This window comes from Miscanthus floridulus, chromosome 4, assembly GCF_019320115.1.
Source record: "Miscanthus floridulus cultivar M001 chromosome 4, ASM1932011v1, whole genome shotgun sequence".
Taxonomy (NCBI): Eukaryota; Viridiplantae; Streptophyta; class Magnoliopsida; order Poales; family Poaceae; genus Miscanthus; species Miscanthus floridulus.
The window spans coordinates 63,832,530-63,904,618 of NC_089583.1; positions in this window are offsets into that span (position 1 = coordinate 63,832,530).

Here is a 72,089-nt window from a genome sequence, read left to right on the forward strand (position 1 = left end):
GATTTGTTACTATTAAGACTGAAGGAAAGGGCCCATGAGAAGGAAGCTATGAAGGCCACTGTTTAGGCCATGGACTCACAAATGATTTGCGAAGTCTATGGGGAGGTCGAATATTCAGGGAACAACTGCCCCAAGACCCATGAAGACATCGCACACATCAACAATGGGTTCCAACAAGGTAACAATAATAGGTGGAATAATCAGTCTCGCCTGCAAGGAGATAATTCGAATTATAACTCAAATTATAACTCGAATCAACCATCCTTGAAAGACCTAGTTTTAGGTCAAGCTAAAATTAATGAAAATATCACTAAAAAATTAATGTTGAATGATAAAATGATTGAAAATATAAATTCAAAATTTGAAAATTTATCCACCTCTATTAAGAATTAATTGACCTTTAATAAAATGATTGAAACTCAAATAGCTCAAATAGCTGCCACTATACCTGTCAACCATTCGGGGAAAATCCCAAGGCAACCCAAGAATTCCCTCGAATTTGTTCATGCAGCTAGAGAGCAATAGCGGAGGAGAAGTCTTGCCGATGGACTATAAATGTCGAGCCCTTGTCGAAGGTAAATCAGTAGTTATCTTTTAAAACATTCAAAATTTCAAAATGTTTAAAATTCAAAATTTGCTTCAAAATAAACTTTTTAGAAAAATAAAATAAAAATCATTTTCTAATAGTATAGATTTTTCTATTATCATTTCTCATTTTTAAAAATATTTATGAAAATTCAAAATATAATAAAAGTTTTGTGGAAAATCAATTTCGAGAGCAAAATTTCAAAATAGAGGAGAGCATCAACGGTCACAAGTTTGAAATGGCCATTGGGAGCTACTTGGTGAAGGGGGGTAGCAGCGGGCCCACCACAGGTGCGAGCACACCAGTGGTGTGGCCACACCCAGTAGGTGGTTGTTAGTCCTACACCTTCGCCAATGGCTCCTAGCCGTTGCCCTCATCCCCTCTCGGTCGGTGCTCTGCTCTATAAATGGGAGAGCTCGGTTGTGAGCCCTCACTCACACACCACTCTCCATTTTTCACTCCCTCTCACTCTCACTTGCTCCACAACTTGCAAAAATATTTTCCACAAAGCTCAAGCACAAGGAAACTCTACAGAAAAATCCTACTTTCATCACCACCAAGACAAGCTCATGGGTTGTTTGATTTGTTTTCACTAATGTAACCCCGTTCGTGAGTTTGTGTTGTTGTCTTTTTCACCATGGGCAAGTTTGGGAGGAAGCTCACTGGCGCTTTCAAGAAGGCCATCGAAGCGAGCTAGAGTCGCTCCCATGGAAGCTCAAGCAAGGGCTACACCGAGCCTAAAGAGAGCCCGATGCATGAAGATGAAGAAATGGTGCCAACGGAAGAAGAAGAGCAAGAGCAAGAGCAACCGATGGAGGAAGGCAACGATGATCCACACCTTGACTTGGAGGGAGCCCGGGAGATGCAAGCGTACAACCTCATCAAGAACCACGAGTTCATCAACATGCCTGCATATGACCTTGACCTTCTCCAAAAGATAGGTATGGACACCAAATTTGCCACCATCTAGAAAGCCATTGGATGGGAGAACGTTGCTCCTGTCAACAAGCTTGGTTCTCGCCTCTTAACAATTCAATTCTTATGCTCTTTGCAAGAAGTTGAGGCTAGGATTACTTTCTGTCTTTTTGAGAAGGAATACTAGCTTACATGGAGAAATCTCAGCTCTCACTTAGACTTTAGTACAAAATGCTCTATTGACTTAGGTCATGCTCTCAAGGGTTTTAATTGCCATGAGTTTTGGAGGGTAATTTTAGGTCAAAATGTAGTTGGCAAGTTTCAACCTCGTAATATGAATATTCATCATCCTACTTTGAGGTTCATGCATCCTTGGATTGCCATGACTTTGTTTGATAGGCAAGACATAAGATTTGTTTACCATGCTGAATTGCAAATTTTCTATGCCATGCTTAAAAAAACTAAAATAGCTCCTATGAAAGAAATGTTTAAACATTGGTTAGAAACATTCAAGGCTTCTACATCTATCTCTAGCACGCCCCTTATGACTCGTATTGCCACTAATATTTGTGCTTTGGAAGGAGAAGATGTGACATACATCTCTACTCCACGCATTGATATTGATGAGCACTACTTGATGCAAGGGCATCATTTGAAGTATGATGACGCAAGGAACCTTTTCTTTTTCTTTTTGGGGTATAAAAATGAGATACCGCTCCCTAACCTAGGACTCTCATTATATAAATCCCCATCACTCACCTTCACCCTTGTTGAACAAGAGGAAGCACACAGGAGTTCTATTTCTCATAGGGCAACAAGGAGCAGGGCTAGAGATGAAGCTGGTAGCTCTCAACAGCCATAGCCGACATTGACACCACTTGTGCCTCAAGCGTTCCATATGGAGTGGTTCCTGGCCATGCAGACACCTGGGTTCACCATCGGGTATTAGCCTGGTTGGGGGCACACCTTGCAACTACAGAAGGCCGGTGGATTAGGGATGGCATGAGGCCGATGACTCGGCATGGGCGCATCACTCGTCTGACTCCGAGGGGTTACCACCACCCGTCTATCCATGATAGTCTACTTTGGACCTTCAAGAGTTGGATGGCATCAACACTTGTCTCGGAGGATTGGAAATCCACACAGGTGAAATTTAAAATACACTTAGCACTCATCTATAGGACACAAGACAGTGGCACCTACAACAGCAGCAGCAATAGTTCATAGACATCAATGGGCTGCTAAGACAACAACAGGAAGAACAGGCAGCCTATTGGCGGTCCATATGATACAATCCCGGACCATAGGCCTGGAGCTAGCTTGGGGGAGGACCCCCGTAGAGGTACCCTGTATCTTTTTTGTATTTTTAATTTTTCACATTTATTTTATATATTTATTATTTATTAGCATATAAAAATTTGAAAAAATTAAAAATACCAAAAAATATAATATAATAAAAATACTAAAAATATGAATTCTACTCTTATATGTGTTTTAAGGAATGTTTAGTTTCTTCTATATTGAAATGATAAATAGTTGCTCTGTCTATAATTTATCTATACCTAGGCTGTAACTTAGTAGTCCCCAAGATTTAAGTTTGTTGGCTAAAAATGTCTCATCCTAAAACTTGTAAACTTATGGGTTGCAAATGTATGCTCCTTTTCTAAGTTGCTGCGAGTTATGATATGGTACAAATGAAATTTACTGTGACTTTGTTCTAAGAGAAATTTGATATCCAGTGATTTTACATTCAAAAATGCTAAAATCTAAAAGTTTCAAAATAATTATAAATACCTACCAAGGACATATGACATGATACGCATGCAAAAACCTTAGTCATAAGCTACTTGTCTGAGCATTGAGCTTTGTCAAATTGTTGTGACCCTTGTTGAGATTCTCGTCATGCACCCATGATCAAGACTCACATACACCCATAGATAAACTGCTGACTCTTACACTAAGAGTTACGCAAAAACATGTTTTTTTTGTTCACCAAATAATTACTTCATTCACTGTATCATGTGTGTCTCTCTCAAAAATCTTCATATGCCAAAAAAATAGTATGGGCTATGCTAAAAAAAGAAAGAAAAGAAAATGTCCATGCTAAATGGCATGAGAGAGAAAAAAATGCATGCCAAAGAGCATGAGGAAAAGAAAAGAAAAAGAAAGAAAGAAATACAGATAGCCCATACTTTCAAATAAAAGGCATTCATCCAAAAAGAGAGAGATTCATGATCAAAGGAGTACCAAAAATATTAGGAAGTTATAAAATTCCACACACTTACACGTCTTGATCAAAGTATATGATTTGCATCTCCTTGAGGTTCGGTGTTTTACTTAGCAAAATATGTGATGCAAGTATGCCCTACTTTCATACCCACCCAAAACTCCACTCAAAAGCCATTAGTGGTAGGATGTGAAAAACAAGGCAAAATTTCAAATGTCTTTAGTAAGGTTTCATACACATTGAGCGATTGAGAGAATCATTTGAGGAACTTACATTTATTTTGCAAAATTTATGAAACCACCAGATAGATGGTTAATCAAAGTATGGATGATTGGTGATTCTATTATAACCGTTCTATTTTGCAACTGCCCAAGAACTTGGAAAAGCTATACGCCACACAGGGATCAAGAATAAGGGTGGATAAAAATGCCAACTTATTTGAATTGTGGAAGAATACTTTGTTATAGGCTTGGCACTTATGAAAAATATTTGGCATAGTAGCAACTCCTAATCAACAACCAAGTACTTAGCTATTTGCTTGGGACGAGCAAAGGTTAAGCTTGGGGATTTGTTGATGGTCACTAACGATCAAATCCAACTGCCAATTAATATCCAAAACAGGAGAAACAAACAATCTTTTGACACATATGCCTTTACTTTTGACCTAGTTCCACTTGTATTGGAAGAAACATGTTTTGTAGGACACACATTCAAATACAAGTGGAAAACTATGGGGGTATGACCCTCAGTATTCATAGGACAAGACATGGGCCACACCATCAGAGGTGACCCAACCCACAAGATCAAGGCGTACGGTGCATGACACTAGTCAGCATGCATTGCAAGGCTACAAGAAGATATTGTAATACCAAATAGGATAGTTTCCTTGTAACCCTACCCCTCTAGAGTATATAAGGAGAGGCAGGGGTCCCCTAGTGGGCATCTCAACATATCTCAATGCAATACATCGGAACACAGGATGTAGGTTTTACATCATACTGACGCCCGAACCTGTCTAAATCTTGTGTCTCAGTGCTTCTATTACCATCTAGTTTATATCTCGCGCACCTTCACCGATTCATCTACTACCATGGGCATACCCCTCGATAGACTGTCGGTCATATTTTGTCAACAGTGGCATGCTAGGTAGGGGGTGTGTGTGCTGATTCTATGGCGAACTAGATGGGAATCTTTTCTTCAACCAACGTCGCTGATAACTTGGCATTTGATAGCAACTCGACGCTGGCACGCAGCGGATTGCTTTTCTTGGCGAATGGCCACACGTGCTGGAGTCCGATGCCTTGCCACATGCCTTAAGCAGACACAACACATGACAACAAGATCAGAGTCAAGCAATCTAAGAAAGCTAAGTCAAGTTGCTTCCTAATTAAATATTGCTATTATACTTCCAGATATATCCGTGTGTCTACATGATTTTGGTTAGAAGAAACCTAATCGCATCTTGTTGTTGCTCGTGATTTTTGATCAGATACGCAAGATTGTTTCCACAGAGCACGACAACCAGCAATTAGGAAAGGCGGCTAGCGATAATGTGATGTGGAGCAGTGTTTCCACCAAAGATGCTGATCGGCCATATAAGCTAATTGGAGTAGTTGAAGAGATATACAAGCACATATGCATCTAGATCAACACCACCATGCAAGCAACCTCATGTAATTCAGGCATGAAAGGAAGATCTCGGACTGTGCCCTCGCCTCGGTCAGACATGCTCAAGGGCTTCACCTTCCCACATGGATTGACTCCATCAAGCTCTGATTATGCCTGTTCACCTATGAGTCCACATACCCGTCTAAGCTGTCAAGCGAGCCATCTGAGCTATCAAGCGAGCCATCCAAATCACACCCATCTACTCGGACATCATGACTCGCTAGCTCCTCTACTCCACTCAGCATCAATCAAGCTAAGTGATGCTTTAATATTCTTCTAAATATTGTCTAATCTTCATACGTCTTTGATATCGCTCTATGTTGTTTTCTCCATAATTATTCTCCAAATGACTTTTTTCTCCGCGTATACCATCTTAAAGATGACACATGCATTCGACTTAATAAATCCCCAAATAGTCATGTTGACGCTCGGATGTCCCTAAAGACGACCCTATATTTGGCTTCTCCCTTCATGTACATGAGCGTCTGCCCTCTACGTTATAGGTGGTCAGCAGTGGCTCCTTGGTGACGCTTTGTTCTTCCTACATGCACATGGTCTCTAGGCTTTGCTCTCTACATTATGGTGAATGGGCCATCTAGGGTTGGAGACTCAGCTACAAACTAACTGTTCAGACGATTTATATTAAATATAAACACTTCATCCAAAAACAAACATAATGTTCATCTACAACTGATCGCCAAGCTGCATATGCTATTTCATCACTGTAGATTTTCCTCCAGATTTCATATATTTTATTTTAACATCATGAACTACCCATTCTACATATTTTTATTTTAGGGGCCTAGTTCAGTCAATGAGCTTATGTTTGGGGACTAGATCTGTCAGGAAGGACATGAGGATCATCGTCTAGGTGGTTGCATCACCTGGCACTTGGACTTCACTACCGACCAACTGGTCAGACCATTCGGTTCATGGACTTAATCGCCGACCAGTTGGTCGGACTGTTCGATGCTCACTTCTGCTCAAGCATTCACTTCACCACCAATCAGATTGCTCGTCGCTTCAGTTTCATCGATAGCTACGCTGGGGACTCCTTGATGCTTTGATTCTTCATGCAAGAGTCGCTAGCTAAGCTGGGGACTGCCTTGTCATTTGGATTTTGCAATGTCTCATCACTGTGCTTTCAAGTTGCTCCATGCTGTTTGGATTAGGGTGCTGATCTTGGGCAGCACATCTAGGGTCTTGATAAGTACATGACAGATGGTGTGGGCAAGCTTTCAAATTTATTTCCTTTGACCTTGCTACAAGATTTATTTTTTCATCCTCTAGTAGGCTCGGGGACTAAGTGGCTACACTTCACCTCACGGTGAATGTAGTGCTTTTTTCTGATTTACCCTCCTTATTCACTAAGGAGTCTAAGTGGCTACACTTCACCTAAGGTGAAGAATTTTCAAATTTTATCTTGAGCCCCTTACATCCTTCTAGCAAGCCTTACTCGTGCAAGTCCGAGGCCTGCCGACTAGTTTGGTTCAATCTTCACCGCTCAGTTTACTAGTCAAACTAGTTGGTTTCAATCTTCACCGCTCGGCTTCATGATAAACTGCTCGGAGTTGATCAAGACGGCATCGCCAAGTGGATACAAGATGCTCGGGGACTAGCTGTGGGGTATGACCCCGGTATTCATAGGACAAGACATGGGCCGCAGCATCAGAGGTGGCCTAGCCCACAAGGTGGCGTACGGGACACGTCACTAGTCAGCGTGCATCGCAAGGCTACAAGAAGATATTGTAATACCAAATAGGATATTTTCCTTATAACCCTACCCCTACAAAGTATATAAGGAGAGGTAGGTGTCGCCTAGTGGGCTTCTCGACATATCTCAATGCAATACATTGGAACATAGGATGTAGGTTTTACATCATACTGAAGGCCAAACCTATCTACGTCTTGTGTCTCGGTGCTTGTATTACCATCTAGTTTATATCTCATGCACCTTCACCAATTCATCTAGTCATACCCCTTGGTAGACTGGCAGCCATATTTTGTCGATAGTAAGCAAAAGGCGCAAACAGAAAGCGTAAAGCAGAAATGCACGAAGGGAATAAAAGGAAAAGGCCTACTACACGCTAGACCTGGGCCAAGCATTAACATGGAGGTGACCCTGGCCAAGCTAGAAGCCCACCAGAGCAAGGCAGTGGCAACCGGAGTAGCCTAGGGTGCAGCCACACCTAGGGTGCGCCTGCACCGCCCCTAGCTCCAAGTGGGCCTAGCTTGCTTTTATGGTTGCATGGCGGCATGCAGAGGTGGCTCAGATGGTTTCCTATTTTACCAGCACTGAAACCAACCACTTAGGACTATAAGTAGAGGGGTCATCTCACCATTCAACACACACCAACATTTGGAGCCTCTACCTCATTACCACTTCTTGTACTTTTACTTTAGTAGTCTTTTGTGAGCTAGCAAAGCTATCAAGGAGGGCTTGGCTCCTTGGAAGAAGAGCAACTTTAGTATGAATACTATGAAGAGTTCTTCCATAGCCTTGTTCACATATTATCAATATAGCAATGCATATGAACTAGACTATAGTTCTCATGATATAATCATGATATATAAACTAGCATATAGTTTGCATGTTATGATCATGACATGTAGAACTTTATGCTTAATCATTCATATAACTTATATGAGTAGAATTAGAGCTAAGTTGAGGTGGTGGTTCATCATGCCTTTAGGTGTTCCCAAGTTCTTTACCTGTCGATCCATAGGGTCAGGGATCCAGGGGAATTTGGGTACTTTCTATATATGCAAGCATGGTGCTTGGGTATGGAGACATAGGTGAATACATTTCCAACTCTCCGATTGAGGGGTAGGCGATAGGTGACGATAGCCCTGTCCATCCCATGTAATCCCCCACATTCTGGTAGGGTGTAGGAGTCTAAATTATCACATGAGGTTGCTAGCAGACCAGTACTCGGTGGCCTCCTGAGCTATCTCATGCTTAGTTCTAGCTCAAACCATATAATTTGTATGATCATCACTTGTTCTTTGCACGACTAGATTAGAACAAGCTGACTCCATATAAAAACATTCTTTTATTCTTTATTTTCCTTTTATTCTTGAGATACCATTTTTACCGCTGTCATAAACTATGGTCCACTATGCAAGTATGTAATCTCATTCATGCTCATGCTAGACTCTTACACCTTGCCCTCCTTTGGGAAAATATAAATAATGATACCCTGAATACTTCTGGGTGAAATGCTACAACGATAGATCTGTGCGCTTGCAGATATTTTCTGAAAATGTTAAGAACTATCGTAGTTTGTGTTTTGTGGTGGTGTCGCTAAGGTTAACTCAATCTTAGTGATGGTGTTAAGAAATACCAACATGCATTTCTGGTGTCGTTGCCGAGGATGGACTTAAAACCTCCACACTTGGTGATTGTGCTAAGAAATGCCAACACTTATTGATGAGATCCTAACATACAGGTATGTTAAGCCTTGGGTCCAATGGTTCTCAAACGAAGAAGACCCCCCGACCAACCCCTTCAGGATCGCTCGGGGGCTCAAGGGCTATGCCCATCGGGCATGCTCGTGCACACCCTCTACAAAATAGACCCGACCAAGCCTAACTCGACCACAGCTTCCGCCTAGGGCTCGGGGCTTCCCAGAGCCTCAGGCTCCCGATCTATGGCACCTCTAGGCCTGGCCCTTGGCTCCTGCCCGGCTAATGATGCTAGCCAAGACCTAGACATAAGAAGTCAAGCCCTAGGCTACCGATGCCTGAGGGCTCCTTGGCATCACTCCCTAGTCGTGCCCCTGCCAACTACTCCTCCTATAGGGTGATGTCTGGGGCATGACACAAGAAGACAAAGCTTCCTAAGGCCTCTGGGGGTTTGGGGGCTTCTAGGCCCATGCGTTAGCCCCTGGAGCCAACCTCCTTCGCTACTAAGAAGACTCTAGAAGGTCTCACCTAGGGGAGGCCAGTCCATGCTAACACCGCCTAACATGAAGAGTGTCAGAAACAGAGTGGCCGATTGACGCCTAGGTTTCTTCAGCCCCAAGACACCTCGATGGTCCATGACACACCGCTGCAAGGCCCTTCAAGACTCTAGCGCATGTAGACAATAGACTAGAACCCCCAAACCACATTGTACCTGACCTATCTCATTATATAAGGGACAAGGCTAGACCTAGAGGGGGGAGGATCCTAGTTCGATCACTAGACACTCCATTCCATTCCATTCGCCTATACTCTGCACTAAGAGCAAGGCAACCTAGAGAGGGCACCGAGACCCTCTCCTCCACCACATCTCGCCATCTCCTTCCTCTTTGATGAGGGGAGACTTCACTAGTGGCGAGGCAACCTTAGGATTGGCACCAAGCTAACCCCCTACCAACTCTTCTTCCTTTACACTCCATTGTAACCCCCTAGATTTTGGGTGCTCTTGGGTATAAGGATCATCAGCTATTGAATGTAAGGACTAAATTGGCCTAAAGCAAGATAAATCGTTGCATCTTCTCTGCATGATTCTTGTGTTCCTGAGTCCACCCGAGCCACCGGAGTCCTTGTACTCTAACACCAACTCAAACAATATGCTCGTCGTAGTTTCAACCCCATGATAGTTGGTTCTATGGTGGTTGGAGACACCTGCTTCATAGCTGGAGCAAGTAGCACTGCCTTAGACAGCGGTATCTACTCCCGGTGAGTTCTTCGTCATGGTTGGCACTTCGCTCTAGGCTAGGTCCTTAACTTTGGGAGCCTGGCCTATATCGCTGAATGCTATGGCGAGCTTCATCTACTCCACATGGCTACACCAATGGGCATTGAGCCTCTGGTGTCGCTCCGTTCGCGAGGGCCCTCGAAGACATATCTTGAGATCTTGGCCCAACAGATCTAGTGCAGCTTGGGGCTAGATCCCACTATGTTGGACTGCCACCATAAGTTCTACATGCTAGCAAACGTTCATCACTAGTGCACTATTGAGGTGGCACTCCTGTGCCTCATCGCTTATGGTACAACCCCCCAGATCTACCCTTGGGAGTCTAGAGCATGATGGAGTCCTTCCAGATGGAGCTAGAGCACCTCATCATCCATGAGGCTCCCTAGAGCCCCATCCTCTCTAGCGTGGCAGGGGCTGATGCCCCCTCATTATGCACCTTGTTCATGACCCTCCAATGAAGCAATCTAGAGCACCACTTCGGTGATGCCAAGTACAATGCGACGCCCCTTGAATGACATCATGTTGATGATAAGGCTCCCTCTAAGGGAGCACACAAGCTTGCATCACCAGAACAAAGCCTCAACTACCATGTAGACCACCATATGGGGGGCCCAATGACAAGCAGGGCAATCACACCAGGAAGCCCCTATGGTGGGGTGCAAGCTTCTAAAGTGGAGGCTTGCACAGCAACACCGTGCACAATCCCCATGGGCCCAAATCGATGGGCAAAGAAGAAAAGACGATGTCGGCACCTGGTTCGTCTAGCTCTCGGAGCACGCACGATGCACCCTGTGGCAGCAACGGCTTGGTAGGCCCCTATACCCAGGCGGTTGGCCCCCGAGAGGGGCTAGCCCAGCCAAGGGGAGTTCTAGCCCTTCCCCATTATGGAAGACCCTCGCCAAGCTAATCCCCCAAAGTGCTGACGTCTAATATGAACCAGGGCACTTTCGCCTCTAACCCCCGTCAAGCATATAGGAGAAGGGCAGGAAGCTACATAACTCTTCCTCTTTATTTCCTGCATTTCATTTCCTTGGCTGAATATTAAGCTCACTTCCTATTTGCCACTAATCCCCTCCTTTCGGTAAGCGCAAAGTGTCGTCCGCACACCGCTCGCCTAGCCCACTTGGCCTCCCCCTCCTGGTCTATTTGTGTCCCTCAGCTCCCTAACCTAGCGCCCATCCCTGTGAGCCATCAAAAGGGGTCATCAACCCTAGCCACCCATGGTATGGCCAAGGATGTCGAGGGAAACGAGGCCCCAAATACTGACCAAAAGGGGTGTGAGCACCGATGGCACCCAAGAAGCAGAAAAATAGGGGCGGAAAAGAAACAGCAAACAAGCGAACTCAATATTTACAAAACATTAGATTGTTTTGGGGACTCCACCCCATTGTTCAGCCATAGAGCACATGCTGGTTGATCCTTGGTTGGTAGTGAAGTCCAAGTGCCAGGTGATGCAACCACCTAGACGATGCTCACTTCCGCTCAGGCATTCACTTCTCCACCAATCGGATTGCTCGTTGCTTCAGTTTCATCGATAGCTACGCTAGGGACTCCTTGATGCATTGATTCTTCATGCAAGAGTTGCTAGCTAAGCTGGGGACTGCCTTGTCATTTGGATTTTGCAATGTCTCATCACTGTGCTTTCAAGTTGCTCCATGCTGTTTGGATTAGGGTGCTGATCTTGGGAAGCACATCTGGGGTCTTGATAAGTACATGACAGATGGTGTGGGCAAGCTTTCAGATTTATTTCCTTTGACCTTGCTACAAGATTTATTTTTTCATCCTCTAGTAGGCTCGGGGACTAAGTGGCTACACTTCACCTCACGGTGAATGTAGTGCTTTTTTCTGATTTACCCTCCTTATCCACTAAGGAGTCTAAGTGGCTACACTTCACCTAAGGTGAAGAATTTTCAAATTTTATCTTGAGCCCCTTACATCCTTCTAGCAAGCCTTACTCGTGCAAGTCCGAGGCCTGCCGACTAGTTTGGTTCAATCTTCACCGCTCAGTTTACTAGTCAAACTAGTTGGTTTCAATCTTCACCGCTCGGCTTCATGATAAACTGCTCGGAGTTGATCAAGACGGCATCGCCAAGTGGATACAAGATGCTCGGGGACTAGCTATGGGTATGACCCCGGTATTCATAGGACAAGACATAGGCCGCAGCATCAGAGGTGGCCTAGCCCATAAGGTGGCGTACGGGACATGTCACTAGTCAGCGTGCATCGCAAGGCTACAAGAAGATATTGTAATACCAAATAGGATATTTTCCTTATAACCCTACCCCTACAAAGTATATAAGGAGAGGTAGGTGTCGCCTAGTGGGCTTCTCGACATATCTCAATGCAATACATTGGAACATAGGATGTAGGTTTTACATCATACTGAAGGCCAAACCTATCTACATCTTGTGTCTTGGTGCTTGTATTACCATCTAGTTTATATCTCACGCACCTTCACTAATTCATCTAGTCATACCCCTCGATAGACTGCCAGCCATATTTCGTCGATAGTAAGCAAAAGGCGCAAACAGAAAGCGTGAAGCAGAAATGCATGAAGGGAATAAAAGGAAAAGGCCACCTACACGCTAGACCTAGGCCAAGCATTAACATGGAGGTGACCCTGGCCTAGCTAGAAGCCCACTAGAGCAAGGCAGTGGCAACTAGAGCAGCCTAGGGTGCAGCCACACCTAGGGTGCGCCTGCACTGCCCCTAGCTCCAAGTGGGCCTAGCTTGCTTTTGTGGTTGCATGGCGGCATGCAGAGGTGGCTCAGATGGTTTCCTATTTTACCAGCACTGAAACCAACCACTTAGGACTATAAGTAGAGGGGTCATCTCACCATTCAACACACACCAACATTTGGAGCCTCTACCTCATTACCACTTCTTGTACTTTTACTTTAGTAGTCTTTTGTGAGCTAGCAAAGCTATCAAGGAGGGCTTGGCTCCTTGGAAGAAGAGCAACTTTGGTATGAATACTATGAAGAGTTCTTCCATAGCCTTGTTCACATATTATCAATATAGCAATGCATATGAACTAGACTATAGTTCTCATGATATAATCATGATATATAAACTAGCATATAGTTTGCATGTTATGATCTTGACATGTAGAACTTTATGCTTAATCATTCATATAACTTATATGAGTAGAATTAGAGCTAAGTTGAGGTGGTGGTTCATCATGCCTTTAGGTGTTCCCAAGTTCTTTACCTGTCGATCCATAGGGTCGGGGATCCAGGGGAATTTGGGTACTTTCTATATACGCAAGCATGGTGCTTGGGTATGGAGAGATAGGTGAATACATTTCCAACTCTCCGGTTGAGGGGTAGGCGGTAGGTGACGATAGCCCTATCCGTCCCATGTAATCCCCCACATTCGGGTAGGGTGTAGGAGTCTAAATTATCACATGATGTTGCTAGCAGACCAGTACTCGGTGGCCTCCTGAGCTATCTCATGCTTAGTTCTAGCTCAAACCATATAATTTGTATGATCATCACTTGTTCTTTGCACGACTAGATTAGAACAAGCCGACTCCATATAAAAACATTCTTTTATTCTTTATTTTCCTTTTATTCTTGAGATACCATTTTTACCGCTGTCATAAACTATGGTCCACTATGCAAGTATGTAATCTCATTCATGCTCATGCTAGACTCTTACACCTTGCCCTCCTTTGGGAAAATATAAATAATGATACCCTGAATACTTCTGGGTGAAATGCTACAACGATAGATCCGTGCGCTTGCAGATATTTTCTGAAAATGTTAAGAACTATCGTAGTTTGTGTTTTGTGGTGGTGTCGCTAAGGTTAACTCAATCTTAGTGATGGTGTTAAGAAATACCAACATGCATTTCTGGTGTCGTTGCCGAGGATGGACTTAAAACCTCCACACTTGGTGATTGTGCTAAGAAATGCCAACACTTATTGATGAGATCCTAACATACAGGTATGTTAAGCCTTGGGTCCAATGGTTCTCAAATGAAGAAGACCCCCCGACCGACCCCTTCAGGATCACTCGGGGGCTCAAGGGCTATGCCCATCAGGCATGCTCGTGCACACCCTCTACGAAATAGACCCAACCAAGCCTAACTCGACCACAGCTTCCGCCTAGGGCTCGGGGCTTCCCAGAGCCTCAGGCTCCTGATCTATGGCACCTCTAGGCCTGGCCCTTGGCTCCTACCCGGCTAATGATGCTAGCCAAGACCTAGACATAAGAAGTCAAGCCCTAGGCTATCGATGCCCGAGGGCTCCTTGGCATCACTCCCTAGTCGTGCCCCTGCCAACTACTCCTCCTATAGGGTGATGTCTGGGGCATGACACAAGAAGACAAAGCTTCCCAAGGCCTCTGGGGGCTTGGGGGCTTCTAGGCCCATGCGTTAGCCCCTGGAGCCAACCTCCTTCGCCACTAAGAAGACTCTAGAAGGTCTCACCTAGGGGAGGCCAGTCCATGCTGACACCGCCTAACATGAAGAGTGTCAGAACAGAGTGGCCGATTGACGCCTAGGTTTCTTCAGCCCCAAGACACCTCGATGGTCCACGACGCACCGCTACAAGGCCCTTCTAGACTCTAGCGCATGTAGACAATAGACTAGAACCCCCAAACCACATTGTACCTGACCTATCTCATTATATAAGGGACAAGGCTAGACCTAGAGGGGGGAGGATCCTAGTTCGATCACTAGACACTCCATTCCATTCCATTCGCCTATACTCTGCACTAAGAGCAAGGCAACCTAGAGAGGGCACCGAGAACCTCTCCTCCACCACATCTCACCATCTCCTTCCTCTTTGATGAGGGGAGACTTCACTGGTGGCGAGGCAACCTTAGGATTGGCACCAAGCTAACCCCCTACCAACTCTTCTTCCTTTACACTCCATTGTAACCCCCTAGATTTTGGGTGCTCTTGGGTATAAGGATCATCAGTTGTTGAATGTAAGGACTAAATTGGCCTAAAGCAAGATAAATCGTTGCATCTTCTCTACATGATTCTTGCGTTCTTGAGTCCACCCGAGCCACCGGAGTCCTTGTACTCTAACACCAACTCGAACAATATGCTCGTCATAGTTTCAACCCCATGATAGTTGGTTCTATGGTGGTTGGTGACACCTGCTTCATAGCTGGAGCAAGCAGCACTGCCTTAGATAGCGGTATCTACTCCCGGTGAGTTCTTCGTCATGGTTGGCACTTCGCTCTAGGCTAGGTCCTTAACTTTGGGAGCCTAGCCTATATCGCTGAATGCTATGGCGAGCTTCATCTACTCCACGTGGCTACACCAATGGGCATTGAGACTCTGGTGTCACTCCGTTCATGAGGGCCCTCGAAGACATATCTTGAGATCTTGGCCCAACAGATCTAGTGCAGCTTGGGGCTAGATCCCACTATGTTGGACCGCCACGAGAAGTTCTACATGCTAGCAAACATTCATCACTAGTCCACTATTGAGGTGGCGCTCCTGTGCCTCATCGCTTATGGTACAACCCCCCAGATCTACCCTTGGGAGTCTAGAGCATGATGGAGTCCTTCCAGATGGTGCTAGAGCACCTCGTCATCCATGAGGCTCCCTAGAGCCCCATCCTCTCTAGCGTGGCAGGGGCTGATGCCCCCTCATTATGTGCCTTATTCATGACCCTCCAATGAAGCAATCTAGAGCACCACTTCGGTGATGCCAAGTACAATGCGACGCCCCTCGAATGACATCATGTTGATGATAAGGCTCCCTCTAAGGGAGCACACAAGCTTGCATCACCAGAACAAAGCCTCAACTACCATGTAGACCACCATAGGGGGGGTGGCCCAATGACAAGCAGGGCGATCACACCAGGAAGCCCCTATGGTGGGGTGCAAGCTTCTAAAGTGGAGGCTTGCACAGCAACACCATGCACAATCCCCATGGGCCCAAATCGATGGGCAAAGAAGAAAAGACGATGTTGGCACCTAGTCCGTCTAGCTCTCGAAGCACGCACGATGCACCCGGTGGCAGCAACGGCTTGGTAGGCCCCTATACCCAGGCGGTTGGCCCCCGAGAGGGGCCAGCCCAGCCAAGGGGAGTTCTAGCCCTTCCCCATTATGGAAGACCCTCGCCAAGCTGATCCCCCAAAGTGCGGACATCTAATCTGAACCAGGGCACTTTCGCCTCTAACCCCCATCAAGCATATAGGAGAAGGGCAGGAAGCTACATAACTCTTCCTCTTTATTTCCTGCATTTCATTTCCTTGGCTGAATATTAAGCTCACTTCCTATTTGCCACTAATCCCCTCCTTTCGGTAAGCACAAAGTGTCGTCCGCACACCGCTCACCTAGCCCACTTGGCCTCCCCCTCCTGGTCATCGGTGTTCCTAGGGAGCCCCTCTACCACCTCACAAACATCCACTAGGCCAAGGTAGCGAAAGTGTACCATGGCTAGCACGGAGGCCGCCCCCTACCGGACGCCATCCTTAATGGCCTCATGGAAGTGCACCGGCATGGCATGAAGTTGCTCATTCAGCTCCCTAGCATTGTTGCACATGCTCCATGGGAAGAGGGCATAGCAAGCTCCCAGGGCCACGACACGAAGCTCCCTTGACTCCATGCCTCAAGATCGAGGAGGGCTCGCAACCTGCCCTCCTCCTCCTAGGACCCTTAAAGCTACTCCATCAAGTAATGGACCTCCTCCTTTGCCCCTACATTGACAAAGATGAGAGGCATTAGGGATAAACACCATGAGCATGGGTCACGGGTGAGGACCGGTGGAAAGCAATAAGGGGAGGGAATGACCTGCACCTTCGAGCTCCTCCCTTAGATGGGCCACCCCCACCTATGCCACGTCACTGACATTCTTAGTGGCCTTGAGGGTGTCCTCCTATTCCTTCCATAGCGCCTCGACCACCATCACTAGTAGAGTGACCAAGGCGTAGTGGGAGAGCGCCCTTGGTGAAGGAGCACGCTGGTCTAATCTAGTCGCCGATGGAGAAGGCAATAGAAGGTGAGCCCTATGTCTAGAATGCTCAGCGCCGCTCAAAGAAGCAACCTCGATGAATGTCCTCCCATGGAAGCCCCTACACACGTGATGAGGACAATAGCATCAGAAGTAGTGACAAGGATGAAGGAACATGAAGGTGACTCACACCTATCCCTCTGAGGGGGCGAACAATGAGGACGACTCCGCCCACACCTAGGGGGACTCCTCTAGCACCTCTGAGACCCTCCACCTACCTCCAACACCTAGAACACTAGGGCTAGGATAGCTAGTGGAGCCAGGACCGCCGCTAGGGCTGGCACTGCCACCGAGGCCAGAGCCACTGCTAGAGCTAGACCGATCACCAACATGGCCACCACCAGCATCCTTGATGGGAGTGCCACCATCCACACCCACTCCACCTCAAAAGGTGGAGCTAGGGGCTTCGACACCATCTTAGTGAACGGATGGCTAGCCAGAGGAGGATGATCGACACTAAAGGGGGTGGGCCAATGCCAGCCCCTAGGTAGTTCGCACCGATGGCCTCAAGCATCAGCACATGAAGCAGAGTCTCCAAGATGGGTAAGGGAACTCCATCATCGGTTCGGTGATTCCCTAGTGTAGCCAAAGCAGATGTGCACCACCACTAGCCCGATTAGCCCTTGTGCTCTTAGGGCCTCGATGGACCCTACAAGAGTAGGGACATCCATGGCCTCCTCTACCAGGGTGTACAGCTACCATGACTCTAGAGTGACGCCTCCCGGCCTCACCACCACAAAGGAAGGTAGCACTAGGACCATGTTGGGAAGGTAGAACCATTTCTCCCTTCAGCTCACTTGATCATCGAGCCTCGGTGGGCGAGCAAGGGCGAGGTACCAGCTAGTAGCATGTGGACGCACCTAGATCCAAGCACCGCGCATCAACAGGAATGCGCCGCTAGGGAATGATGGCACCACCTAGAACACCCACCTCTAGAGCACAAAATGGGTAGCGATCCCTAGGAATACTTTGCATAGCGTGATGAAGGTCATGATGTGGAGGATCTCCTTCGACGTTAGGTCATGAAGCCAGAGGCCATAGAAGAATAGAAGGCCCTGCATGAAGGGGTGTAGGGGAAAGTTGAGCCCTAGATGGTGGAAAAGTGGTGAAGGAGATGATCTTCCCATCCTCGGGCGCATGCTCTAGCTCACCAACACTAGGGGGGCACTAGCCAATCGCCAGAACCTCCTCTGGCACCAACCTATTCTCCTCCATCCTCCTGATCTTTGCCTTGGTGACCCTAGATGGCCCCCATTCTGCCATGGGGATGAAGGTGAGGGCAAGGGGTAGCAAGCGGATGCATGGGAGTGGGGGAAGCAGAGGTCGTAGGAAGAGGAAGGGTTTCACTAGAAGTAGAAGGTAACTCCCCCTCTCCACCTTTCCATCTCCACTTTTGTACTCTGAGTGTAGTGGCAGTCGCGCTCCCATGATCCCACGCATGATCGTGTGGTGCGGCGGCGGTTATTAGACCCAAGGTGGAGGTAAACCACTACCTCCCTATCGACCTAACCTTGTTGGGTCGAGCCACACACGCCGCCTACTCCACGCATGCCTCCTCGTGGGACTTGGGGGATCCACCTCCCCCTAGGACCACTAGCTATCTTCAATGGCATGGATCATGCACACCATGTGCCATGGCTCCTCCACTAGATCTGCTCCACATGGCCCTAACATCCCATCTCCTAGACATGATGGGGTGATGTAGGGGCACACACATGCATCATAACTCCTCCACCAGGCATGACGGCTCAGACGCCATCAACCTCCTATGCAAGGCATCAGCGGATGGGATGTGCCTAGACGCCACCCCTTTGCTAGCAAGGAGGCCCCACAATGGCCTCGGGGGCTATGCCAGCTCCCCAGATGGAGTAGCCCGACCCCTTGATCAAATAGGCACTCGAGTGGCGCATCACCCAAAAACCAACCAACTCCCTGGAGTTGGGTCGAGAGCCACTGAGTAGTAGGCCCAATGAGGGCCTTCATCCAAGCCTTGGTGCACTCCCACTCCCCCGATCCTTGGCTATAGAGGGTCAGCCCTAGAAGGCTAGCTTGAGAGGATCGGGACCAATTATCGCTACCCTTAGAAGGGCATGGAGCTATGGATGATCAAATGGCCTTGAGCCTAAGCCCAGCGCTCTTGATCACCCGGCACACGGCAGGCTCCGATCAGAAAGGAGGGCACCCTAGGCCTATGGTTGGTGACTCCTATACGAGATCACTGAGCCCTCGCTCGAGTCGAAGACCCATGCGACATAGGCTAACAAAGGGATCAGCACCGTCTTTGCTCGGCCTCGATAGCCAAGCATCATCCATCACACTGGAGAAGAAGGTCCTCAACAGGCCACAACACTCTCACTAGTGGATGTCATCCCCACCAAGGAGGGTTTGGTCACTAGAAGATCGAATTCAGCCCTTCATCGCCATCACGCCAGGTGAGGCCACAAAGGGATCTAGGGCTCTTGATGAGATCCTAACATACAGGTCTGTTAAGCCTCGGGTCCAATGGTTCCCAAACAAAGAAGACCCCCTGACTGACCCCTTCGAGATTGCTCGGAGGCTTGGGGGCTATGCCCATCGGGCACGCTCATGCGCACCCTTTGGCAAAGAGACTTGGTCGAGCCTAACTCGACCGTAGCTTCAACCTAGGGCTCAGGGCTTCCCCAAGCCTTAGGCTCCTGATCTATGGCACCTCCAAGACTGGCCCTTGGCTCCTGCCTGGCTAACGATCCCAGCTAAGGCCTAGGTACAAGACTTCAAGCCCCAGGCTATCGATGCCTGGGGGCTCCTCGGCGTTGCTCCGTAGGCATGCCCCTACCAACTGCTCCTCCAATAGGGTCATGTCCAGGGTGTGGCACAAGAAGGCAAAGCTTCCCATGGCCTCCGGGGGCTCGGGGGTTTCTAGGACCGCATGTTAGCCCCTAGAGCCAACCTCCTTTGCCACCATGAAGACTCTAGAAGGTCTCACCTAGGGGAGGCCGGTCCAAGCCAATACCGCCTGACACACAGAGTATCAGAACAGAGAGGCCAGACAATGCCCATGCTTCTTTGGCTCTAAGGCACCTCAATGGTCCATGGCATAGTGCTGCAAGGCCCTCCTAGACTCTAGCACACATAGACCATAGACAGAACCCCCAAACCACCTTGTACCCAACCTATCTCATTATATAAGGGATAAGGTCAGACCTAGAGGGGGAAGGATCCTAGTTCGATCACCAGACACTCCTTTCCATTCCATTAGCATCCTGCCATCTCCTTCCTCTCTGGCGAGGGGCGGACTCCACCAGTGGTGAGGCAACTTTAGGATTAGCACCGAGCTAACCCCCTACCAACTCTTCTTCCTTTACACTCTATTGTAACCCCTAGATTTTGGGTGCTCTTGAGTATAAGGATCATTAGCTACTAGACGTAGGGACTGAATTGGCCTGAACCAGGATAAACCATTGTGTCTTCTCTATATGATTCTTGTGTTCCTAAGTTCACCTGAGCCACCAGAGACCCCATACTCTAACACCAACTCAAACAACATGCTTGTCGTAGTTTTGACCCTGTGACACTTATCCTTCTCAAATGTGACATCTTTCAAGCCTCTAACTACATCATGCTTAATCAACTTGTTCAATTGTTTTATTCCAACTTGACCAACCCATGCTAGATTTAGTGAGCAAACATGTTGACAATTGAGCTTCTCTAGCATTCAAATCAACCAAGTATAGATTCTCATATTTAAATCCTTTGAATATCAAGTTAGAGGCATCTACACTTATGATCTCTACATCAAACACACCAAATATGCACTTGAAATCAAGATCACACAATTGAGCTACAGACAATAGGTTGAAGTTCAAGCTCTCTACTAGTAGCACATTGGAAATGCTCAAGTCATTGGATATTGCAATCTTATCAAGACCTTTGACCATACCTTTGCCATTGTCACCAAATGTGATACTATCAATTCCATTACTCTCATTTGCATTGATTGAATTGAACATCCTTTAATCACTAGTTATGTGTTGTGTGCACCCACTATCAAGCACCCAATGCCTTCCTCCGGCTTTGTAATTGACCTACAAAGAAGATCAATTCTTTTTAGGTACCCAAACTTGCTTAGGTCCTTGAAGGTTAGTCACCAAGTCTTTGGTACCCAAATGACCTTCTTTGGACCCACAATTGGTGTACCAATGAACTTAGCCTTCACACCATTGGCACCCTTAACAAGCATGTAACAAGAATCAAATCTAATTGAAAATACATTAGGTTGCTTGTTCTTGTTAGTATTGCAATATTGCTCTATATGCCCAACTTGCTTGCATCTATTGCAAAACCGACCATTGCCCTTCACAAAGCTAGCTTTGGGAGTGACAAGGGCCACCTTACCTTTCTTGGGGGTATAGCCTAATCCCTCTTTATTGTGAGAAAACCTTTGGTTACCCAAGCACTTTAGCAAGTGGACATCTCCACCATAGGTATTGCCTAAGGCATAAGTGAGCTCATTCACCTCCTTCTTGAGGGTCTCATTTTCCACCATTAGTGAGGCATCACAAGTGAAACCATCACTCAAAGGTGAAGTAGAAGTGGAAGTGCTATAAGAGGGGTTAGTGGGAGCAACAACAATAGGCTTATAAAAAGATTCATCAAGAATATCACATGTTAGTCACACATCACATGACACCATCGCTTGCTCCTTCTTGGCTTCCTTCTTCTTGACTTACTCAAGGAGATGTTGGCGGTCCCTAATGACCAAATTTGACCACCAATAAAGACATAAAAGGGGGAGAAATTAACAAACTTAAACACATATGCATTTACCACTGACAAAGTTCCACATGTATTTGGAAGATTATTATTTTTGCAGGTCACTGTTGACGGTTGAAAGGTCCTAATGGCTAGAGGGGGGTGAATAGCCTATTGAAAATTTTGACAACAACACTTAGCAAAGATGTTAGACAATTAAACGGCGAAGCAAGTGTTGCGCTAGCCTACCAAAATACAAGCCACATAATAGCTATATCACTACACTAAGTTATTGTGCACTCAAGGACTAACTAAAGAGCCACACTAATCACTAGACCCAACACAAGCTTGCTCTCAAAACTAATTACACTAAAGAGCGAAGCAACACTAGAAATGTAAATGCAAGGTAGGGAATGTGATGATTATACTGCCGTGTAGAGGAATTGATCTAATCACAATGATGGAGCCAATTAATCACAATGAATACCAAGAAATCCTCGAACAAGATGACGCAAGACTTTTTACTGAGGTTACCTTGCTTGCTGGCAAGCTCCTTCTCGTTGTGGCGATACACTCACTTGGAGGTTCACGCGCTAATTGGTGTCACACGCCAAACCCTCAATAGGGTGCCACACAACCAACATAAGATGAGGATCAGACAAGCCACAAGCAATCCACTAGAGCACCTTTTGGCTCTCCAATGGGGAAAGGTCAAGAACCCCTCACAATCACCACGATCGGAGCCAGGGACAATCACCAACCTCTGCTCGATGATCCTCGCTGCACCAAACCATCTAGGTGGCGGCAACCACCAAGAGTAACAAGCAAATCCTGTAGTGAAACACGAACACCAAGTGCCTCTAGATGCAATCACTCAAGCAATGCACTTGGATTCACTCCCAATCTCACAAAGATGATGAATCTATGATGGAGATGAGTGGGAGGGTTTTGGCTATGCTCACAAGGTTGCAATGTCAATATAAATGGCCAGGAGAGAGAGAGTTTGAGCCGGCCAAATGCTTAAATAGGCGTCCCCTCAAAATAGAGCCATTGGGCTCCTCACTGCACTAGTTACAGGGTCACTAGACGCGTTGGTTAGATTGACCAAACGCTCGTCCCCCTGTGTCCGATCATGGGATTGCTACCACATGTCATGGCTTCAAATGTGCGCCATCCGATCCCAATGGTCAACTCAATCATGCGCTCAAGTTAATGAATGATCAGACGCATCACGCCAATATCAAACACGGTCACCCAGCGTCCGCTTGTGCCCTTGCCCGAGGCACCAACTGAATGACCTAACACGCCGATGGAATGACTAGATGCTCCACCAATGTGGAGTCCGATCACTTCTAGAGAGCATCCAGAGCCACACTTTCTCGATCATACGCGTCTGAGGGAGCATGACCAGACTCAAGTCTGAGTTCGGTCCTCACTGCCGCTGAGCGCCAAAAGAAACATCACCACATCACCTATGACTAGACATAGGCCCTACGCGTCTGGTCACAAGACTACCATGTGTCTAGTCAACCACTAGACCAAGCCTGAGCATGCCATCCGTTTTATAATTGACCGAACACTGGAACCCTGAGTCTGGTCACTTCCAACTCAGTGTCCGGTCACTGTTTGACAGTGAAAAACACCTCCTTTAGTTCACCAACTTCTCCACCCTTGCTCAAATGTGCCAAACACCAAGTGTATCACCTTGTGCACGTGTGTTAGCATATTTTCATAAACATTTTTCAAGGGTGTTAGCTCTCCACTAGATCTTAAACGCATATGCAATGAGTTAGAGCATCTAACCGCATTTCGATACGAGTTTCACCCCCTCTTAATTATATGGCTATCGATCCTAAATGTGATCATACTCACTAAGTGTCTCGATCACTAAACCAAAAAGCACCTATCAAGTTCCACCTTTGCCTTGAGCTTTTTGTTTTTCTCTTTCTTCTTTTCCAAGTCCAAGCACTTGATCATCACCATGGTCACACCATCATCATGATCTTCATCACTTGATCCATCACTTGGAATGTGCTACCTATCTCATGATCACTTTGATAAACTAGCTAGGTTAGCACTTAGGGCTTCATCAATTCACCAAAACCAAACTAGAGCTTTCAATCTCCCCCTTTTTGGTAATTGATGACTACCCTTTCACAAAGATATGAATTGAAAATCAATTGAATTCATGTTGCTTGCCCAAACATATTTACCATGTGTAAAAGGATATGGACAAGTTTCATGAACCCTAATTGGTAGCAATTTCTCCCCCTACATATGTGCTAAGAGTTTGGATTGAAGCTTGCACATATGCTTAGATAGGAAATGTAGGAGTCAATGTCTACCAAATGATGCTAAGGTATAAGAGATGGACCTTTGAAGCGTGATACCAGTTGGAGTGCACCAATATACCATACTTAGCACCATTAGTAACTAGACATACAAAAAAACTAGAATACCCCATGAGATCAACATTAGAAGCAAGGGTCTAGTTTTCATAATATAGGTTGAGTCTAGTTACTCAATCTATGCATGCTAGTTTTTCATTTCATCATTCAAACCTACAAATAGCATACACCACACAAGCATGGAATTTTAATTTAAAACTTGTGCCATGCAAGCAAATATATGAAAAGCACATTCAAATGCATCAATCAAGTTTATGAGCTTGCTCCCCCTACTTGTGTGCTCAAATTGTTATTGATCCCCTTACTTTCTCATATCTCTCCCCCTATGTCAAAGTTCTCCCCCTTTGTCAGCTTTTCACTATCTTTGTGCAATTATCCCCCCTTTGTCATCTTTTTACTATCTTTGTGCAATTTCTCCCCCTTTGTCATTGATGACCACAAAGGTTAAATTTTTGATAGGTTAAGATTATCAATGTCAATCAATGGGGTGAGGATCATTTTCCCAAATTTGGTTCAATCTAGGACACTTACCAAAGATATTTAAGTCAGTTTGATCCAAGGACAAGCTTCTTCACACCTCATTTCAAGGGTTATCTTGTACCATGTTGAATTAAACACTTATTGCTCATTTTCTAGATCAAACACTTGGTTCACAAGCCCACAAACATGTCATATGCTACCACTAGATCAAATCAAGCATAGAAGCAATAGTGGTACCATACAAGCATCACATTCATTTTATTTTCATGAATAAGCCTATTTAATGTGAAGAATGACTAGATGCACTAAATATGTCCTTAGCAAAGAATGTATGCATGCCAATCAACTTTTACCTTGGATTGCTCGAAGGAGAGGCATGTCATATAAGTGGGGGTGCATCAACACATATTTGAGAAATCCAATATGTTCAACTCATTCCTTAGCTTGCAAAACCTTTTCTCATCTAATGGCTTGGTGAATATATCAGCAAGTTGATCTTCGGTGCCCACACTCTCAATGCAAATGTCCCCTTTTTGTTGGTGATCTCTAATGAAATGATAGCGGACATCAATGTGCTTTGTTCTTCCATGTTGAACCAGATTGTTGGTTAACTTGATTGCACTCTCATTGTCACATAGCAATGGCACTTTTTTGAACTTGATTCCAAAGTCATTCAAGGTAGCCTTCATCGAAAGTATGTGTGCACAACAACTACCGGTGGATATGTATTCGGCTTCGATAGTTGATAATGCAACACTATTTTGCTTCTTTGATGACCATGAAACAAGTCATCTTCCCAACAATTGACATGTGCCCGAGGTGCTCTTCCTTTCAACCTTGCATCCCGCATAATCCAAGTCAGAATAACCAACTAGCTCAAATTTTTCTCTTTTGGGATACCACAAACCAACATTTTGTGTATGCTTCAAGTACCTCAATATTCTCTTTGTAGCCTTCAAATGACTTTCTCTTGGTGAGGCTTGGAATCTTGCACACATGCATACACTAAATATGACATCCGGCACTGATGCGGTCACATAAAGTAGGTTTCCAATCATAGACTGATACAACTTTTGATCCACCATGTTGCCACTTGCATCACTATCCAAATTGCCATTTGTTCCCATTGGTGTACTAATGGCTTTTCTATCACTCATACCAAACTTCTTGAGCATGTCTTTGATGTACTTACCTTGACTTGCAAATGTACCATTCTTCAATTACTTGATTTGAAGACCAAGGAAGTGACTCAACTCTCCAATCATAGACATCTCAAACTCATTAGCCATCATCTTCCCAAACTCTTCACAAAAGTCTTGATTGGTTGATCCAAATATGATGTAATCAACATAGATTTGCAACACATAAGTCCTTGCCAATCTTCTTGGTGAAAAGAGTGGTGTCAACCTTTCCCATCATGAACCCTTTAGAGAGTAGAAAGTCCCTCAACCTCTCATACCATGCTTTAGGTGCTTGCTTCAAGCCATACAATGACTTTTTCAACTTGTACACATGGTCAGGGTTCTTGAAATCTTCAAAACTAGGAGATTGCTCAACATATACTTGTTCATTGATGTAGCCATTGATAAATGCACTCTTGACATCCATTTGATAGAGCTTGATGTTGTGGGCACAAAGCATAGGCTAGCAAGATTCTAATTGCTTCCAATCTAGCAACCGAGGCATATGTTTCTCCAAATTCAAGACCTTCACCTTGAGTGTAACCTTGTGCTACCAATCTTACTTTGTTCCTTACTACTATCTCATCTTGATCTTGCTTGTTTCTATAGACCCATTTGGTTCCAATCACATTGTGGTTCTTTGGTCTTTCCACTAACTCCCATACTTGATTTCTTGTGAAGTTGTTCAATTCTTCATGCATAGCATTCACCCAATCAACGTCCTTCAATGCTTCATCTATCTTCTTTGGTTCAATGGATGACACAAATGAGAAATGCTCACAAAATGATGCTAATTTTGATTTTGTTTATACACCTCTAGAAATATCTCAAATTATAGTGTCCAGTGGATGATCCCTTGTAATATGAATTGGTTGGAGTATTGGAACATTGCTTGCACTTGTTTGATCATTGGATTGAGATGATCTACTAGCCACTTGATCTTGCATATTTTCATGAGAGCCACTTGTGCTAGCTTGATTTGTATCATCTTGCACATTTGAGTTAGAGAGCACTTGCACTATATCATCTTCTTCATCAATCACTTACCTAGGCCTCAATTCACCAACATTCATGTTCTTCATGGCATTTGAAAGTTGAATCATCTTGGGAACCCTTGGTTTCATCAAATTCAACATCATGTACTTCCTCAAGAGTACCACTTGCCAAATTCCAAACTCTGTATGCTTTGCTTGTAGTAGAGTAACCAAGTAGGAATCCTTCATCACACTTCTTTTCAAACATGCCCAATCTAGTGCCTTTGTTCAAGATATAGCATTTGCAACCAAAGACCAAAAAATATGCAATGTTGGGCTTTCTACCATTCAAGAGCTCATATGGTGTCTTTTCTTTCAATGGGTGACAATATAGGCGGTTGCTACAATAGCAAGTCATGTTGATAGCTTCGACCTAAAAGGATTGACTCATATTGTACTCACTCAACATTGATCTTGCCATGTCAATCAAGGTTCTATTCTTCCTCTAAACAAGGCCATTTGATTATGGAGTGTACTTGGCCGAGAATTGATGTCTAATTCCAAATTCATCACATAACTCATCATTTCTTGTATTCTTGAACTCACTACCATTGTCACTTCTAACTCTATTGATGGTTATTTCAAATTCATTGTGTATGCCCTTAACAAATGATTTGAATATTGCAAATACATCACTCTTGTACACTAGAAAGAATACTCAAGTGTATCTTGTATAGTCATCCACTATCACAAACCATATTTGTTTTCACCGATGCTAGTGTATTGTGTTGGCCCAAACAAATCCATGTGCAACAACTCAAATGCCTTACTAGTGCTCATCATGCTTTTTCTTAGGATGGGTGTTTCCAACTTGTTTGCTGGCTTGACAAGAGCAACAAAGCTTATCCTTCTCAAACATAACATCTTTCAAGCCTCTAACCAAGTCATACTTAACCAATCTATTCAATTGTTTCATTCCAACATGACTAAGCCTTCTATGCCATAACCAACTCATACTAGACTTAGTGAACAAGCATGTTGACAATTGAGCTTCACTAGCATTGAAATCAACCAAATATAGATTCTCATATCTAAAGCCTTTGAAGATCAAGTTAGAGCCATCTACACTTATGATCTCTACATCATCCACCCCAAATATGCATTTGAATCCAAGATCACACAATTAAGCTATGGATAGCAAATTGAAGTTCAAGCTTTCAACTAGGAACACAATGGATATGCCCATGTCATTGGACATTGCAATCTTACCAAGCCCTTTAACCTTGCCTTTGCCATTGTCACCAAATGTGATACTATGATAACCATCATTGCCATTGGTATTGATTGAGTTAAACATTCTTGCATCACTGGTCATGTGTTGAGTGCATCCACTATCAAGAATCCAATGCCTTCCTCCAGCTTTGTAATTGACCTACAAAAGAAGATCAATTCTTTTTAGGCACCCAAACTTGCTTAGGTCCTTAAAGGTTAGTGACCAAGCTCTTTGGCACCCAAATGGCTTTCTTCTTAGAGCCCATCCATGGTGCACCAATGAATTTAGCCTTCACACCATTTATACCCTTAGTAAGCACATAGAAAGAATCAAGCTTAATTGAGGATACATTGGCTTGAGGCTTCTTTTTAATGCACTTTTGCTCTACATGACCAACTTGCTTGCATCTAGTGCAAAACCGACCATTGTTCTTCACAAAACTAGTCTTGTGAGGGGCAAAGGCTATCTTGCCATTCTTGGGGGTATAACCCAATCCCTCTTTCTAGAGAGAAGCTCTTTGGCTACCCAAGCACATAAGCAAGCGTTCCTCACCACCATAGGCCTTAGCCAAGGTGTGATTGAGCTCTTTTACCTCCTTCTTGAGTGTCTCATTCTCAATCATTAGTGAGGCATCACAAGTGAAACCATCACTACTAGATGAGCTAGAAGTGGATGTGCTACAATAAGGGTTAGTGGGAGCAACAATGATATGATTCATCAATTACATCACAAGTGAAGCCTACATCACATGTTTCAACATGCTCTTTCACCGTTTGCTCATCAAGTAGAGAGGAATGAGCTTTTTCAAGCTTCTTGTGAGCCTTGCCAAGCTTCTTATGGGCTTCCTCTAGCCTCTCATGAGATGCATTGAGCTCATCAAAGGCTTGCTTAAGGGCCTTTAGTTCCTTACGCAAGCTTTTGCATTCCCTTCTCTTAATGTCAAAATGTTCTTGAGCATCATCTAACATGTCAAGTAGTTCATCCTTAGTTGGTTCATTATCATCACTATCACTTTCATTTTCTTTTTTTCTATCATGTTCCTCATCACATTCATCATCATAAGTTTGTACCTTAGTGGCCTTAGCCATGAAGCATGATGGAGTGTCAAAGAGAGAAGGCTTCTCATTGATAGCAATGCTTGCAAGAGCCTTCTTCTTGGTGGTCTTATCATCATCACTATCATCATCATCACTTGAGGAAGCATCACTATCCCAAGTGACCACATATGAACCACCCTTCTTCTTCTTCTTCTTGAATATCATCTTGTCCTTCTTGCTCTTCTTGTCATCATCATCATTGTCGCTATTGTATGGGCATTAGGCAACAAGATGATACTTGCTTCCACATTTGAAGCACCTCCTTGATTCTTCCTTGTTCTTGGATGAAGACTTCTTTCTTCTAGCACAGTAGCCCTTCTTCACCATGAACTTGCCAAATCTCTTGACATAGAGAGCCATCTTCTCATCATTCATCTTATCAAAGCTCAAGTCTTCATCTTCACTTGATGATTCTTGCTTTGCCTTGCCCTTGGATGATGTGGCCTTGAATGCCACACTCTTCTTCTTCTCATCCTTCTTCTCATCTTTCTTCTCCTTCTTTTCTTTCTTCTCATCATCATATCTATATGTGTCATCGGTCATCACATCTCCCAACACTTGGTTTGGTGTCATGGTGTCCAAACCACTCCTTACTAGAATAGTGACCAATGTGCCAAATCTCAAAGGTAAGCATCTCAAGAACTTGTGGGAGAAGTCCTTATCCTTCACTTCTTCTCCAAGTGCTTTGAGATCATTGGCAAGCACTTGAAGCCTGTGGAACATCTCTGGCACACTCTCATCATCCTTCATCTTGAAACTATCATCTCCTTGAGGATGTATGTCTTGGCACCCATCACAGCTTGAGTGCCCTCAAATGATTCCTCCAACTTCTTCCATGCCTCATGAGCCATCTCAATGTTCTTGATTTGCTCAAATGTTCTCTCGTCTAAAGCATCATGAATAACACTAAGAGCAATGTCATTGTTTTGGAGTAGCACCTCTTCAGTAGCGATGGGAGCCTCTTCATTGGCAATCTTAATCTTGGTCTCCACCACCTTCCACACCTTCTTATTGATTGACTTGATATATGTTGTCATCTTAGCCTTCCAATAAGGATAGTTGGAGCCATCAAATTGGGGTGGCTTCTTGGTGTTATTGATTTGAGCCATTTTGACATTGAAGGTTGTTAATCCTCAAATCATGGTGATAACGGCTTTGATACCACTTGAAAGGTCCTAATGGCTAGAGGGGGCATGAATAGCCTATTGAAAATTTCTACAACAATAGCTATATCACTACACTAAGTTAGACTATTAAATGGTGAAGTGAGTGTTGTGTTAGCCTACCAAAATGCAAGCCACCTACCATAGTTCTAGTGTCTATGATCTCTAAGCACATAATAGCTATATCACTACACTAAGTTAGTGTGCTCTCAAGGACTAACTAAAGAGCCACACTAATCACTAGACCCGACACAAGCTTTCTCTCAAAACTAATTACACTAAAGAGCAAAGCAACACTAGAAATGTAAATGCAAGGTAGGGGAAGTGATGATTATACTGCCATGTAGAGGACTTGATCCAATCACAATGATGGAGCCAATTAATCACAATGAATACAAAGAAATCCTCGGACAAGATGACATAAGACTTTTTACCAAGATTCACTTGCTTGCCGGTGAGCTACTCCTCGTTGTGGTGATACACTCACTTGGAGGTTCATGCGCTAATTGGCATCACACGCCAAACCCTCAATAGGGTGCCACACAACCAACACAAGTTGAGGATCACAGAAGCCACGAGCAATCCACTAGAGTGCCTTTTAGCTCTCCACTAGGGAAAGGTCAAGAATCCCTCACAATCACCATGATCAGAGCCAGAAACAATCACTAACCTTCACTCTACGATCCTCACTACACCAAGCCATCTAGGTGGTGGCAACCACCAAGAGTAACATGCGAATCCCGCAGTGAAACACGAACACCAAGTGCCTCTAGATGCAATCACTTAAGCAATGCACTTGGATTCACTCCCAATCTCACAAAGATGATGAATCTATGATAGAGATGAGTGGGAGGGTTTTGGCTATGCTCACAAGGTTGCTATGTCAATGCAAATGGCTAAGAGAGAGAGCTTGAGCCAGCCAAACACCTTATATAGGCATCCCCTCGAAATAGAGCCACTGGGCTCCTCACTACACTGGTTACGGGTGATTGGACGCACTGGTCAGATTGACCGGACGCTCACCCCCATGCGTCTGGTCGTGGGATTGCTGCCATGTGTCATGGCTTCAAACATGCGCCATCTGATCCTAACGGTCAACTCGATCACATGCTCAAGTTAATGAATGATTGGACACATCATGCCAAGATCGGACATGGCCACACAACGTCCACTTGCGCCCTCGTCGGAGGCGCCAACTGAATGACCTGATGTGCCGATGGAATGATCGGACACTCCACCAATGTGGAGTCCAGCCACTTCCAGAGAGCATCCAGAGCTACACTTTCTCAATCAGACATGTCTGAGGGAGCATGACTAGACTTACGGCCGAGTTCAGTCCTCACTGCCACTGAGCGCCAATAGAAATGCCACCACATCACCTGTGACTGGACGCAGGCCCTATGTGTCTGGTCACAAAGACTGTCACACGTCCTGTCAACCACCAGACCGAGCCCGTGCATGCCATCCATTTTATAATTGACTGGATGCTAGAACCCTGAGTCCGGTCACTTCAAACTCAGCGTCCTGTCACTGATTGACAGTGAAAAACACATCCTTTACTTCCCCAACTTCTCCACCTTTGCTCCAATGTGCCAGCCACCAAGTGTATCACCTTGTGCACATGTGTTAGCATATTTTCATAAACATTTTCAAGGGTGTTAGCTCTCCATTATATCTTAAATGCATATGCAATGAGTTAGAGCATCTAGTGGCACTTTAATAACCGCATTTCGATACGGGTTTCACCCCTCTTAATAGTATGACTATCGATCCTAAATGTGATCACACTTGCTAAGTGTCTCAATCACTAAACCAAAAAGCTCCTATCAAGTTTCACCTTTGCCTTGAGCTTTTTGTTTTTCTCTTTCTTCTTTTCCAAGTCCAAGCACTTGATCATCACCATCATCATGATCACCACTTGCTCCATCACTTGGAATGTGCTACCTATCTCATGATCACTTTGATAAACTAGGTTAGCACTTAGGGTTTCATCAATTCACCAAAACCAAACTAGAGCTTTCAACGGTAGTTAACTATTATAAACCATCAATATAACATGTATAAGGCATAAATATAATTAGCAATGAAGGTTTAGGGGTTTAAACTAACAAATTCCTTGAGTTTTGGTGAATCTATTTTTTCTGCAGGGTTTATCCAAAAACTCATCAAGGTGGACCTACATGTTAGATTTAATTGCGCTTATCCACAACAAAATGACACCAGAAGACTCTAGAAGAATTGGGAGGACTCCACACTGAAGTGGAGGGCAAGACGCCACTAGGTGGGGCTAGCTGGCACCATCTATAAGCCACCTAGCCCGTAGGACCCACCTGTCAGCCCCTCATTGTTATGTCAGTTCTCCACCACCTCCTAGGTTGCATCTACACCATCCTTTAAGTCAGTTTGATCTAAGGGCTCATGTTGGATGCTCCAGCCTATATATATCTGCCCCTACCCCCCTGAGAAGGCATAAGTCATTTAAGAAGATAGAAACCCTAATCATCCTCAGAGGTCCACCATATTCTAGGGTATAGCTAGTTAGGCTTGGTCTAGAGGGAGGCAAGCAGGCTTCGCTTGGATTCCTGATCTTGTCAAGAGCATGGTTTGGTATAATCTTTGTACCCCTCTCTCTTTTGTATCTCCATTACTTTTATATGCTAGTTACAATTGTTATGACAATATCAGAATTCATCTTATTCATGTTCTTTGTTATAATGTTCATGGACTACTTTGATTATATGCTTAATATAGTTGGATTATCATTATGTTCATGCATAAGTTTGTATAGCGCTCACTCTAAGGATCCATGGGTGGGTGGTCGACATTATGTAAGCATGGTGCTTATACGTTGTTTACCTACGGATACACCCTATATTCTGTGTCATGTGGTAGATCACGGATGTGACACTCCCATTGAGTCCTTTGTAGTCCACTCCCTGAATATAGGCGCACATAGGGTTCGGTTATGAAGGAAGAGCAAGCTCTGTTCTTAATTTTCCTTAGTAATATCCCTTATGTGTAGATATGATGATGATCTTAGCAATGATTACTAGGTATAATTGCACTAATCAATGTATGCTTTGACTTGTAATTAAGAATGACTTAGGAATTATTCCTCTAATATTCTACCTGACCATGCTAATGCTATAGAAAGGAGTACTCTGAGTGATTTGGTATTATCATTGATCAATACTATATATATATATATATATCTTATCCTATGACTTACCCTATTATGAGTAGAATATTGGTTATGATTTACTTCTTCTTCAATAGTATAAGTTATCAATACTTGTCCATGCTAGACCTTCCCTATGGTAAAATATAAAAAATGATACTTGGAATACTCTCAGGTGAAGTGCTATAATGGTATAATTATATGTGCGCTTGTAGATTCCTTTTCATTCATATATCCTTATATTCTTTCTAGTCACATAAGATGATAAATAAGATGATAAATAACTACTTAGTATCATTCTAGTAGTGATGCTAGGTAGTACCAACAAGCATCTCTGGCACCATCACTAGGGATGACAACTTAGTAAAATAATGTTAGGTGATGTAGGTAATTAATAGGTGGCTACTAAAACAAGTGACAAGTTAATAAATACCAATAGTGGCCTATGATAAGTAATTGTTAGAAAAATATCTAGGGGTCCACTTTTGCCAATTCAGGTTCTCTAGGGCGAGGCCTATAATTCTACAGCCGTGAAAAAAAACTAGCTCGATTCCATGTCTGGAAGGCAAAGCTCTCAAGGTTTTAAATTTACCCTCAAATCTGCATTGGTAGTCCCCGATGTCGTGGCCACTAGCATACCTTAACGGCATGGGTGCACAATGTAATTGATGCTTGCATCATCTAAGCTATCCACCCTAACTTCTTGTGTGCCATTCCTGCCCTACCTAGCTCATTTCGAAACACGGGTGGACCCAGACATCTTCGATGGAATTGCAAGATTTCACCGAAACAAATGCTACTTTGTGGCCTATGATAAGAGATTTTTAGAAAAATCTCTAGGGTCCTACTTTTACCAATTTAGGTTCTCTAGGGTGAGGCCTGTAATTCTGCAATCGTGAAAAAAACCTAGCTTGATTCCATGTCCGAAAGGCAAAGCTCTCAAGGTTTTAAATTTACCCACAAATCTGCATCGGTAGTCCCTAATGTCATGGCCACAGCATACCTTAATGGTGTGGGTGCATGGCATAATTGATACTTATGTCATCTAAGATGTCCACCCTAACTTCCTGTGTGCCATTCCTGCCCTACCCAGCTCATTTCGGAACACGGGTGGACCCAGACATCTTTGACAAAATTGCAAGATTTCACTAAAACAAATGCTGCTTTGTGGCCTATGATAAGTGATTTTTAGAAAAATCTCCAGGGTCCTACTTTTGCCAATTCTAGTTCTCTAGGGTGAGGCCTATAATTCTACAACCATGAAAAAAACTAGCTCAATTATATGTCTGGAAGGCAGAGCTCTCATGGTTTTAAAATTGCCCTCAAATCGGCATCAGCAGTCCCCGGTGTCATGGCTACCAGTGTACCTTAATGTCATGGGTGCTTGATGTAATTGATACCTACATCATCTAAGTTGTCCACCCCAACTTCCTATGTGCCATTCCTGTGCTACCCCAGCTTGTTTTGGAACACGGGTAGACCTAGACATTTTTGATGGAATTGTAATATTTCACCGAAATAAATGCTACTTTGTGGCCTATGATAAGTGGTTTTTAGAAAAATCTCTAGGGGTCCACTTTTGCCAATTTAGGTTCTCTAGGGTGAGGCCTATAATTCTACAACCATGAAAAAAACCTAGCTCATTTCCATGTCTGAAAGGCAAAGCTCTTAAGGTTTTAAATTTGCCCTCAAATCTGCATCTGTAGTCCCTGGTGTTGTGGCCACTAGCGTACCTTAACGGCATGGGTGCGTGACATAATTGATACCTACATCATCTAAGCTACCCACCCCAACTTCCTGTGTGCCATTCATATCCTTTTGGAACATGGGTGGACCCAGACATCTTTGACGGAATTGCAAGATTTCACTGAAACAAATGCTGCTTTGTGGCCTATGATAAGTGATTTTTAGAAAAATATCTAGGGTCCAACTCTTGCCAATTCAGGTTCTCTACAGACGGGAGGTGGACTACAAAGGATCAACAAAGCTATATAGTACAGGCTATATAGAACTTATGTCACTCACACGATCTACCACCTTCCGGAATGTAGTGTGCATCCATGATTAATCTAAGTCTAAGCACCACGCTTACACTTACGATTAATACTCTACTCCCCATAGGAAGAGAATAAAGCACTCAAAAGAGACTTGTGAGACTGAAGAATAATATAAACAAGATGCTAACTTGAATCAGAAGTTGATTACTAGAGAAATCTTAGACGCAAGCTCAGATGGAACTTGAATCCACCAAGGTACAATCCGTAGAGACAACAACAACAGGCTAGCACCTCCTCCAAACTCTTCCTGCACTCTCTATCTCACTATTATTTATAAGACTAGATCCTATAGAGGACTAACCTTCTCTTGATAGCTGGCTCTAATCCTTATTATATGAATTAGGGTTTTAGCATCTACCTAGGGAGGGGGTAGGGACCGATGCATCCAACATGAGCCCTTAGATCAAACTAACTTAAAGGATGGCATAGATGCAACCTAGGAGACGGTGGGGAACCGACATAGCAATGGGAGGCTAAAAAGGTGGGCCCATAAGTCAAGCGGCCTCTAGGTGGGGCCAGTCAGTGCCACATGTTAGAGACACAGGCTCCGCTTCGGTGATTCACCTTCTAGAGTCTTCTAGAGTCTTCGCACATCGATTATGCAGCGGAATTCCATAATTTTCTTTGACGAATAGGTCCCCCTTGATGGTTTTCTAGATAAACCCTACTAAAAACACAGATTCACCAAAACTCATGGAATTTATTAGTTTAAACACCCTATACCTATGTTTGATGATGGAATTAAGTATAAATACAGGTTATGTTGATGGTTTATAATTGATGTTAGTGACCGTCAACAATTTCCCCCAAGCTTAAACTTTGTTAGTCCCTGAGCAAAACTAAACTCAACAATGGATCAGGAGTTACCACAATGTTTTCACTCCTCAAAAGTGCACATGCGTTCAATTAAAAATTCTCCTCTAGATTAGAATAAACTGATTTGACTTTCAAACTTACCCATATTTCCTTCAACCATGGGGCTTCTTAACCTTCACTTGGGTCTGGAGCAATTGAAAGACAGAACGATCAAGTCAAGCACTATGTCTCAAGTTCTTTATTCAACCATTGTTCTAGAGGTTTTATAAGTTTTTAAAATAAAACTCAGAGATTCCATTGTATGACACTCTCATGTCTCTCAATATATGTGGTATTTGTTGATTCTCACGAAGGCAATAAAGATGTTATGCCTTTTCTTTCCTACCACTAAGGCTTTATATGGAGTTCCTAGGTAGGGAGAAAGCTAGAGCATACTTGTAATGCATATGTTGTAAAGTTGAACAATGGATCCAAAGAGAGTTGAGTCATACAATCAAATCAAGATGTGCATGTGTGTGGGATATATGGTGTCTAACCTAATTCTACTTTGCTCCTTGAAAACTTATCTCTCTTTTGAAACTTGGAAACATTTGCTAGAGAGCAGGGGCTATCTTATTCTTCTCTCTTTTTTTAGGCGGGCATCTAAGTACCCATTGTTTTAGATATCTTGAACACTTGTCCATTTTTTCCAACTGTTTTTTTTTCTACTTCTTTTTTTATGAATGACTTTTGCATAGCCCCATGTCTCGTTCTGTAGCAAAATTTTTGAGAGATAGCAACAAGAACATGGAGCATTTATTTGGTGGATGGGAAACCTAACAATCATGTTTTTGGTGTTCACTCCTAGTGTAAGAGTAGAACATTTTTGGGTGGATCTAAATGGAAAGCATGTTCTTGCGCCTACCCCCAGTGTAGGAGTAGTGCATATTTGGGTGGTGTGTATGTGATCTTCATTTTAAGAGCATGACAAACCTCTCATAAGGGTCAACAAAGCTTGACAAAACACAATGCAAAAGCAAGCAGCATATATGTGGAAGGTTTCCTAGACTAAATAGCATATATGGATCTAATAGGAATTCAAGCTTTGTCATACAGGAACTCATCATGTAGCATTTCTGTGTTTTTCTAAACATGAATCTCTAGAACTTTAGTGTCACTTGGAACAAGATAAACAACAGCTTAGACCTTCTCATATCATATCCATCAATTACCTAGACTTAGATCAAGCATATGCTACCCATGAGTTTCAAGTTCAGAGGAAATCCTTATATCAAATCAGTCGTATCTAAAACTCAGGAGAATTTGAGGCTAAAAACTAGGTACTTGAAAGGAATTATAATAGAGCAACTATTTATCATTTCCATTTATGGGATTATTCTGAGTCCACTTTATTTTATTTAGCTCTCAAATTAAAGCAACCTAGATACACACTCTTTTTGTTTTGTTTTTAATTTTACTAGATCACATATTATTACTATAGCTATATATATTTATTATAAAGATAAATTTTTATTTTGTTTCATTTATTATTTTTTAACTATTGAAAAGAAACTAAATTTAAGACAAAAGGGGAAAGAATAATTACCTGGATACTCGGGAGTGCTTCTCCCCCAAGCTAGCTTTTTCGGTGAGGGTTTCGTGTTTTAAGTCCATCGAACCGGACTACTCTTTGTGCAGTTTATTGACCAAATACCTCGATTTGTTCTGAAGATGAGGATTCTTGTGGTGATGCCTATAATGGTGATGTCACCTTTTTCCGCCAAACCTATCTTGGTTTTGAGTTTTGATTTTGGTTTGACAGATTTAGGACCTTCACTTATAGAAATTTGGGGAATTGAACGTCTTCCCCACACTTTGCTTGAAGTGTGTCCTACTCATAAGACAAGGTAGAGATCAAGTGCATGGACTCTGTTGGTGGGAGAACACCAACAGAACCAAAACTTTATTCCTCTCTAACCTTAGGCACATTGAATATGATGAAGTGGATGTTTATGTGCTTTGTTCAATTATGTCATGGGTGATAAGATCAGAAGATTGAGCATGCCTATAGCATTTAAGTTCATTTGTCCAAAAGGGTTGAGTTTCTTAACCCTTGGAAGGATTGTCTATCTTTGCATAATGTATCAAACTTTATATGATTATGACTATCATTTTCCCAAGATAGGATGTGCAATATTTTAGCTCATTTGGTTAAAACTATGAGATCAAGAAAGTGGTGCAAGGAACAAGCTTAAAGAACAAGACATGTTGAGCTAATTAGGTCTGATTAGGTAAATTGTAACTCAAACATATTTTGTTTCTTATTTATGTGCCTACCAGAATCAAAGAAAGGCTTTTTAAATAATGACCATTTATCTTGGGATGTTACCTTTATCATTGGAGCATAATGTCAACATATGATGAAGGGTAGATGACTCATGATGGTCCTTCCCTTTTGCTTGAAGTTTTCCTTGTTCGTCTAGTCTTGCAGCTTTAGCTATTCATGAGCTTCTTGTTTTCTAAATTGCACCCTTTCTTTCTCATCATTTTGTCATGCCATCTTTTTGCTCTTTAATCTTTTGACACCTTATTAGACCTTTTGCCTCACTAATTGTTTTATGCCTACAAAGGATTAGTGGACAACACATACCCAAAGGAATATACAATTTTGAAACATGTGTTGTTTGTCTAGAATTTTGTAATTTCCCTTTATGCTAATGAAAAGATGGTTTTGGGATTACTTTAGTATAGAGATCATGTTTTATACAAGCATGGTTCAAGGCAAAGGTAACTTGCAGCAAAAGATAGAGTGAATGAACTTTGGTGCATATAGTTCTTTAATCCATGTTGAATGAGGTATGCAGTTCTTACATCTATAATGAATGAGTTGTGTCTTCTTTTCACAAAGTTATTGGTGTTCATCATGTGCCTTGCTTCATCTTCGATTTGAATTTATCTCCTGACTTACCCAAATTGAATTGAGAGTTTCCTATAGGGGTTAGTCCAACAAAATATCTAGTATCTACTACAGCATACTATTGGCTCAAAAATCAAACTAGACACCACGTCTAATTTAGTTCCGGAAAATAGTTTAAACTAAGCACCATGCCTAATTTAAAAGGTGTATGAAAATACTTCAAAACCTATGCATATACTATAGCAAACAAAGATAGCATGAAAACATTATAGAGCTTTACTTAAATGGAGATGAAAGGGCACAATTGTTATTTAGCAAATTGAGCATGGATTAAAGGTAGAGACAACCAAATTAATTTAGCAACATGGTAAGAGATGTTTTTAGAGAAGTTGATCCCCCACACTTGAATTTTGCAAGGCAAAGTCAAGTTTGGATGGTTATGATTCAATGTTGCATGATGATTGATTGGACATACCTTGAATCATCATCGTTCATTCTTTTTGCTTTCAAACCAGGAATGGTTGGTGACAAAAATACCCAAAGGAATATTTTCACAGTTATGTTTCTATGCTCACTTCACAAGGGCATTACAACAAAAAGTGAAAGCTTCTATTATCTCCCAAAAGTGCTTGCTTTAGGACAAAAGCTCGTCCTTAGGAAAAGGATGAGCTTTTGTCAAGGATGAGCTTTTGTCCTAAACCAAGCACTTTCGGGAGATAACATGAGCTTTCACTTTTTGCTGTAATGCCCTTGTGAAGTGAGCATAGAAATATAATTGTGAAAATATTCATTTAGGTATTTTTGTCACTAATCATTCCAGGTTTGAAGCAAAAAGAATGAAGGATGATGACTCAAGGTATGTCGAACCAATCATCATGCAACACTAAATCACATCCATCCAAACTTGACTTTGCCTTGCAAAATTCAAGTGTGGGGGGATAAACTTCTCTAAAAACATCTCTTGCCATGTTGCTAATTCATCTTGGTTGTCCCTACCTTAAAGCCATACTCAATTTGCTAAATAAGCAAGCATGCTCTTTCATCTCCAATTGAATAAATCTCTATAATGCTTTCATGCTACCTTTGCCTGCCATAGTAAGCTTTGGTTTGGAAGTACTGCACATACTTCCATAGTCATTTAAATTAAGCATGGTGCTTAGGTTAAATAGCCTCCCTTAGCCAAATTAGACATGGAGTCTAGTTTGGTTATTGAACTAAAAATTACTTGTGTAGACACTGGATATTTTGTGGGACTAACCTCTGTAGGAAATTCTCAATTCAATTTGGGTAAGTCATGAGATGAATTCAAATTAGAGATGAAGAAAGGCACATGAGGAACTCCAATAACATTGCACAAAGATGACATAGCTTATTCATTATGGATGAAAGAACTGCATAAGACAATGAGTAAGGCAGAAGGTCTAACAAGGTGTCAAAAGATTGAAGAGCAGAAATATGGCATGACAAAAGGATGAGAAAGAAAGGGTGCAATTTAGGAGACAAGAAGCTCATGAACAACTCGTACTTCGAGAGTAGCCGAACAAGGAAAACTTCAAGCAAAAGGGAAAGACCATCACAAGTCATCTACCCTTCGTTATATGGTGATATTACGCTCCGATGACAAAGGTAACATCCTAAGGTAAATGGTCATTATTTAAAAAGACTTTCCTTGATTCTGATAGGCACATAAATAAGAAACAAAATATGTTTGAGTTACAATTTACCTGATCAGACCTGATTAGCTCAACATGTCTTGCTCTTTAAGCTTGTTCCTAGAACCACTTTCTTGATCTCATAGTTTTAACCAAATGAGCTAAAATATTGCACATCCCATCTCTGGAAAATAATAGTCACAATCATATAAAGTTCAATACATTATGTAAAGATAGACAATCCTTCCAAGGGTTAAGAAACTTAACCCTTTTGGACAAATGAACTTAAATGCTACATGCATGGTCAATCTTCTGATCTTATCACCCATGACACAATTGAATAAAACACATAAACATCAACTTCATCATATTCAATGTGTCTAAGGTTAGAGAGGAATGAATAAAATCTTGTTTCCATTGGTGTTCTCCCACTAGTAGAGCCCATACACTTGATATCTACCTTGTCTTTATGAGAAGGAGACGTTTCAAGCAAAGTGTGAGGGAAGACATTTGATTCCCCAAATTTCTATAAACGAAGGTCCTAAATCTATCAAACCAAAATCAAAACTCACAACCAAGACAGGTTTGGTAGAATAAGGTGACATTACCATTAGAGGCATCATCATAGTGATCTTCATCTTTAGAGCAAACCGAGGTACTTGATCAATGAACTTCACAAGGAGAAGTCTAGTTCGAAGGACTTAAAACACCAAACCCTCACCAAAAGAGCTAGCTTGGTGGAGAAGCACTCCCATGTATCCAGGTAAGTATGCTTTCCCTTTGTTCTAGTTTTAGTTTCTTTTATATAGTGAAGAAAATGGTGAATAAAAAACAAAATAAAAAGTTATCTACATAATAAATATATAGTTATAGTAATAATGTGTGATCTAGTAAAATTAAAAACAAAATAAAAAGGTGTGTCTAGTTTACTTTAATTTATTTTTAAGAGTTGAATAAAATAAAGAGGACTCAGAATAATCTCTTAAATAGAAAATATGAATAGTTGCTCTATTGTAATTCCTTTTAAGTACCTAGTTTTCAGCCACGAATTCTCCCGAGTTTTGGATACGACTGATTTGATATAAAGATTTACTCTGATCTTGAAACTGGTGGGTAGCGAATGCTTGATCTAAGTCTAGGTAATTGATGGATATGAGATGAGAAGGTCTGAGTTGTTGTTTATCTTGTTCCAAGTAACACTAAAGTTCTAGAGATTTACTTTTTGAAAAAACACAAAAATGCTACATGATGAGTTCCTATATGATAAAGCTTGAATTCCACTAGAGCCATACATGTTATGGCTAGGAAAACCTCCACATATATGTTGCTTGCCTTTGTATTGAGTTTTGTCAAGCTTTGTTGACCCTTATGAGAGATTTGTCATGCTCTTAAAATCAAGATCACATACACACCACCCACATATGCACTACTCCTACACTGGGGGTAGGCACAAAAACATGCCATTCCATCTAGATTCACCCAAAATGTTTTACTCCTACACTGGGAGTAAACACCAAAAACATGTTCATAGGATATCCACCAAATAAATGCTCCAAGTTCTTGTTGCTATCTCTCAAAAGATTTGTTGCAGAAAAGAAGCATGTGGCTATGCAAAAGTTATTCATAAAAAAAGAAAGCTGAGAAAAAAATGGACAAGTGTCTGATATATTTAAAACAATGGGTACTTAGATGCCAGCCCAAAAAGAAAAAAGAAGAGATGAATAAGATAGCCCATGTTTTCTTGCAAAGTTGTTTCTAAGTTTCAAGAGAGAGATATATTTTCAAGCAGCATAGTAGAAATAGGTTAGCCACCAAATATATTCACTATACATCCATACACATGCACATCTTGATTTGATTGTATGACTCAACTCTCTTTGGATCTAAGGTTTGACTTTACAATATATATATTGCAAGTATACTCTTTTATGCTTTCTTCACTCCTATGAGCTCCACATAAGCTTTAGTTGTAGGAAGAGAGAAAGGTATAACATCACTTTTTGCCTTGGTGAGGATCCACAAATACCACATATGTTGAGAAACTTGAGAGTGTCATACAATGCAAGCTCTAAGTTTTATTTTGAAAACCTATAAAAACTCTGGAATAATGGTTGAATAAAGAACTTGAGACATAGTGCTTGACTTGATCGTTCTGTCTTTCAATTGCTCAAGACCCAAGTGAAGGCTGAGGAGCCCCATGGTTGAAGGTAATATGGGTAAGTTTGAAAGTTAGATCAGTTTATTCTAATCCAGAGGAGAATTTTTGTTTGAACACATGTGTACTTTTGAGGAGTTGCATCAATATTTTTAAAATCCTTAAACTCTTGATTCATTTACTGAGTTTAGCTTTGCTAAGGGACTAGCAAAGGTTAAGCTTGGGGGAGTTTGTTGATGGTAGTTAACAACCATTATAAACCATCAATATAATATGTATAAGGGCATCAATATAATCACCAATGAAGGTTAGGGGTTTAAACTTGTAAATTCCATGAGTTTTGGTGAATTTGTATTTTCTATAGGGTTTATGCAGAAAACTGTCAAGGTGAACCTACATGTTAGATTTAATTGCGCTTATCCATAGCAAAACAAATACCAAAAGACTCTAGAAGACTTGGGAGGACTCCACACCAAAGCGGAGGGCAAGACGCCGCTAGGTGGAGCTAGTCGGCCCCACTAATAAGCTGCCTAGCCCCTAGGTCCCACCTGTCAGCCTCTCGTTGTTATGTTGGTTCTCCATGGCCTCCTAGATTGCATCTACACCGTCCTTTAAGTTGGTTTGATCTAAGGGCTCACATTGGATGCTCCAGCCTATATATCAGCCCCTGCCCCCCTAAGAAGGCATAAGTCATTTGAGAAGTGTCGGTGTTTAATGATCGACAACCTATCTTGGGGGTACCTGGGATAGTGTTTGGAGGGCTTCAGCGTACATAGAACTTGACAGTAAATGCAAAGAGATGAACAATTTATACTAGTTTAGGGCCTCTTGTCGAGTAATAGCCTTTATGTCCAGTCAACATGTAGCCTTTTACGTTGGATTGATTGTATGATTCTTAGGGTTACAAGGGGTGCGCCATTCCTCTCTTTATATAGGAGAGAGGGTAAGGGCACGCATCTAGTCCTAGTCGGTAACAAGAGAAGAGTCCTAGTCCTATTATAGAATCTACTTTTCATAGTAAGCCAACTAAGTCGATCTAGAATACCTTGAAGTCCACATCATCTTGTCTCGCGTCCTTCAATAGATCATGGGCCCTCCCAGGGCCCATCTAGGTGGAACTCCCATAGGGAACCCCTTGGACCCTATTCTGTCAACCCCCATGCATGTCATGGTTGAACTCGGAAGCCTCCTTAGTCCTCCTGGTCTTGCCGAGTAGAAACAAGTGCAATCCAAGTGCTTTCATGAGTGAAGCCATGAGGTGCTCTTTAAAACCTCCAGGTCATGTGCATTTTTCAGTAAAGTGCACTCACTGAGTGTAGCCCCAAAGCCTCTTGTTGTTTGCAAAATAAAGAGTTAGAGGGTCTAAAACAAAAAACATCCATAGAGGATATGTACCCTACAAGCCCTGAGCCTGTGTCCAAGTACTAGTACTCGAAATAAGGATCTGAAAAAGAATATACTTGAGGATTAGAGCACCAATGAAAATTATTGTCCTATCAGCTTATATATAAGCAGGTAGGACATGTTAGAGTTATGTGCAAAGCTTTAGTACCTGTGATCTAAAGATGCTTAGTATATCCATGAGAATATGCCATCAAAGATGCTACCGGGTGTATTGTAACCTCACATGTGTTGGAAAGAGGCTGCCTGTACACTAAAAAGGTGTAGTGGGATGCACTGTACCCTTGTAGTGTAGCACATGAACCTGTATAGGAGTTAGTAGTTTGTCTACATATTCTATGTGAACCTGGTCTATAGACGTCGTTAAAACGCCTATAAAAACCCCCCTAGCAAGCACTTGAACCTTAGTTGTAGAAGAAGCAAAGTGGCTCAGAGTTTGTAGCTTGCAAATATGGTGGTGAGCGAAGTAGACCAGCCCCCGAGAGTACTTGGTTGGCATAGCCAAGAGCTGTAGTGACTAGAAGAAGTCTTGTGAGAGGGTTTAGAAGTAGGCTAAACCCACAATTGTGCATAGTAGAGTAGTCTGGATCTGCAACTAGAACAAATCCTATGATGGTTGGTGGGGTGGCACATCCAGCAGTCCCATGTCAGTTCTTCTAGGGTGCCTGCTGATGTCTATGCATGAAGGGACATACCTGGACCCAAATGTATACATATGGTGTTAGCTAGGTGGCAAGATGTGTGAGTAGCTCATCCTGCATACTAGCCTATAGGCTTCCTCTTGTAGTAGCTATGCTCCCAAGGGTAGGCGGCCAACAAATGTTCATAGCTGGACAATCTACCCAAGGTTCTAGGCTAGGACACATTGCACTTCTGTTATCTACCTAGATGCATTACTTTTCTCTTGGATCTAGGTGCATTAGGTAGAAAAGTATGTACTAAGAAGCACTTAGAGTATGAGTACTCTATTATATCCGAGTAGGTGTTGTCTTGGTTATTGATTGAGAAAATCTTGTACTAAGTGATCTTGAATATTATAAAGTGCTCAACTTTGTATCCATGGTACCGTTGTTAAATAAAAAATCTTCATCTGAGTGTTGTGCTGTTCAGTGCATACTGTCAAGCAATTATACAAGTAATGAAAAATCATCCGGGTACTTCATGTTGTGAACATGTAGAGAATAGTCATAGCGTGACTAGTACTCAGTCAAAGGAAAAACAATAGAAAAATCTGAACACATTCTGACCTGTTGGAAATCATGAAAAGACGTGCAACTATCGTATCAATCCACGTGACGCCATTTAAATGGAAGGGAAACCAAAACACTGCACTTGTTGGCATGATTAATGGACCACGTGGTTGTGGGATCCCTATATAAAAGGTAATCATCCCATGCTCCTTCTTCCTCCGTCGCATTACACATTTTGCCTATGCCACTATTCCTGCTACAAGCGCTTTCCACTGCAGACCCTAGATCTATAAGGGAGCATCGTTTGATGGGTAAGGGCAAGAACTCAAGCACTGCTGCCAAGAAGGTCGCCAAGAAGAGGGCTCTAGAGGTGCTAGAGATGGCCACCGCCACTCAGATCTCACTGGCTCCAACCACGAAACCAAAGCATCTTTAGAAACTCCACGACCAGGGCTACTTGCCCAACCAAAAGCTAGGGGAATGGAGGGCACCTGGTGAGCACCGCATTCCCAATCTTGAACTGGGTGAAATTGTGCTTTTTGTTCCATTTATACAGCATGGGTTAGGGTTGCCCGCGTGTCCATTTTTGCATGGATTTTTGCATTACTATGGCATAACCCTGAATCATCTAAACCCTAACTCCATCCTACATCTTTCCATTTTTGTTCATCTTTGTGAAACTTTACATGGCATTCCCCCCTCCATCATTCTATTCTGTTATTTTTTCAAACTGAAACCGCACTTGGATGTCGCAAATCCAAGCGTTTTGGGCGGCACTGGTATTCAGTTCTGAGTGGGGAAGAAGAAGGACAATCTCCACTATACCCTTGTTGACTCTATGAAGAATTGGAGGGCCGAGTGGTTTTATGTGGGGAACATGTATCCATTGCTGGAGGCTCACAACAACGTTGCACTAGTGCCCAATTCCTACTGGGAGAAGGAGCCGATGAGCATGATGGAGCTTGAACAAATCCACCCATTCCATAAGCAACACTCGGCCACGAAACATCGAGGCCTAAATGGTGTTGGGGTAATTGCTAGCTTCATTAGGCGCCAGTGTAGCCACTGCAGGAGAGGGTGCACTATGGCTTCGAGTACATCGGGCCATAGGACCACGCCCGAGTGACGTCTGAAGAGCTAATAGAGGATGAAGTCCTACAGAGGATCTAGGACATATGCCAGGCAATTTTGGTGATACTGTACCAATACCCCAAACTAAGTCACGATGTAAGTAGTCTGAACTTTTTAAGTTTGCAACATTTTGATTTTGTGGGTATTGACTCTTTTTGATTGATAATTGCTTGGTATAGCACCTGGGGTGCAACTTCAATGATCTACCCTCCTCACCTCCACATCCTGAATTTGGAGGAGTTGGTGGAAGTGGAGCGGTGTCTAGCAGAGTAGGCGGAGGGAGTGCTACCTCTGCTATCCCTATGGAGCAAGAGGGTGACAGTGACTCGGGCAACCCAGATGTTTCCATAGTCTAGGTTAGCCCAAGTACTAGGGAGGCAGCCACCATCGGGAAGCGGTCACTAGAAGCTGACGTCGTCACCAGTGCGAGTGGGCCAGTACCCAAGAGGCCTTGTCGGACAACAATGCTAAGACTAGGTAAGAGTCGTCTAGACTATCTCCGTGTAATCTTAATTTTACCCTATACTAAATCCAAATTGTGAATAGTTACTATAGATGACATTGTTGAAGAACAGGTAGAAGAAGAGGAAGACACCTCATTCTCTGTTAGGTAGTAAGTGTTTTTTGAGTAAAATTTCTTTACTGAATTCTAACATTGATGTGCTTAGTAATTTTGAACTACTCTTGGTAGGATGCCACCACTAGAAGTGTGGAGCACCCGAACACCAACTCAGGGTGAACAGATTGCCCTTAGGCATGATGCGGGTACTGTGAGTCACCCAAATGACTTAGTACTATCGGCATTAGTGTCAAGCCTAGTGCTAGGCCAAACAATTAGTGGGATGTCACTAGGCAAGCCCACCCTGAGGAAGAGATCCAGTGCCAAGTAAGTGTCCAAATTTCCTACTATATTGTTATTTTTGTTATCCCAAACTAACTTATCTGCTGCTCACACTAGGGTACCAAACGCACCAAGTACCCAGACATAAATTGAGGAGGCCCGGGTTGAAGAAAACACGTGTTCTAAAAGTGACAAGGTGGAAAAAGGCTAGGAAGGCTGGTTTGTGTCTCCCATCAGGTCTACTGAGACACCTTAGATGTAGGGACCCACCTCCACTATTGGTGAAGCAGAGTAGCCCATGAAACCAGGAACCACAAAGAGGGTGGAGACATCCTAGCCACTTGTTGGTGCGAAGTGCACGAGCCGCCAAGAGCAAAACCCATGGAGATTATTGCTAATGAGGAGGTGCGGAGCACAAGGGATGACGCCAGTGCTTCTGCACCAAGTAGTGCTACCTCGGAGGCACCGACGACGAGTGCCCAGCAAGCGAAGGAGGGTGATGTCATTTCGGTGACTGGATTGGGTGCCTAGCTCTAGGCATATAGCCCAGCCTTTGCTGGGTTAATGAGGTCATGGTCTGGGCTGCTGGACCAAGCTTCTGCCTTCGATGGCCAATTAAGGGTAAGTAGACAAACTCAGTCATTCCCTGCTATCAATTGATTTCCTAATTCTTATTCTGAGAACAATCATATGCTCAGGGCACCATGCTAAAAGCTGCTACTGAGGTCTAGAGAGTCCAGGTAGAGCTCACCAAGCTAAGGGAGGAGCAGGCCATGAAGGAGGCCGAGTGGGAATCTAAACAAAAACGCCATGAAGAGGCCCTATGTATCCTCCATTCCTAGATTGGTGAAGCCAAGCGGCAAAAAGCGGCCATTGAAGCAAGGAAAAATGATGCCTTTGATTCTTTATTGAAAATAACAGATGTTGGAAAATGGTGGTTTCTAGCAGGTGGGACTAGAAGGTGATAGTTGAAGCCTTTGCTTGGATAGGTGCCTCAGGCAGAGGTGTGTTAGGTGGAAAGTAGGTCTAGACCAGCTTAGGGTTTCATAAATGCCTTCAACTACCCACCTGTATAGATTTTGTGTTCCCCTTTTATAGGGCATTGCTTGCTAAGGCTACTTTTTACAATTTTGTCCATTGATGGTTACAGTACATCCTTGGAATATTCCTACTCTAGCACAAACCGCTAAGTGTAATATGGGTGCCTCCTTTTCTGACCACCTTTTCTTGATGGGCCACGACCATGGGTTCATCTGCGGACCACAGCCCGGCACCACCACCCTTTAGGAAGTTCCTTGACCCTCAGAACCTTCATCCAGGGTGGCCTTCGCCCATACTTGTGTGCTAGCTCAACATAGCCTTCGCAGGTGCCGAGCAAACCTCCACCGTCGACTGCCTCCGGGTGCCTTTGCTCTAGTCACTAGAGCCTCCGCCTTGGATCTCCTCTGAACTTCATCGCCTTAGACTCTGGTCCTTCACCTTGACTGGCCGATCAGACGGAGGCTACCGTCCTCTTTTCTGGCATGTCATCCACAAAACTCATTAACCATTAGCTCTTGTTATTGCTCCAGTCCCTGGCCTCCATGACTCATAACCATGTCCCAAAAGTTTCCCTTGAGGGCTTGCTTTGGTGCTAGCAGACCTTGCCCTCAAACATCGTCCTTAGGTTTTGGGGCGTGGAGGCTCATGCACATGCGGCAGGAGAAGGCTTCCCCCCTTTAGAGTACTTAGGTTTTGGGGCATGGAGGCTCTTGCACATGTAGCACACAGGGGCTTTTTCCCCCTCCCCCCTTGTCCGCTTGGATTAGACCGTTGCGTTGCTGACATGACACTATTTGATTTGCCGTGAGGGCTGAGGAACCGACACGCTTTGAACGGATGTGACTGTTGGTCTTAGAATTCGAAGCATCATGGCAGGGGCTATATAAGGGGCGGTAGTTGAAGCCCCCTAGTCCCTTTCCTAGCCATCACTTTCGCTGCTAGCACTTCCTGCGCTACCGTTTTTTGCCCCGCTTTCGCTTAGTTGGTTTTTGCCTTCGCTTCTTTGCAGGATTGCTTCTGAGTTTCTAGAAGGGGCTATGCCTATCAGCCCTCCTCCATGCTAGACTTCCTTATTTGGGCCATACCAATGCCTTCTTAATGTCGGTCTAGTGGGTGGTCCGTGTTGTTTGAGGAGTGCATGATTGTTAGTGCAGAGGAATTAGGGCTTGAGGAGGATCTTTCTAGAGTTGAGGCCTCAGTCAGAGACTTGATCACTGCTAAAGAGGCAGAAGACATGGCTAGCACCTCCAAGACATGGGATTTTGGTTCTTTGCTCATGACTAAGGATATGATTGAGGGGTTGCAATAGCTGGGCTACTTTGGGATGCTAAGGTGAATCCTCCAGAGGGGGAGATGATTCCTAAGCCAAAGGCTACTGATGTCGTGGCTTTTAGGGATTTCTTCTTCTATAGCCTTTCCTTTCCAGCAGTGCGCTTCCTTCACCAGGTGTTGGAAGCGTTTGAGGTATAACGTCATCACTTAACGCCCAATGGGATAGTTACCCTAAGCAAGTTTTGTTGGGTGTGCTTGTCTTATGGCACAGAGCCTAATGTTGGTACTTTTTGTGAGTACTATGAGGTCCAGTGCTAGCCTAAGCAAGTTGGTCAAGATTAGCTGGTGGCACAGTATGGGAGCTATGCTTTTATGCCATGAAGGGCTCAAAAGGGTGAAAAGTTGGAGATCTCCTTCACCTAGAAGAACAAGTGGTCGAAGGATTGGATGCAGTACTGGTTCTACATGAGGACTAGAGGTATGACATCTACTGGCTCAAACAGGAAGAAGAATACCTGCTACCCACTGGCCTCTGTAATGACCCCAATGAGGCCTCTAACTTAGGGAACCTTGGGTCCAGGGGCTAAAGAAGGATGCAAAGCATGCAATAGGGCCTTCGCTCTGGCCTGCTAATACTCCAGAGATCATGACTTGGTTGAGGAGATGGTGGTGGCTAACTGCTAGCCCCTCGGAAGGAATAGGCCCGCTATGATCATAGAGATGGTTAGCCTACCTGTGTTTGGCAAAGGTGTCAGAGTTCCTTTCCCATGCTTTGGCTTTGAGAAAAAGGAGGGTCATGCTGCAGAGAAGCTGGTGAAGTCTACCGAGGTGGGGGTGCATGAGATACTAGGCGAGATGTCTAATAGAGAGTATCTAGCATGCCAGGCCATCGCTGGCACGATGCCCCAGCTTAATAGGGTCTTTAAAGAATTCGGGATCCACCACGAGGAACATGATGTTCCTACGATGGTGCATAAGTCCATAGAGGACAAAGCGAAGAAAGCCGCCACCAAGAATACAACTACTGTGGTGGAGGCGAGAAAGAGGAAGGGTGCTACTACGCCCAAGGTTATTACCAAGAGGTAGAATACTAGGGTTGCTTCTACTACCACCTCTACTGATGCGTCCATGGCTGCCTTCGCCAATGATGTTGATGAGGTTGCCAAGAACATTGGTGGAGGCTCTAGCTCTGCTGCTGCTAGAACGGGAGGTGAGTGCTCTACTGCTGCTTCCTTGGATCTTGGTGGCGATGATTTGGCAGGTACTGTGCTCCAAGGTACACTCGGTGTCCTTGCTACTAAACCCTCCACCGTGATGCCTATTCCTGATGTTCTGGGTGATTAGAGTTCTAGCTCTGAGGGTGATGGTGATGCTTCTCCACCTAGAGAGGGGGAGGTCACTGGTGTTGGCCTTCGTCTACCTATGGCTGGTCTCGATGAGTTGTCTGAGGATGAGGCGGTGTTGAGCGCTCTAGTTGCTCCATCTCAGGGCGTAGGGTTCAAGGCCACTGGTAATCACGCCGAGCATGCTGGATGCTCAGGCAGTGTCCTGAGTCCTTTGTATCTTGGTAAGTTACTTTTTAGCTTTGCTTTTGCTTCATTACTTAAGCTTTCTTATTTTATGGGGACTTGTTTTTTATTTCTCTTAGGGGCTTGACGGAGGCCCTTGGGCGAACTGATGAAAACCCTGCTAACCCTTTGGGCGTGGACTTCACTCGAATTGGCTTGGGAGCCCCTCTTAGGCCTCTACTTGGGGCTCCGACTCCTCATCCATCCGGTGCTGGCTTGGATGGGGGCGAATGTTACTTTTCATGTCTTGATTTTTGTTTTTGCATTATTTTTTGTTTTCGGTCTTGCTGATTTTTTGGTTGCTGTTCTAGGTGCCTCTGACAGCACAATAAGTGGGTGGGCGGATGTTCTCGAAGTTGTCTATATTGATATAGGATGTTGTTCTTCCATATCTCTTTCTGTCTTACTTTTTGTCTTATGTTTCTTATGCTTAATTTGCTGCCTGGCCGCCTTCGCCACCACCTGAGAATTGTGGACTACTTTAAGTTGATGTGAATGAATTTGGAGCAGCAATGTGTGGTATGTTTCTTTTTTTGATTTCTCGGCTTGTTACTCTACTTTCCTTATGGCTAATACTCATTTTGGCAGAGCCACTATCTTTCGGTGGCCACTGAAGAGCGTGGCACATGGGAGGTTGTCGATCGCAATTTGGCCATCGAGGCCTTGAAGAATGAAGTGGAGATTCTAGAGGCTGAGAAGACCCAGCTTGTGGGGGAGGTTGGTAGCCTTCGCACATCCCGTGCTGAATTGGAGGAGTTCCAGAAGAAGGTCAACTTGCTGAATAAGGAGGTTGAAGGGGAGAAGGCTGCGGAGTGACTAGCTATTGAACGTGCCTTGAAGGCTATTGAGGCAGGCAACAACCTTCGGAAGAAGGTGGATGCCGAGAGGGAGAGTGGCATTGCTTTAAGGGCGCAAGTAGATGTGCTATCTAAGCGCTTTGAGGATGCCAAGTCCATCGGGCTAGCGGCGGTTGAGCTTTATGTGGGGGCGCTTGAGCAGTTCGGAGTCTCCACGCCGCCATTGCCTTCTGAGCCTTCGGCCTTCAATATCTTCTCGTGGTTGAAAGCCAACATCATGAAGCTACCTGACTTCGTTGGAGGTGCTATGGATTTTGGAGCTTTGGCCTCCGCCACAAATCTTTGAAAGATGTTAGCACAAAATGGTTGCCCGCACATGAGTGGCATGAAGGAGAGAGACCTTGAGGTCCCAGCCAACCTTGGGGCGACTTCACGTGATATCTGTAGATCGGTCTGCCATTTCATGAAGTCGTTCTGGGTGAGAATTGGCTAGGCGGAGGCTCGCTCCATGGTGGAGGCACGCCGGGCTGAGGTTAGTTTTTTCATTTATAACTTGTTTGTCTTTGTCTTAGGTACTTTACTATTTGCTCGCTGTTTTTATAAATTGGTGTTATTTTCTATAGGAGTTGCAAAAGAAAGAGGCTGCACGTGGAGCTGCTGGTGCATGATCTTCTCTAGCTATGGAGGCACTGGCTCCGAAGGCTCCATCTTCGGTTGCTAAGGCCTCGAATCCCCTAGACGCACGACTGCTCCTGCTGATCCAGAGGTGTAGCGTAGGTTTTAGTTTTCTTTTAGGCTTAGTCAAAGGCGAGCCGCCATAGTTCTATATATTTAGGTCTAAATTGTAAACTTGTCCTACGTAGGTCTCCTTCGCTGGGACTGTGCAGGACGTGCCTCCTATTACTATGTATCAAGACATCATTTATGTTAATGGTGAATTATGGCAGTATTGGTGAGAAATTTTTCCCCATCGTTCTATTGATGATATGTTTGCTTTTGTAAAGTATGATATTGATAGTGAGCGTGTGGAGTTTACCAGGTCGCTCGCTTGGTGAGGGTGTCGTCCTTAGTTTTTTTAATTGACTTGTTTGGCTAGCCTTCGCGCCTTTGTAATTGTTACTTGGGAGGCCTTAGCACCGTCTCTTTTTGTTTTGCTGCCTTCGGGCTTTTGTACTATTGCGCTTCTAATGCACTACTATTGTAATTGTATCTATTTTGTAATAAACTTTCCCTTGATTGTTTAACTATGTTTTTATTATTACAAGGTGTTCCTATTAAGATTTTTGAGTAGGCTGAAGGGTTACATTTTCTTGCACCTTGATTTCTCTTCTCGCCTCTGCCTCTTTCTTTTCTAGCCAACGTTGAATACAAGTCTGCGCTTTAGCATCAACGATCTGGTGGGTTGGTTTTTGACGTTGGGCACCTTGCCAAGGCTCTGTGCTTGTTCTACCGCTCTGGCCTCCATCGCTGCTGCTGCTTGGAGTTGATAGGGAAGCTCTAGCACGTCATAGCGATGGAACTTAGGTACTTGTGTTTGATCTTACCGATGCTGTGAAGGCTTTGGGTCAATTCAAGCATTCATCGGAGATGCTGGCTTTAATTCTTGCTGCTTCTGAAGAGGCCATAGAGCAATTTGAGCAAGCAATGGGGGTTGAAGAAGCATTTCTTGGACACTGGTCCCACTTGCGCTTGGATTTTCTTGCTTTTGCCTTTGGCTATGCTGGAGCAGCTACGCTCCCATCGAACATGGTTGATGTCGGGTTGCACTAGATGGTGTCTTCGGTTGCGAGGGGATGTTATGAGCCTTTGTGCGATACCCTCACACAACCTTTGACACTGGCTGGCTGCTACAAACTCATGTTACACTAGGCCATGCAGAGGCTTTATGACATCAGTTGGATGATGCGCACAACCTAAACATGGCCTTCGCCGAGCACTAGGAGCTACTAGATTTACGAGTCTTCGCATGATAACTCCTAGTCCCTCGTTTCTAAGGAAACTCCAGCCTCCATCTTTTCTCTATGCTAGTTCTATAGTGTGCTATCTTTTGGCTAGTTGGTTTCCCCTCTAGAGCTCTTATGGGGAAAGTGGTATGGAGATGCACTGACTGGGTCTATTGTGATAGCAGGGTAGCAGGGTTTATAGCCTGCCCATTGTATGTTTTTAATAACTCTTGGTAGTTGGTCGGTGTTTATTACTTGGATATGTTTTAAAGTTGTGATTTCCCTATACCTAGCATATCCTTTGGCCTTTACTATTATTGTACCTGAGCTATTAATTTTGGTGGTTAACTGAAGCTTGTTAGCGATAAGCCTCTCCCTAATGCCTACGCCGAAGGTAGGTCTTTGTCGGGTAAGTTTTGGCCTTTTTGGCCAATCTGATAAATCCTTGAAGCCTAAGTATGGATAGGACTTTGTCAAGGTTGTAGGCTAATTTAGTCGAGGAGGTCGTTCCATGCTTTAGAGCCCTCATCTAAAGCCTTGGAGGGTCCTCTGTTCTAATTCTATCGTCGAATATTATGGTTGTGTTGCTGGCCACTTTTGACCTTCGCCTTTTGTGTAGTTTTATTTTCTTTTTTGGGGTATTCCTATTTATATTTTAGAGGTTTTTACATCGAACTTGCCTCATTAAAAACCTCACCTCCGCTAGGAGCCCCCTTTTTGAGGAAAAGAGTGCGAGCCCTTTTGCATGAAAAGTAAAAATGTTAAAAATAAAAAACTTGGTGACCTTGGCTTATAGTTCCGTAGAGGCCACCTTTTTACATTTAGATGTAAAATCTATGCAAACTGTCGATGTTCTAGGTGTGCGTTGTTGTTCTGCCTTCGCTGTCAGTTAGGTGGAATGACCTGGGTCTTCCGGCGGCCTTCGCCAATTAAGGGCCTTCCCATTTTGGTTGGAGCTTTTCAACATTTTTAGCATTAGGTCTTCTTCTGAGGACTAGGTCACCATCTTGTATGATTTTCATGATCACTTTGCTGTCTCTCCATTTTTTGGTTTGGTTTTGATACTTTGCAATGTTTTCAACTACTTCCAATCTTGTACCCTCAATCATTTCTTTGGAGTATTCTCCATCTTCTATGAGTGCCAGCTTTGTGACACGGAGGCTCTGATGCCAGGCTCCTTTGGGCAGCATTACTTCTTCACTATACAAGAGTTTGAACAGTGTGAAGCCTATTGTTCTAGAGGTTGTAGTGTTATGGGACCACACTACCTTCGGTAGCTCCTCTACCCATTTGCCTTTGCGAAGGTTAAATAGAGTCTTTGCTATTACTGAGAATATTACCCTATTAGCTCTTTCCACTGCACCATTTGATTCTGGGTGGTAGACTGAGGCGAAGGCAACCTTGGTGCCTATACTCTTGTAGAATTCTTTGAAGTTGCCCAAGTCGAACTGTTTTCCATTGTCAACTATTAGGGTTCTTAGTACTCTAAATCTGTATATTACGTTCTGCTAGAAGAACTTCTTTACTATTTCTTATGTAATTTTGGCAAGTGGTTTGGACTCAATTCACCTTGTGAAATATTCTATGGCTACTACTACAAACTTGTTCCCCCTTGCGATAGTGGCAGTGGCCGAACCAGGTCCATCCCCCATCTTTGGAGGGGCCAAGTGGGTGGGATGAGATGCATAGTAGGTTTTAACTGGTGTGGGAAGGTGCTCTGGCATGCTTGGTATGTCTTGACAATCTCCTCTATGTCCTTGATGTGGGTAGGCCAGTAGAACCCTTGCCTGATGGCTTTTGCAAATAGTGCCCTTAGACCAATGTGTGAGCCACAAGAACCTGAGTGAATTTCTTGTAGGAGGTTTTTGCCTTTGCTTTGAGATATGCACTTGATCAGCGGTTGGACAACACCTTTTTTGTATAGTATTCCCTCTACCAGTGTATAGTTTTTTGCTCTCACTGCCATTCTAGCTATGCTCGCTTTGTCCTCTGTGTGATGCATGTTGTTGATCAATTGCCTCCAGTCATCAAATTTAGTGACTAAGATTGTTTTGAATGCCTTCGCTGTGGCCTGCGTTGCTGGTACTTGTAGTACTTGATAAAAGCCTCTGTTTGGCATGGGCAAGTTGTTTACTGTAGCCTTCACCTGTTTGTCTACTTCTGCATTTTCTGCTCTTAGTATGTACTGCAAGGTGAATCCCTAGAACCTCCATTCGAGAGCCCTTACTATAGCTAGGTACTTGGTTAGTTCTAGTTCCCATGTCATGTATTCTTTTTCAACTTGCCCTGCTATGACTTGGGAGTCTATTTTTGCTAGTAGTGTTCTTGCTCCTAGCGCCTTTGCCTTGTTGAGGCCCAATACAAGGCCTTTGTATTCTGCTATATTGTTTGTTGCCTCGAATTACAACCTTGCTACATACTTCATACAAAGGCCAGATGGTGCTATCAAAACAGCGGAGGCCCTAGTGCTTAGATGCCACCAAGCCCCATCTATGTAAAGTGTCTAGATTTGGGGCTAGGGCTACAGAGCTTTGTAACACCCTCGGTGTTAGTCACAAGTTAAGCAGTGGATTAGGACTTAAGTAAACTATGTCAAGCAATGATCATGATCTCTAGTTCATAATTTTGAAGTGATGATGAAGGTATTGAGGTCAAACCTATGAAAATGAGCCCTAACTTGAACTCGAACAATACACTTTGCTTACATGTGGACCCTGGTTAAGATTAGGCATGAGTATGTTAAAAATGCTTATTTCATGAACATTACAACAACATGCATCCATCTTGACTAATGGAATAGTTTTGTGAAGTTTGGAGCTAAGAAGTCACATGAAATGATAAGTTATAACCTTAATTGAATTGCTTTATTAAGTAAATGGGTATATGAGATGTCGACCAAACCTTGCTACCTTGCCCAAATGACTCTAATTGAACTCTACAACAAAAGTCATGAAGGGTTCGTGTTGATCAAATATCAAGAAAAGGCCTCAATTGGTCAAAAACCCAAATTCCATGGTTTAACGAAGTGCTGCTTTGACCAAGATGAAGCAATGGTTTCTGTACCCGATATGAAGTTTGACCTTTAATAAAAAATAAAGTTTGAGTGGAGTACAACAAACTTTATTTTTGGACCAAGACCTGATTCAACTTCTAAGTGGCTCAAATAGTGGCCTCAAATTTGAATGCAGTGCTCCTTTTGAGCTCTCAGAAATGTCCCCGATTGACAATAACAAATTGACATGTTTGTGAATTTTTATCCTCCAAATTCATATGGTAACTCAACTGGATTCCTTAATATGAGTTGAAGTACACTTAGTGAAGAAAATAACAGAATAAGTCTCATCACTTTTGGAGCACATTTGGACTTTCAAAAGTTATTGCAAAAATAGCAAAAAGTTTCTTGAATTCGGCCTTTAACTAAATTCAGTTTTTAGTTTCGTATACCCTACTTTGGAGGATTGTATCCTCGTAACAATGCCGTACCAACCCATGATCCTTTAAGCAAAGTTGAAGAACAAGATGTGTACAACAAACTTTGTTTCAGGACCAAAGCCTAGATATCCCTCTAAGATTGTCAAATAGAGATCACAAGTTTGAATCATCCACTATTTTTAGCCCAGGAAATCATTCTAAGTCATGGAGATGTTAACCGACGTCATTAGGGTTGACACATTACGTTCTCATGTTTTCGTTAAGCAACTTGATTTGGTCCAAAAATACAAGTTGGAGTTAACTCAACGGAGAAGATCATGGAAAAAGTTTGGAGCAAGTTGACTTAGGTTTGACTGGGCTTTGATCTCCATTTATGATCGTCGTTGAACCACTGACAGTGTCAACTTAGCACCTAATTACCAACTGATCCAGAGCCCTAATGATCGTGGCCACTTAAGTAAACCTGTAGACCATCAAGGGAGCGACAACTTTCCTATAGGCGGCTAGGTCCTAGTCTATGCCGAATATGCTGTTTAGGAGCCTCTAAGTCAGGCTAGTTCGTGCGCGCCTCGTACTCGATTGAATGACTTTGTTGCAGCCATGCACAGCTCAAGCCCCCACCATGCCGACATGCGCCTCTGCCTTCCCACCTCGCTATCACCCGAGTGCCTCATGCTCCTTGCGATCGTGGATGCCCTCCGCTCTCTCTAGCTCACTCGCTCTCCATCCTCCTCGCTCTCAGCTCGCGTGAATGCCGCTGCCATTGACGGCTAGGCAAAGCTCGCTACCGCCACTACTCCTACCTCCTCCAACTTCCCTCTGCTCAACCAGCAGCCACACCTCCTTTCCCTTGCCACGCCTCACCTTCCACACATGTGGCTGCGTTGCCACCGGCCATCCCAAGTCATAGGGTAGGCACCGATAGGTGTGCTCGACAATGGGCAAGCCACGACGCATCTCCCTCGTCATCGATGAATGCCCCAGCCGGCCAAAATCGCCATCCTCGTGTGCCTCCTCTACTCCAACTCACGTCAGGGGCCTCACACAAGAATTCTATGAAAGGGGAGGGCCTAACTGCAAAGTCTATGACTCAGTTGAATAGTGCCTAGAAGGACCTGTTCACTGGAATCTGTTTTTGTGACAGTTCAGGGTCCTCGGTGCAAGTTTGTTTTTCTTTTATGGCTCAAATTTGGAAAATCATAATAAATCATAAAAAAATCATAAAATAACAAATGTGGACTTTCTAGAATCCTTGAGAGTAGATCTATGCAGTAGAGTCACAATATGATATGTGTTAGTAGAAAGTTTCTGCTGTTTTTATTGATTCTTGCAAAGTGCTTTTGAAAAAAAATCCTTTTAAGTTGTTAGATGGATATCTTGAGTTATAGAAGTCCAAAAATGGTAATTCTAGTTGTGTTAATCTTGTGATGACATTCTCTAGCCAATAAAAATATTAAACATGCTAGTTGTGTACTAATTTTCTAATGTTTTGATTTAATCTTATTAAATAGACAATCTTAGCTTGTTTTTCTTGTTATTCTCATATCTAAAGTTGTGGTGCTCCAATTGCTGTGAAATTTTTATGGTAGGCTACTGATGCTATATGTGTGCTGTGGTAAAAAAATCATGTTAATTAGATGCAGTATGTTTGAGTTATTGATTTAACTTGATTAATGCTTGATAAATGGTTTTAAATAAGTTATAATTTTTATTGAGGTGCAAAAATGTAAAATGTGGTTCCACTACCTTTGTATGATGTTGTGATACCATAATAACATATAATATATCTATGTGTTTATCGAAAATGATGATCTTTAGATTTGTCTTGCTTTTACATGTTTTCTTGTAATAACAATTTGTCTTTTTCATAGTCATTAAATTATAAAACCTGAGCATGTGAAATTCATGCAGTAGCGATGTTTTGATAACATCTACCACTCATAAAAATATCATCCCCAAACTAGTTGTTCTCATATATCACTAAAATTATATATATGTTTATTAGGAGAAAGGATTAATAAAAGCATAATTGTAGATAAAGCTTGTAATTGTATTTGGTGATGCTTTGAGTGATTGGTGTTCAATAAAGTGTTGCTAAGTATGTTAGTGGTGATTTAAGTTCTTGAATGGCTCATGTGTGCATGCTCTTTGTTAGCAAAACAAGTGAAACATCAAATTGTTACATTCTAAAATAGTTACATGTGCATTTCCTATTGTGATGACAACTTCATGGATCAAATGATGTTTTCTGTAAATGGGGTGAATATCGAAGTTGTAGATAATTTTTTTATCTTGCTTGTCCTAAAATTTCATGATTTGAGGCCTGCTGGTATAGGAGTTATAGATTTCACAATTTTCCTATTAGCTTTTGCATGTCCTCTAAATAGATCTAAATAATTGTATTGTTTGTCTTACTTCAGCATAAAATTATGTCTTGGTGATAATGGAAGAGTTGTAGTGACTTTCCTAAGCTTTCTAAAATGTTAAAGAAGATCCTTTTTGGTGGTCTAGAACTCTAGTTATAGCTGTTCAAAATGGAATGGCCGATTCTGTCCAAATCTAGACAAAGATGCCTTCTTGATGTTGTTTAACCTTGTTAGCTATAGAATCATCTTAATATGATAATAAAGTTAAAGGTAACTTAATAAGCTTTCCATAAAATTAAGAATCATGCATTTGTAGCACCCAGTTTTAAGAATAAAACCAGATACACACCATATGTGAGCCCAGGAAGTCAAATCTCACATATAGCTACAAATAAAGGTAATATCAAAAGACAATACTTAAATACATAGCGTATAAGTATAAAGATTATAACCTCAGAGTATAGACAGCGTAAAGACAACTCCAATCTTTTGGCAAAGACTCTAAATCCATAGGGACAATTGACTGGTTGATCACAAGCCTAATTCCTCCAAACTCTAGCAATCTGGTACCCATCTAGGATTTTTATCCAAATAATTGAAAATAAAGCAAGTGTAAGTACATGTCGTACTCAATAAATATAACATGGGGTTCATGAGGCTCAAAAGGCTGACACTGGTTTAACTGCGATTAGCTTTTAATGAGTCATGATTTTAGCAATTGAGTAACAACAAGTTCACCTCAAGCCCATAAACACATGATCAGGTAAACATGAATAATGAATAGCATAAACAATTAACCATTAGTGAGCATCTTCATCATCCATATCATTAGTGTCCATCATCTATTCCATAAATGTTCCAAGGCCGCTCGTGACCGTGAGCACGACCGATATACCAGTTTTATACCTTTTTAAATCCTTTTATTTTCAAATTTTCTTTTCTTTTACTTCAAAGCCATTTTCATTTACAAAAGAAATTTTAACTGTTTTAAATTTTCAAGCAAACCCACTCAATTAAATACATCAGATGCAAGAGCATGTATGCGCAAATATGTTGCTAAACCTTATGATGAATTTTGATTTATTGAAAAAAAATATTTTTCCTATATTTCATGAGCACAAAAATTCAAATTAAATCATTTTAGTCCTATTTTCAAAAGAGGCAAATTTTAGGTTGTTACAACATTTCTAAAGTTAATATCAGTTTTTTGTCCTTAGTTGTATAAGCTCTTTTTCATGATGTATTTGGAACTTGTTATTTGTTGAATCAGCTTTTGGTGTTAATAACAAAGTTTTAGATAATTTCATTAGCTTTCTATAAAGTCTTGGATCATACTTTTTGCATGCCTAGAACTCTGGGTATAATTAAAACAAGTGACTGTAGTGCTCCTGTTCAGAATCTGTGTTTGTACCTAAAATTGTTTGCTTCACCTTGCTTTGCTTTGTGTGTTGCTAAGTGTGGCTCATGCCTGTTATGGTGTTAAGTTATTATACCTAAAACCTTGTGGAACTTGTGTCATACTTGGTGCTACCTTCCTTGCTATCCTAGCATGATAGGTTGTGGGATGTCTAATTAAGTAATGTGGAGTGCTTATATATGTTTGGTGTAACCTTGTACTCATCTTGAATACTTTTATATAAGGCATCTCATATTGCCATTCTTTGCATTCATGCACTTGCATTGTTGCATCTCATCTAGGTATGCTAGATGCACCATGTGAAGGACGTGATGTTCGAGCCGAACCCAAAGATGGAGTTTGGTGAATCCATCTAGAAGACGGAAGGACTAAGCAAGTGCCGAGATGGGAGTTGTACCAAAGGTGACCTAAGACTACCTTAGTGCAGGTATGTCTGGGTTTGTGTTAGGAATAACTCCCTAGCTGGTTGGAATCAATTTGAGTTGCTGTCTCTCCTAGATTGTGAGAACTTGACTGAGCAGTGGCAACGTAGCATTAATTGATGTAATATGATGGTTATGATGAATATGGAAATGTTACACCAGCTATGGTACTATTGCATGTTACTAAATGATATTCCACACGTTTGGCATAGATTAGTTGCTAATCTAGAGATGAATAGCTATAATTAACTTGGTTACCGAATTATAAAATGTATAGCTCAACTAGTGGCTTTTATGCAAAATTTTGTCAAGCTAGCTCCACCTATAAATCCTTGCATGATCCTTTGAGTCACTCATTTCTGGTTTATGATGAGTAAGTCTAGCTGAGTACATTCGAGTACTCAGGGTTTATCCCACCATGTTGAAGGTGAAGTTCTCGACCTGCTAAAGATGGTGGCTAATCGTCGGTGGGCTCAGTGACTCTATATTTATTCTCATATATATGCTTTTATCAGAAGAGGTCACTTATGCTAGCAATGTATTTGGAACTTATATTAATGTAATCATTCAAAAGCTATGTTGTTTTCCTGTAACCGGTTTTGAAACCCAAACTTGTACTATTATTTGTGAACCCATTTGTAATATTTTTTCTATGGCAACTCTATGTATGTGATGTGTATTTGCTTAATCATGTGATCTTGGTTATGATGTTGATTTACCGAGGTCCTTTGTGACACTCGGCAGACTATTGGGTTTATATGAGTGAAAGTATGTGCGTGTCAACGTGTTTAACGGGGACAACCATACTTGATCTTGTATAAATTGGGCGGTTCTATCATGTACTTAGTTCTTAAAACAAAGTTTTGTTTTAAAAAGCCTATTTTGACTAAAATTTTAGCTACAGGCAAATTTGTCAAAATTAATTTGCAAAACTATGCTAGCGACAACCTCCGGTTAAGCCCAATTAAGGACTACTAGGTGGCTAACTAAACTGATACTAACTATGGGGGATGTACTTTATTGGAATTTTTATTTCGTCGTCCATACGATGTGTTATTGTATGGATGCCATTCGCTTGAGTGGTAATGTATGGATCAAAATGCCTCTTTGCCTAAGGTAAAATGGTGAGTGGCATGACCACAAGACGTGAGCGTGCGGTCAAAGGGGAGAGGTAGTTTTGATTCTTAAGTTTATATATCTCATATATATACAGAAGTATTTAGTTGTGGGTTAGCTTTGGTACGGCTATATATGCATATTCTATATGCATGTATAGACGTATTCACTTTCGGGTAGCTTTGATACGAAAGTATATATATATATATGTGGGTATACATATATATGGAAGTATTTAGCTTGCAACCTAGACCCCAGACTTTCATTTCTGCATATATAATTGTGGGGTTGGGCTAAAATGAAATCCTTCTATAGGTACGCTAACCATGAATGCGTAGATTGAATGTAGCTAACGACTAGCTATATATCGAGAGAGTACGTGTTATGCCATCGACATTGAACTTGATTGCCGCCTTAGGCTGGCAATTTCATGAGGACAAATAGGATGAGCATGCATCATGATTGTTGCTTGTGCATAAACATGCTCCTCTCACCCTTGTTCTATTAATGGATAACTTGTTGTAACCATATGGTCATGTTGTGCATGACCAAAAACTAATTTGCTAAATGTAAGTAAAACTTGTTTTGAAGAGTTATCCACCTACTCAGTAAAAAGGAAATAAAAGATAACAATACCTTACCACCATGTTTTGCATGATATGTGTAGTGGTGTTGTTGTAGGTGACTGCTTGTTATGTGCGAGCTTTGTGCTTAGTAATAGTCGCTTAAGCTAACTGGATTGAGTGTTTTGAAATGCTTGCTTAAGACCATGATGTATGTGTGGATGCTCGTTATCTAGGTAGTGTCGTAGCTGTCACCTCTTTTGTCCTCGGTAAGCATATGAGTGTTGAAGAGCCCTATCCTGGAACAGCGTCCAAGTTTTGATAATCTCATGGTTGTCATCTCCAATTAAGTTCTCTCTTAGGAGCCTGAGCTTGTACACGTGGTTGCTAGCCCTTGAATGTTGTGCTACAAAGACCTATATCCATGCCTTTGCTTGACTTTAAGCCCTAGCTTAGTTCCCATGAATGCTTGCATATGTCATGGATGTGTTGCACCTGTGTGTGAAGACCCAAATATCCTTATCGAACATCTCTGCCCTTATCCTAAAGGTGATCCAGTGCAATGCTAACCTCTCGCTGCCTGAACCTCGAAGTCTTTTCCTTTCAAATCATTTCATTGCTTTATCAACAGAATCCCTAGTCAGTGCATTGGCTCTGTCCCTTGAATCTTGCTTGTTTAATCTCCAACTCTCTCAAGTCTCGGAATGTTTATCAGTCTTGATCTCATGTTGCTACCCAATAAGACCAAATCTCATATAATCTTTTTTTTGGTAATCTCCTTGGTAAACGCAGGGCATGCGTGAAATTAAGCAAGAGTCCCCTACTCAGTTGTCTTTGGCAATTAAGCTATGTTCTCTTGTGCTATGTTTTAATCTTTGGATCGCCTCCTCGTTGACTCTTGACCTTGTGACTACCTTTGCTCCCTATCCCTCCTTTGCATAGTGCTTGTTCATATGACCCAATCTATGCAACTTGAAATTTCACTTTGGGTGTGTGATCAGTAATGGTGTTATGAGTAGCGACTACTGTGCCATGATGAAACAGAGAGCCTCCTGTGGGCGCGCACACAAGGTTGTGCTACTCAGCACATGCTGGTATCAAGGTTCCTAGTCATGACCCATTACAGAACTACAATGATGTGTTATTTTCATGTGAGCTCTTCTTTGGTTATCTCTCCTTATTTAGTCAGAAGATCTGTATGTCTAACCTAATGTAGTAGGAGAACTTCCTTCTAAAGACATTTAGAGGATAACCTTGAAGAACAGGTCACTGACATAAACATTAACAGACTACAAGAGGTGGTAGACAAGTGACTCTACTTGACTATCCCTATAATGATGTCGGTCATCTAGTGAGCAACTTATGTCATCCCCTATTGGATCAGAAAGGTGCACCACACTTAAGGTTGAACAAGTTATCAATTAGATGATTGATGGATAGGATATTATGCCCTGTAATAGGTCACCTGCTACTCATGAGCTTCCTATCCAAGTTCTTAATCTTTAGGTGCATAAGGATCATGCAGACAAAAACCAACCTTCTTTAGTGTCACCCCTTTTTTGCTGACTTCCATGGTGACTGTCTGTTTGCACATCAATTACAATTGTTGCCGTCAAAAAGAAGTTTTAAAGCTTTTTAAGTGTTGAGAGACAACTAATTAGTTACTAGTAGGAAGGTTAATCTCTAGCTAGGTAACGACTCTTTGGTAGCTATGAAGGCTATGTCTCATAGAACAATGACCAATAAGGAGTTGATCAACTAGTCAATAGCCTAAGTGGCACTCTATCTTCCAGAGCCGCTGTGATCAAGTCAATTCCATCTTGAACCATCACATAGATAGTGCAAAATGCTGCATCAGCTAAGTAAAGAGCTAGAGAAAGCACATCCCTAGTTTCGGTCAGCAGCATTATGCTTCTAGGTGCTGCAAAAGGATTTATTCAGGACCCTATTAGATAAAGCATAGGAGGATAGTTAGAAATGGTCCCTTATCTTTGCCGGACTATCCCTCTACATGTAGTATGCATTATGCCCTACAAAAACAAACCACAAATCAAGTGCTTGTGCATCATTGAGCTGGTGCCTAAATCAATAGTTGAAGTTGTTCCCTAGGAAGCATAAGAGGAAAACCCTAGCCTCCATCCTCAGCAAAAAAGCTACCGCTGTCATAAGAAGAGTGAAAGAGTGCATAACACACTCCACAACATGTGAAGCAAAGGAAAAGAAGAGTGGGAAATCTATCCAGATTTCATGGCACTAAATCGGTAATCCTTAAGCCAGTGATTAGAGGCTCAAACATGCCTGGATTGTCATAAAACTTGGCAAGCTCATTCCTCGCTTAGGGTACTTCGATGTCTTAAGTTGGTTTGAGGATTGGTTGAGTAAAACATTAGATTTGAGAGGTGTTTTGTTAGTTTGGGTCACAAAAATTTTAGAACCAAGCAGTTTTGGTAGATGATTTGTTGGATAGTCAAACGGTATCCGTTTGAGCTAAATTTTGGTCAATAGTTAAAGGACTCTTGGAGCCGTAGTCAAATGGTGTCCATTTGAGCTAAATGCATACCAAAATTTGTGCACAATGGAGCTGTAGTTTGTGAGATATGAACTAAAAACCAAAGTGTACAGAATCTATGATTTCTCTATGGACTGCTATCACCCCTCCAAATACAAGGTTGTGTTTGTAATTGATGCCAAGATTAGCAACAGGGTCAATGTTTTGTCGTTAGATAATACTTTAGATGCCCTAGAGAAGACTCCTTGCACCCCTTTGTGCCTTGCTTTTGCCCTCTCATATCAACAATGGTTGAGCAGTCAAGGTGTTCTTCAAGTCAATTTGTGCCATTAGTGAATCGAAAATAAATTGAAAAGTGCCAAACAACAAATTTTAGATTATGATTATGAGTTGTTGATTGAGATTAGAAAGGAAGCTTCAATGTCAAATGTAGTCCAATAAAACTAGTTTTGCTATAGTGCAAGTCAATCCAACTTACTGTGCAACAGCACCATGAAAGAAAATCGTACGCAATCTTGGTAGCGTACTATTTTTCCAATTGGTGTATACTTGTAACTTTTGTTGTCCTCTAGACCTAGTCTATCCTCCTTCTTTAGTAAGGATTTCCAAGGCAAACTTGTCCTTTGGTACCTTTCATGTGTTTTTACCTAGGAGGTTGCATCAGATTCAACCCAGATAACTGTTGCCGATTGGATACAAGGATTCCTTCAAATAATGATCAGTCGAAAATGCTGAGTCAATAGAGTCAGCTATCACATTCACCGCTCACTCAATGGACTCAGATAATAAAGTGTTATCATTAGAGAAAGAGAACTACACACCTGGAACTTTATGTAGTTTTCTATTGGTTGGTATCTGAGTGATTGAACAGTTATGACCGGCATAGATTTTGTCTGTTGGTTACTCGGTTTCTCACTGCCTCAAAGGATGTTCACCCCATCTGTGATCTCATCCCTTATGAAAGGTTGTACTCAAGCTACTTTGGTAGAGGACTGCTTTTTGAACTTTGTGAATGAACATGGAACCATTATAATGAGTAGCTTTCAGAAGCTTGCAGTCTAGTGCAAAGTTCACATGGTCCATGCTATATTCACTAGGGAAATATATATTATGGTTAGTTAGTTTATGCTCTATAGTACTCTCCATATCCCAAGAACTAAGTGATGTGCTGTCTTGGATTCCTCCCAATGTAACAATGCTTCATGGAAGTCAATGAAAGAAATTCTTCAGACAAAATTTACTACGAAGAGCAAATATCAGAAAGCTATCCTAACCATATTAGCCTCTATGATACTCCAAAGTTAAGTAGCCTAATGCTATCACTAATGTTGGAAAATGGATGACATGCTTCTCTTCCCTTAAAAGTCTTTGGCATCGAATCTCTAGGCAAAATTCCCATAAGGGGGAGGGCTGTAACACCTTGGGTGTTAGTCACAAGTTAAGTAGTGGATTTGGACTTAAGTAAACTATGTCAAGCAATGATCATGATCTCTAGTTCATAATTTTGAATTGATGATGAGGGTATTGAGGTCAAACCTATAAAAATGAGCCCCAACTTGAACTTGGACAATATACTTTGCTTACATGTGGACCCTAGGTTAAGATTAGGCATGAATAATGTTAAAAATTCTTATTTCATGAATATTACAACAAATGCATCCATCTTGACCAGTGGAAAAGTTTCGTGAAGTTTGGAGCCAAGAAGTCACATGAAATGATAAGTTATAACCTTGATTGAATTGCATTATTAAGTAAATGGGAATATGAGATATCAACCAAACCTTGCTACCTTGCCCAAATGACTCTAATTGAACTCTACAACAAAAGTCATGAAGGGTTCATGTTGAGCAAATGCCAAGAAAAGGCCTCAATTGGTCGAAAACCCTAATTCGAGAGTTTAATGAGGTGCTGCATTGACCAAGATAAAGCAATGGTTTCTATACCAGATATGAAGTTTGACCTTTAATAAAAATTAAAGTTTGAGTGGAGTACAACAAACTTTATTTTTGGACCAATACCTGATTCAACTTCTAAGTGGCTCAAACAGTGGCCTTAGGTTTGAATGTAGTGCTCCTATTGAGCTCTCAAAAATATTGTCCCCGATTGACAACAAGTTGACATGTTTGTGAATTTTTATCTTCCAAATTCATATGGTAACTCAACTAGATTCCTTAATATGAGTTGAAGTACATTTAGTGAAGAAAATAATAGAATAAGTCTCATCACTTTTGAAGCACGTTTGGACTTTCAAAAGTTATTGCAAAAACAGCAAAAAGTTTCTTGGATTTAGCCTTTAACTGAATTCAGTTTTTAGTTTTGTATACCCTACTTTGGAGTCTTGTATCTTTGTATATATGCCGAACCTAGCCCATGATCCTTTAAACAATGTTGAAGAGCAAGATGTGTACAACAAACTTTGTTTCAGGACCCAAGCCTAGATATCCCTCTAAGATTATTAAATAGCGATCACAAGTTTGAATCAGCCACTATTTTCATCCCAGGAAATAATTCTAAGTCATGGAGATGTTAACCGATGTCATTAGGGTTGACACGTTGTGTTCTTGTGTTTTCGTTAAGCAACTTGATTTGGTCCAAAAATACAAGTTGTAGTTAATTCAAGGGAGAAGATCTTGGAAAAAGTTTGGAGCAAGTTGACTCAGGTTTGACTAAGCTTTGATCTCCCTTTATGATCGCCGTTGAACCACTAATAGTGTCAACTTAGGACCTAATTACCCATTAATCTAGAGCCCTAATGACTGTGGCCACTTAAGTAAACCTGTAGACCATCAAGGGAGCGACAACTTTCCTATAGGTGCCTAGGTCCCTAGTCTATGCCAAATATGCCATTTTGGAGCCTCCAAGCTAGGCTGGTTCGTGAGTGCCACATACTCGATAGAATGCCTTTGTGGCAGCCATGCATGACTCACACCCCCACCATGCCGACACATGCCCTGAGTTCCCACCTCGCTATCACCCAAGTTCCTCATGCTCCATGCGGTCGTGGATGCCCTCCACTCTCCATCCTCCTCACTCTGATCTCATGTGAACACCACCACCATTGATGGCCAGGCTAAGCTTGCTGCCCCCACTGCTCCTGCCTCCTCCAACTTCCCTCTACCCAACCAATAGCCACACCTCCTTTCCCTTGCCATGCCTTGCCTTCCGTGCTCCCCGTCGTGGTCGCTTGCCGTAGTTTCCCCCACCATCACCGGACCATGTGGCTGGGAGCCGCTAGCTCATGTGGTTGCGCTGCCACCGGCCATCCTAGGCCATAAGGCGGGCAAGCCACGGTGCCTCTCCCACATCACCGGCGAATGACCTAGCCGGACAAAATCGCCATCCCCGTGCGCCACCTTTACTCCAACTCGCGTCGGGGACCTCGTGCAAAAAATCTATGAAAGGGGAGGGCCTAACTACAAAGTCTGTGACTTAGTTGAATAGTTCCTAGAAGGGCCTATTCACTAGAATCTGTTTTCATGAAAGTTTGGGGTCCTCGGTGCAAGTTTGTTTTTCTTTTATGGCTAAAACTTTGGAAAATCATAATAAATCGTAGAAAAATCATAAAATAACAAATGAGGACTTTTTGGAATCCTTGAGAGTAGATCTATGCAGTAGTGATAAGATGATATCTGTTAGTAGAAAGTTTCTACTAGTTTTTATTTATTCTTGCAAAGTGCTTTTGAAAAAAATCCTTTTAAGTTGTCGGATGCATATCTTGAGTTATAGAAGTCCAAAAATGGTAATTCCAGTTGTGTTAATCTTGTGATGATATGCCATACCTAATAAAAATATTAAACATGCTAGTTGTGTACTATTTTTATAATGTTTTGATTTAATCTTGTTAAATAGGCAATCTTAGCTTGTTTTGCTTGTTATTCTCATATCTAAAGTTGTGGTGCTCTAATTGCTATGAAATTTTTATGGTAGGCTACTGATGCTATATTTGTGCTGTGGTAAAAATGTCATATTCATTAGATGTAGTATGGCCGAGTTATTGATTTAACTTGATTAATGCTTGATAAATAGTTTTAAAAAAGTTATATTTTTTATGTAGGTTGAAAAATGGAAAATGTGGTTCCACTACCTTTGTATGATGTTGTGCTACCATAATAACATACAATATGGCTATATGTTTATAGAAAATGATGATATTTAGATTTATCTTGCTTTTACATGTTTTCTTGCAATAGCAATTTGTCTTTTTTATAGTAATTAAATTATAAAACCTAAGCATGTGAAATTTGTGCAGTAGCCATGTTTTGATAACATCTACATAAAAATCTCATCCCCAAACTAGTTGTTCTCATATATCACTAAAATTATATATATGTTTATTAGGAGAAAGGATTAATAAAAGCATAATTGTAGATAAAGCTTGTAATTGTATTTGGTGATGCTTTGAGTGATTGGTGTTCAATAAAGTGTTGCTAAGTATGTTAGTGGTGCTTAAAGTTCTTGAATGGCTCATGTGTGCATGCTCTTTGTTAGCAAAACAAGTGAAACATCAAATTGTTACATTCTGAAATAGGCTGCATTTGCATTTTCTGTTGTGATGATAACTTCATAGAGCAAATGATGTTTTATGTAAATGGGGTGAATACCAAAGTTGTATATAATTTCCTTATCTTGCTTATCCTAAAATTTCATGATTTTACGTAGGGCTGGTATAAGAGTTATAAATTTTACAAGTTTGCTGTCAGCTTTTGCATGTCCTCTGAACAGATCTAAATGATTATATTGTTTGACATAATTAAGCATAAAATTATGTCTTGGTGATAATAGGAGAGTTGTAGTGTAGTGCATTTCCTAGGCTTTCCAAAATGTAAGAGAACACCCCTTTTGATGGTCTAGAGCTCCAGTTATAGCTGTTCAAAGTGGAATGACAGATTCTGTCCAAATCTAGACAAAAATGCCTTCTTGATGTTATTTAACCTTGTTAGATGTAGAATCATCTTAAGATGATAATAACAAAGTAATAGGTAACTTAATAATCTTTCCATAAAATTAAGAATCATGCTTGTTGGATATTTAGAACTCTAGCTATGCATTTCTAAATTTAATATCAGTTTTCTATCCATAGTGGTATAAGCTCTACTTCATAATATATCTTGACCTTGTTATTTGTTGAATCAGCTTTTGGTGTTAATAATAAAGTTTTAGATAATTTCATTAAATTTCCATAAAGTCTTGGATCACACTTTTTGCATGCCTATAACTTTGGATATGATTAAAACAAGTGACTATGGTGCTGCTGTTCAGAATCTGTGTTTGTAAATAAAATTGTTTCCTTCACCTTGCTTTGCTTTGTGTGTTGCTAAGTGTGGCTCATGCCTATGATGGTGTTAAGTTATTATATCTAAAACCTTGTGAAACTTGTGTCATACTTGGTGCTACCTTCCTTGCTATCCTAGCATGATAGGTTGCGGGATATTTAATTAAGTAACGTGGAGTGCTTATATATGTTCGGTGTAACCTTATACTCATCTTTAATACTTTTATGTGAGGCATCTCATATTGCTATTCTTTGCATTCATGCACTTGCATTGTTGCATCTCATCTAGATATGCTAGATGCACCACGTGAAGGATGTGATGTTGGAGCAAAACCCAAAGATGAAGTTTGGTGAATCCATCTAGAAGACAGAAGGACTAAGCAAGTGCTGAGATGGGAGATGCTCGCCAAGCGAGTATCATCTAACAAACACTAACCTAGTGTTGGATCCTAGGCAAGCCTCGAAGCATTCTAAGCCTCCCATGTTTTTACAAATATCACTTGAGTCCTTTATGTTTGATGCATTAGGTTATAATATTTGATTGGAACCACTTGATGCATAGAACTACCTTGTCCAAAAATATACCTTGAACCCTATGTAGGACCAGGATCGAATGTATGCTTAGCAATGCTTAGACCAGTAGAAGTTGGGTGATTTCCTATCACCTATGAGATGTAGGTGGATACCAAAGC